The following is a 72,089-nucleotide window of genomic DNA, read 5'->3' as shown; positions in this document are numbered from 1 at the left end:
TAGAGGGCGATGAGGTCTCCCCTCAGCCTCCTCTTCTCCAGACTAAACAACCCCAGTTCCCTCAGCCGCTCCTCGTACGACATGTGCTCCAGACCCTTCACCAGCTTTGCCCTTCTCGGGACACGCTCGAGTCATTCAATGTCCTTTTTGTAGTGAGGGGCCCAAAACTGAACACAGGAATCAAGATGCGGCCTCACCAGTGCCAAGTACAGGGGTAAGATCACTTCCCTGTCCCTGCTGGCCACGCTGTTTCTGATACAAGCCAGGATGCCATTGGCCTTCTTGGCCACCTGGGCACACTGCCGGCTAATGTTCAGCCGGCTGTCAATCAACACCCCCAGGTCCCTCTCTGACTGGCAGCTCTCCAGCCACTCCTCCCCAAGCCTGTAGCGCTGCTGGGGGTTGTTGTGGCCCAAGTGCAGCACCCGGCATTTGGCCTTATTGAAACTCCTACAGTTGGCCTTAGCCCATCGCTCCAGCCTGTCCAGATCTCTCTGCAGAGCCTCCCTACCCTCGAGCAGATCAACGCTCCCACCCAACTTGGTGTCGTCTGCAAACTTACTGAGGGTGCACTCGATCCCCTCGTCTAGATCATCAATAAAGATGTTAAACAGGAGTGGCCCCAAAACCGAGCCCTGGGGGACACCACTTGTGACCGGCTGCCAACCGGATTTAACTCCATTCACCACAACTCTTTGGGCCCGGCCATCCAGCCAGTTTTTTACCCAGCAAAGCGTGTGCCCATCCAAGCCATGAGCAGTCAGTTTCGCCAGGAGAATGTTGTGGGAGCAGATACTTGGGCTGTTTGATTTGCGGGTGCCAGCGAAGGATGCAAGTGCATTGTGGGGATGGGAGTGCAATGTGCAAGGGACTGCTAGGGAGAGAGGGAGCATTACAGCCCCATAATCCTCCTGACTCTGGCCCCTGAGGCTCTTGTGAGTCTGGCCCAAAGAAGAGAAAATGCTCATCTCAACATTTACAAGGAAGCAAACAAAATGTCTTCAGCTTTTTAATGCACTTCAACTTGGCTTCATTAGTTGTGTGGTGCTGGCACAAGGCATATGTTTACAAAGAAACATTATTTTTAAAAGTAGCAATAACCCTATCCTAATTAGTCATCTTACATTTATTGAAGTCACTTTCTGAATAAATTGCATTTTAAGCATGATAGAATGTCAGACTTCAGGAGGAAAAAGTTTAAATGAACTAAATACCTTGCAAAACTCAGTGATGACTTTTATGACTCTCTGGGAATGAAAATGAAAAACCCTTCTTTCCCCCTATTATAAGCCAAAGTTCAAAAATTGCATCAAGGTCACTTTTAAACAGACACATTCCACCCAATCATCATTTAGGTGAAACAAAATGTGAAAGTCATCACAGATTTATGCAGTAGCCACCAATGAAATTCTATTCGATATAAATCAATGAAATTGGATCTATTCAGATTGATGGGGATAGGGGTCAGGGAAGCATGCCCGTTCCTCAGCAGTCAAAGTGACAGATTGTGTAGGTTTTCCACAAATCTGACGTGGTTTCTTAATTAGAAACATAAAGGAAGCGGATATACAAATCCCACTGGTATCCGGTGGAAATGAGAGGAGAATGCCAAATGATAAACCAATATTTATAGGGGATTGTTTCCAAGAATTTATTACATTGTTTTTCCATTTAATTACCTTGAACTGGTCCTATAGAAATACTATAAAGAATATAAATGTACTCTTCTTTTAACAAAATAGCAAATTCCTGCTTAAAATGAGCTAATTAGTCTTACTAAATACATTTGAGATCTGCTGTGAAATCCCAAGGCTTAGTCTGCTTACAGCATAATCACCTTAACTGACATCTCTCAATGGAAAAGTCTAACCTTTATGGGGCACTGGGAAAGACGATCTCATATATTATTCCAACATTTACAAATCTCTAAGGCAGCTGGATCCATTTTTAGAATAAAATCATACATATTTTATGATTTGTGGTTCATTATTTGCATTGAAGAAATTAATTGTGTGTTTGTAAAAGAAGGCAGCAAGCAGCAAGAAAACTGCCACAAAAATCACTTTGGTTTCTTTTTTTTAGGTAACTTTTTCTAAAAGAAATTTTTAGGGAAAGACTGGTTTTAGATTTATTTTTTGTTTCCTAACAGTGTTCAGAATTAAACAGGGAGAAATATCTACCATTTCCTCTCAGTCATACCCTTGAACCAGATTCTGTTTTGATTTTAACTTAAAAAAAGCCATTTTGGGAAATCGCTGGAATCAACACCTACTTTGAAATCAGAAACAGTAATCAGGAGATACTATTCCAGACCAATAAAAGGTAACAGCACATATGAAAACAGACAAACACTGTGAGGCAGCAGAAGATAGGGTATATTTCCTGCAGAAAGAAGTAGGGTCAGGCATTTTTCCAAGTACCATTGCTTTTAAAAAAGAATTTGTACTACAATAACATCTAAGAGTTTTATTCCTAGACCTGTCTCATTTAAAAAAATATATCATCCCTCCTCCAGGAGAATTAAAACCCAAATTCACAAAAAACATTGAGCTTCGTATGTCCTATTAAAATTCATAGGTCTGACAAGCTTAAACATATTTGCAAACCTTGGCTTTTCAATCAAATTTAAAACAAAAGGCAATGGCTAGATATATATCAGCAAGACAGTATAAATGGATATGAGCTATCAATAGTCAGCAACATTTCATATTTGTCTAGTTTTCCGTAGGTAAAATGAAGATGTGCATATGGCTGTAAGGAATGGGAATGTGGACAGAGGTCCTGCCCATGCTACAGGACAGCAAGGGGAAGAACTTGGCAGCATCTACCAAGTGGGTAGTGGAAGCTGGAGTCAATCCTTTATACTGAACAACGGGCAGGATGAAGATAAAGTTTTGAAAAGCTTTAAGAACTAAGAAAAGGAGCTTATTTTTGAAATTATAAAGAGGGAGCCAGGGAAGGATTACAAGAGAAGCATCATGGTCAAAGTAACAAGGCAGAAAGATGACTCATGAAGCAATATGCTCGTTGGAAGTGAAGGGCAAGACTGCATTTATCAAAACTAGGAAAAGTATGTAGAGAAATCAAGATGTGAGCTGATGAAAGCTACAGGGCAAGCTTTAGCTGTGCAGTTAGACAGGAAAGGCCATGTCTTAGAAATGCTAGGCAAACTTCAACCCTTTTTACTCACTCCTCTTTCCAGATGTGAAAACTTTGAAAGATGTGGGAAGATGATTTGTCGGTTAGGTGTATTGACAGACAGATGGTGTTGCTATCTGCAGGAATAATGACAAAGGGAAGCATTAGAGGCTGGGAGGCTGGCATGCTGCTTCCTAGTATAAAGGTGACAAGATATCTCAGCTACATACAGACCCTCAGTGAACAGAACTGGGATACAACCAAAGAACAATTTTTTGTCCCATGTCACCAGATGCACACTTACCTATTGCTATTTTATCACATAAAATGTGCCAGACTGTTTTCTGGCTTTGCGCCAGATGGTAGGGAGTCTCTACAGAGAGATCTGGACAGGCTGGAGCGAAGGGCTAAGGCCAAATGTATGAGCTTCAATAAGGCCAAATGCCGGGTGCTGCACTTGGGCCACAACAACCCCCAGCAGCGCTACAGGCTTGGGGAGGAGTGGCTGGAGAGCTGCCAGTCAGAGAGGGACCTGGGGGTGTTGATTGACAGCCGGCTGAACATGAGCCAGCAGTGTGCCCAGGTGGCCAAGAAGGCCAATGGCATCCTGGCTTGTATCAGAAACAGCGTGGCCAGCAGGGACAGGGAAGTGATCTTACCCCTGTACTTGGCACTGGTGAGGCCGCATCTTGATTCCTGTGTTCAGTTTTGGGCCCCTCACTACAAAAAGGACATTGAATGACTCGAGCGTGTCCCGAGAAGGGCAAAGCTGGTGAAGGGTCTGGAGCACATGTTGTACGAGGAGCGGCTGAGGGAACTGGGGTTGTTTAGTCTGGAGAAGAGGAGGCTGAGGGGAGACCTCATCGCCCTCTACAACTACCTGCAAGGAGGTTGCAGAGAGCTGGGGATGAGTCTCTTTAACCAAGTAACAAGCGATAGGACAAGAGGGAATGGCCTCAAGTTGCACCAGGGAAGGTTTAGACTGGATATTAGGAAGCATTTCTTTACAGAACGGGTTGTTAGGTGTTGGAATGGGCTGCCCAGGGCAGTGGTGGAGTCCCCATCCCTGGAGGTGTTTAAGAGTCGGGTTGACACAGCACTTAGGGACCTGGTGTAGTTGAGAATGGTCAGTGTTAGGTTAATGATTGGACTGGATGATCTTCAAGGTCTTTTCCAACCTAGATGATTCTGTGATTCTGTGCAGCACAGCTCATGTCCATGCAGCTGTACCCTCCCCCTCTCTCCTCCAAGAAGGTGCTCTCATTCATGCTGGCAGTCCCTTGGCTGTCCTCTTCCTCAGATTGTTGGTGGGCATCTTTCCATGGAGAAATGATGGTTGTCACAGCCCAAACCCTGCTAGAAAGTGTACTACCAGGTACACCATACGACTGACTGCACAGCAGTGCCATGTCTTGTTTAGTTTACTAGAGGCTATAAAGACTAATTTAGTTTACCAGACTAGTACTACTTTACTAGAGCCAATCTGAAAGCACCCCTATTGCTGGGGGGAGTGGAGGGGGTAGAAAGAAATGTATAGGGGGGGAGTTTGCAAAAGAAACTTCCTGAACAAATCCCAAGTTTAACTCACATAATCTCAAGAAACATTACCAAAAGCCTCCTCCACGGCATATTTACTACTAGTTGGAAACACTCTGCAAGGGGCAATTTTCTGCATTAAGCTGTAGGCCTGGCTTTCCACCCACTGTAGGCTCTGGGGCTGATTGGATCCATTTTACCTGTTACATAGCACTTGATACATATTAATCCATCACCCTAGTACTAGGGAGATGTGAACAAGCCCATCACCCTTGTTTTACCAGGAAAATTAAGGCCAGATTATTTCACGAAGCTCTATGCTCATTGCAAAAGACACACCTTAAAGCTCTCCTGATTATTAGTATTTATTGTCTGCGCTGCAGTACAGCCTATGCACCCTGAGCCGCAGTGTATGAGGTGCTATATACAAAACCAGAACAAAAGGATGTTCCCATGCTCCAATGAGCTTATTCTGATCTGGCTGCTTAGCAATATTGAAATGTTTTGTTGAATATTAAGATTGACTAAACAGACAAGGTATGTGGCATGTACTCAAATATTTTTTAATGAAAGTTTCTGACCCAAATGACCCTTGAAAGGTAGAAACTGTCATTCTGTCTGAGAAATGTGTAGGGGCAGGCGTCATCTTTTACGATGCAGAATCTGACACAATTTCAAAGCACTGGCACCAAAAGTAAGAGAGACTTGGGGACAATTTTTGGCATAAACGTTAAGGAAAACTGCCTAAATGCTGGAAGAAACTGAAAAGTTTACACCTTTTTGAGAACTGAAACTAATCTATGGTGCTTCAGGGTATTTTCCTTTAGAATAAGTATTTTGTCTTCTATGGTGCTGTACTATGGCGCTATGCCGCATACAGCAGAGGATACCATTTTTGAGAAAGAAAATAAACCTCATGACACAAATCCTGCTCACCGCACTTAAGCAAACATTCTTCATATTGAATCCAACAGGGCAACTTATGAAAAGTAGAGAAGAGAATTTGGTCCATTATGCGGCTATCAGATTTAAATTACACCAATAACTGAGATGCATGGGGTATCAGTGACAGGAATACTGGACCCAGAGTGTATGATTACTCAATTACTCCAATGTCTGTTGGATGCTTAAAGGCTAAAACAATTTTGGGTTCCTTCCAGTCAGTGCATATCACTGTCAGCTCTTCAGCCAGTTTACCTTTCCCAAGAAGCTTTTGCTTACCTTATCACCTTCCCAGATCTGCTGCCTGCATTCTCCAATTACTGCACTTAACTGCAAGCCACATTACATATACTTTACACTTCATCTTTATCTGTTCCATTTCGGTGATGTGATATTAGGCAAACATCTTAAACTTACAGCACTGAGCTTTAAGTCACTGACATCTTAGATTTATTTCCCCCAAAGCTTTCAGTTTTAGCAGGAGCTCAAATGGAGCACTGAGAAAGTGGAGCAGGGAGCTGTAGCCACAAATGGGGAGGCAGTTTGGCAAATGAAATTATTCTTAAAATGCAAGGCAAAATGGGGCAAAAATCTGCAATACTCTGTAGTTCTGACTCATGAAGGAGATCACAAAATTGAAAGTTGAAAAGAAAACTGAAACAGAAGATAATCTAAAAGAAAAAGGAGAAATGTATGAAGCAAGGGGTCTAATTATCCCAAGTTAAAAGAAATCTATGAAAGAGAATACATTAGCTGGAAATATTTCTTATTACTGTTGTTATTCCTATTTAAAAAATCTTAAAGGAAAACAGCTATTCGCAGAGTGAGCCAGAAATATCTATTTCCTCCATTAAACAGTTTTATCTGATTTAGGTTTACCCTGCAGTACCACTATTTGAAATGTAATGCATCATTCAGGGAAATAACAGCCAAACCGTAGATTGCTCATAAAAGGAATGCGGTTAATACTTAATATCCAAAATCAGACTTGTTTGTTCATTCTAATTTGTCACATGGGTCTTAAACTTGCTTCTGTGTGCTGATAAAATGAATCCATAACCAAGTGGCTTCTGCTTCCATCGATTACACATTTTGAGCATCAGTCATCTCTTCTTACAAATATTTTTCTTGGTTTGATGTTTCTCTGAGCACTTTTCTGCTCCAAAAAAAATGCAAATAAAAAATTTCATCAGACAAATGAGACAAATTTATCACAGCCAGTATATGCAGAAAACTTATATACCAATAAAGGGAAATAGTAAGAAAATCAGCAATGACTACAAAATAACATATTGAACTGCTCTTCTAATATTCTTTTATATTAAAATACAGCTGTAATATGAGATAATAATGGACACATTGAAAATGTTGTCTAAAGAAAGTGGGGCTCTCCACATAACTTCAGAGTATTTCTAATTCTTAGGCTTTCAGGCTAAGGGCTCAGGCCCACAAAGCTATTCAAGAAGGGCTAGAAACCCAAATACTTCTTCAGAACCAGGTTACAGTCAGAACCTGGTCTCTGAAAGAGACTTTACAAGCACCAAATGCACTGATTTAAAACCATTTTAGGATTACTGACATCTTCTAAGCAACTAAGCATTCACTTGACCATAAGCAAATACTTAAAGCTGATGACTGAAAAAACATGCTTTCCTGAGAGGGCACTACTGGTTGCTTAGCAGCTCTGTAAATCATATTTTTCCTGGAGGTGACCCTATTTAAAGTTAAAGGCATGAAATTTTAAAATATCAAGTCCAAGTCACTCACACCCCCCACCCATCTGTACATAAAAATAAATAATATAAATTCATGGAGTGCCTTGCCCAATAAGGCCATATAAACACACTCCATTATTCACAATTTAAGAAAAAAAACCCTCTCTAGATAGTTATATTAATCATTGATTGGAACTTTGCAGACTTCAGAGCTTGTAACCCAAAACCTGCCTCAAATTAGAAAAAAATGGATGTGGTAATAGTTAACGTTAAGGTGGAATTCTGATTGAACTATTTATCTGGTAGTGTTTCAGATAATTAAACTGAGCTCTGAGTAATATGAAAGGGTATAGTTATGGTCAGTTTTTATCTTCTAGCACTGCAGGGCTGTTGGGACCTGAAAATTATATGCCGGCAGGTTTGGAATGGGTCCAAGGTAGACCACACTGGACTAAGTAACATCTGGTGTGTAGGGTTTAGGTTTTTTAAAAGTGTGGCTGGACAGCTGTAAAATAGAAATGACATGCATCTCTGACTAAAGGCTATACATAAAGTTGGCAGCAAGTTAGTTGTATGTTATTTGGAAAGGCACTGTTCTCATCTCAAAGCTGGGTACAACCATCCTGGAATATGTGAAAAGACATTCCAGTTATGTAAAGGATTTATTTTACAGCAAGTGAATGAGAAATACTTGTAAAACCTTCATCTTTGACTAGCATTTCTCCTGACTCTCTTTCATGTTTAACAAGCTGAAAAAAACCCAAACAAAACAGTGCTAAGACCTTGGTCCAGCCCCAGGATGTTATCAACACAGATAATATATAGATGACTTCAGAAACTGTTAAAGTGGTATTAAGTGCTGATATATATCAATCCATTCATTGCTGAATTTAAACAGTTATATTTTTTACTCTAAGTTTTCAGATAAGAAACACTCTTCTGTAAATTATAATGTACAAGCAATGTCTGCCATAAATTGCTCCGTACTTTTCTCCATACTAGTGTTTAAACATGACAGTGCTTTCTCCTGTGAATCTATGAAATTGCCTTCCCATAGATTAGAGCAAAAGCCAGGGGAAAAGAGATGCTCTCCTGACCCCTGCCCTGGGCATATAGTGTATGGCAGGGAAGGCTGTCAATGGCGAAGGGACGACAGTGGAGTCTAAAGTTTATCACCATCTGTTTCTGGCCAACTCCAGTGCCAAAATGCATATTTGCGTGTCTTCTAAAAACAAAAGCAAACCAGCTCCCAGGTGATTATAATCACTCTTGGAAACAATAGTCAACACCCACTTGTGTGTTTATCACCATCAACCTGCTCTCCTTTCCTCTCTCCAAATGTTTGTTTCATTTCCCTGCTGCTTGCTGTCTTAAACAGAAATGCCCCTGGGACAGGTCATGTATCATGACATATGTCCACAGAGCACCCTAGCGATCCAGTGCCTCTGAGATTTACTGCAATGATACTGTGTAGGGAGGAAAGAGCATCTGACCTGACATTAGGAAAATTCCCTAAAAAGGCTTCTCCATTTGGAAAGAGGTGGAGGGAAGAAAAGGGGTACATCTAAGAAGTTAAAGAACTAATGTGTTTGACCACAAGTCAGAACTTTTTATTAAAAAAAACAACTAACCGATGTTTTCATTTCAACAAAAAAATCAGAAACAATTTTCTATCATTTGAAATCTAAATTTTTGTTGAGAAAAAAAGATTTGGCCAGAAAAAAGTAATTTACCTTTGCTGAAACAAATAAAAGGCAGAAAAGCAATTATGCCACTAAAATCATAGGCTGTCTTTAAAAGAAGTTATGTATTTGGGTCATTTCACATGTATGTACGGTCAGTTTTACCATTCCTCAAGCGGAGTTGGCTGTTCCTGGGAGTGATTACAAGACTATGCAGTGGTGAGGGATAGCCTAGACCTCAGCTTTCCAAGATAACTTCCACTCACAGCTACATGTACCTCAGAGCATGTGACCAAGTGGTAGATTGGGGTTTTTTTAATAGAAGCAGTTGAAATGTCTATTGATCAAATTTGCCTTGTGTGTACCGGGACAGGGACCTTGGCCATTTCGGAGTGACAGGAAAACTGTCAGTGGTCTCTGACGGATGAGCTCTCACTCCACCGAATTTCAGTGTTTCAGTCATTTCATTGCCATGACTTGAAGCATGAGCACAGTGCGGAGAGTGGGCTTTTGGGGAGGTGGAGGTAGGGCAGCACAGCTCACACTGAGGGCTCTGCCTCTTCATTTTGATGGAGAGGAAAAGAGAAGGAGGAGAGTTTCCTCTTAATTAGAATCACCATGAAAAAGATGCTTCTTTTTAATGAAGCTCATAGCTGACCCAAAAGCACTCCTGAGACGGTAAGAACAATATACCGTCATATATATATATATATAAAATAAAAAATGTCTGAGACAGTAACAACTTTTTTTAAAATAAATCCTGTGATATGTAAAACATTCTGTCTTACACATCACCTCAGAGGCCAGTTCAGCTAAGTTCCAGTTGTGTAATTAAGGCCAGTCAATACTTCAGATAAGATGCATATGTGCAATGTGCTGAGTCATTAGTAGTCCTTGAGACTATCAAGAACTGAATCTTTTTTCTTCTTCGTTGCATGCAAGACAACACATTTTTTTCCCGAAGGAATCACTGCATGCTGTCACCTGCTGCAGCCACCCACTCAGCAAGGCAAAATGCTGGGCTGTGCAGGCCAGTGACACCCCACGAGGGCAGCTGTGCACACACACAGCGGCAACCACGGCTGCTCACTCCTGGCTGGCTGGAAGCCACTTTATGAAGGTTTGTGACCTGTTGCTTTCACAAATAGACATATTGTAAAACTCTGAGAGACACCCCAGGACAAAGCACCTGCAAAATACACTTACACCAGAAATATTTTTTTCATTTAACAGCATCTGAAACCATTAAGTCAGCAAATAATAGTGTTCCTGAAAGTGGAAAAAAATAAGCCAAACTGTTTTCCTTCCAAAGCCTGAAACATAATTCCTAGGCTGCAAACATAGCCAATTTCTATCCCACAATTACATTTTTGCTCGTTTTAAATCTAAATCTATTGCAAACTGCGACTGAGATTTTACAGCATATCAACTCCATATTTAAAACTCAGTCACTAATTCCAATATGACATATTTCTTACAATAGGCCAAATGGACCTTTAACGGCAATGGTTTATATTAAAAAAGGACTTAAAAAGGGTTAAGGAACTCTTTACAGTAGGAATGCTCACTGCAAAGGTAAAGCAGGGAGCAGTTAAAATGCAAGAGCTAGAAATAGTATGATTTTGTCTTCAGAGCAGAAAATTGCCTATGGAAATACACCACTGTCCAGCAAAACTTTTAAAGTGACCAGGGCAAATGATGAGCAAAAGTTTCATTGTCAAGAAATGAGACTTGGTAATGGGTCTGGCAGATGCTGAAATGACAGCCAAGCAGTGCTGCCTTATATCCACTGTCTGTCAAAGAGATGAAGAAATGCAGAGAGGTGAAGGACTTATAAGGTGAAAGACTGGGCACACAAAACCTTCAATGCAAGTGTCACTTCAAGTTTTCTCTTCAAAACTCTGCCTCACTTGCTTGAGGCAATGCTCTCACTTTATGAAATGGTTGCAGCCATTTCAGTGTAGGAGATATTGACACCACGGCCACATAGCAGTGTGTAGTGGTATGCAGAGCTGTAGATTATTTGCTAACATTATGCTCTTGCTTCACCATCTTGCACTGTGCACTTATGCTGGATGATCTAAATTCAGTCTCAGATCAAAATCTTTAAGCAGAAGCAGTTACATCCACTGTGCCTCAGAGCAAGCTGCCCACCTGCCTGTTTCTGCAGTGCCAGTGCTGTAAGCTGCTTCCCTCCAAGCTTCCTCTGCAATGGCATCTTACCTGGGGGGGGGGAAATTCACCCCTCCTTTGAGCTCCCCATATACACCATCTAAAACAAGCTCATGTTTTAAAATACTAACAGTTTATTATCTCACTAGTTTTTCACTTTTGCATGGAAAATACTATTACTTGCAAAGTATTCACAGCTTTTCTTCTCCATCTGAAAATATTCTTCCTGATTTGAAATATAGGGAGCATGGAAGAGGTCCAGCTACAACCTGAAATTCAGACCAGCTTCTAAGTAACACCATGGCCAGGGGTGGCTTCACACTGACCGGTAATTCAAGAAAACCTTGATCAATTTTCATAAGACCCAAATACCTAGAAGGTCAAGAAAAAGGCAAACATATTTTCTATAATAAATTTTGGAAGGATTAAAAATAATGACACCAAATCACATCCTGGGTGACCTTTAAGTGGATTCACTCAGGAGCTGTAAGATGCATCTGTGGGCTACTGGAGGGAAAAACAGCGTATCTCTACAGTGTACGCCCAAGGCACGCCGGAGCCCACTCACAAACTTGAACTTGCCTCACATCCATGCTGGTGGACACAAGCAAGCTCAAGATAGAAGGCAATGTTTCTTTGTGACTGAACGTCAGGAGAAAAACCCTGGGCTCTCAGTAGCATGTGTCAAAACATACACCAGTGTGTACCTGCCACACGTTACACACAGCATTACAGATCAGCAGTTGTCCCATGCTTCCAGGATCTCTTCATTTGCTGTCAATGGTTAGAGATGTTTTAGATCTTATCTCTAACCAGCTGGCATGGAGTAAATGTTTCCATGTCTTGGTGTTTTTCTAGCTACCTTCCTGACAGTGCTTCTCATCCCAATGCTGTCCTTGCTCTGCCTGGCCACACCTTGGCTTCTCTCACTGTGCTACAAAGGAGAAGGCCAAACCCATCCCTCCTGGCTGGTCACCTGGCCAGAGCAATAGAGGGGAGAGTTCCTATTATTACAAATTTGTTCCTTCCCTAAAGACGGGAGTGGCTTTTGCTACTCCCTACAAGAACTCACATGTAACAACGCCAGTCAAAGCTGAACCACAGCTACCGCTCCAGTGCATACCTCCAGCCACACTATGCACTTAACCAAAACCTGTTTCAAGTCAACATAAACTAAACTGAAATCCATGCGGTAGTTTACCCAATGTAATTACAGTGGATTAGGTTTAATTTCCCATTCAGCTTACCGTGGCAAGCACTCAGCACCACCACTACAGCCTCCACCCATGAATGAAGCACCACACTGCTGTTTCTCTTCCCAGAGTAGTTCTCCATGTGCACAGCTGTGGTTGGTGATTTCCTTGGTTGACCTGGCTACTATATGACCAATTTGATCAGATTACCATGGTAAATAATGTCCTAACTTCATCCCTCTCAACATCCATGCTTACAGTGGTTAATAACTACATTTAATAGAAGCCTTGCATGTGAGTTTTCAAAAACCTTTCACTCTCTGCAAACCTGAACACCCTGGTTTCAAACTCGTCGCATGGAAAAACCATGCAGCAGGTGACACAAGAACCCACCAACATCTCTGACTGACTTTTGCAGAAAGACTCTCCTTAGACCTGAAGCCTGCTATTCAATTACTTCTAAAGCAATATTCCCAATAAAAAAGCATAGGATAGGAAGAAGGTAATACAGCACCAGAAATAATGCATTGTAGAACTTTATGGCTGCAGCCATAACTGTACAACCTTCACAAATAGGTGATGAAGCTTAGCCCAAACTTAGCCTAAAAAGCATCAGGTCTTCACTACACTCCTGTTGAACCCCTCCAGTTCCCAGTGAATCCTCTGAGATACCATGAGCAGGCACAGAGAAACATCTCCAGCCCAGTGTGCAGTGTAACGGCCACCACGTGCTCCACGTACTCTACCAGGCACTTTTGGGGCATGTTCTTCATTGGATTTGCTTTTGAATGTAGCAGAAGGCTGGTGTTTGAAAGCATCCTGGGTCTCCAAGCTTCAAAAGCACATGTGGGATTTGTCCCACAGACAAAAATCTTCTGTAGGGCTTGGCTCTGGGGAGGGCTCTCTCACAATGAACAAGCACAGCAAGTTTGGATATACTATACCTCATCAAGTAGATGGTTTATCAGGATTTAAACCTGACTATGCCTCATAAACATGTCCTTTCAAAGAGCCACTCATAAACTGGAAACAACACATCCTGCAAAGGGGAAAGTGTGGCCTACAGTTAACTTATTTATTCCTATCTAACATACTACAGACGTCCTGATTTTTACAGCATTACATGTTTTGAACCTTTTCAGTAAAGTGGAGGTTTCTCATTTCAGCCTAACTGCTGTTAATCTGTTCCAAATGTTAACATTACAAATAAGGTCTGGTTACCATCTCTGCCCCAAGTCGATAATAGGAACAGAGCTGATCAGCATCTGGTTTAGTTCAGAGTACAACTTGCTGCCTAATACTGCAGAATTTGGGTTGGAAGATCGTTGCATTTCATGAACACCACAAAAAAATTAAACTAACAACACTCACATACAGTCATGTGTCATTATTTATTGCTCTATAGGCTTGCTAAAGATGGAATATCGCATTACTAATTTTGGCAAATTCCAGCACACATAAACAGGCCAAAACCTCATAACATAAATTATACCAGAGCTGCCTAACGATAATTAAAAAAATTCAGTCACTTACTTTCCAGACTTGTGATGGAAAAATAGTTTAAAAATAAGAGAAAATTTTAAATCAGTTTCTTATTTTGTCATATATTTTGAACGCTTGAATCGTTATGTGTCTCGTTCATTGCAAGGTACTTGGCAATACAGCACTTTCAATATACGGAAAACTATGGTTATAAATGAAAATGGTCTAAAAATTATTTATAAAATACAAATTAGTATTTTAATGGAATGTAACACTGACCTTAAACTCACAACACCAAGTTCATGTTTAGATCAAAATAAAACCTCCTATTGAGTTAAATCAGAGCTGAATCCAACTCTCAGTATACAGCATAATTCATCTCAGGATCAACTGTGACCTCTCCTGTGACTTCTCCTTTCTCCCTTCAAGCACTTCTTATACTTTATTCCAAATCACTTTACTGTGTGATCTATCATTTTGCAGTTGATCATACAAAAAGTCTGCATACAACATATTTCAATTACATTTCTTTTGTTAATCTAAATGGCAGATTATCCTTTATAAACTCGAAGACTACAGGATCAAAAGCTCTTGACATGTATAGGAAATAAACCACGAATAATTAATGAAAGTTTTAGCTTAGCAAGACATGCTAACTTATATCCATCACCTATTCATATTAAAGGTCAGTTTGAGTAAAAAAAATTAATAGCCACCTCAAATATGAAAAGACCATTTTTTAAATGAATGTGTAGAATGCTTAAAACATCTGGAGCCTGTATAAAATGTACATGAATTCTGCCAAATTTACCCCGCACTTTCCTGTCAGCTGAAGCACTGACTGGGGTGACCCGCATGACATAAATTTCTTGTTACCTGTGAGAAACAACTGGACACAGAAATTACTTCTTTCCCCAGACAGATGTAGCTGGTTGATCAGCCAACTAGTAATATAATATTTATGAAGTTAAGCAGGATAAAACTGATAAGCACATGTATTAATTTCATGGCAACACCTACAAGAAGTGATTTTTTGGGGCACAACAGAATCCATTCATCCTATTTTACATTTGAGAAATCTGAAGCAGAAAAATCCTAAATTACTGAATTGCACCATGTCGCAGAGCCAAGTCAGTAACAAAACTCAGAAAGTGGCAGGCTGCTTCATGCTAGTCACAAAACTATACCATTGCCCACATTTTAGCAAGATTTCTCTCATTGTAACAGATTTGAGTAACTACCCTGCCACTCCACACGTGGAAGAATAATTAAAGATAATTTCCAGCAAACCTACGCATTTTCTGCATACAGATTTCATCAGAGAGATTTTAAACTACTTAAGGGGGAAAAAAGGAATAACCCCACAAACTGAATGACTCAAGAGATGACACATCACTAGTAACACAAAGATCAGCACTTACAGGTGTCTTTTACAGGAAGATCAGCATAAGAAGGAAACCTATCTACTCAACTCAGCTGAAATCATATACAAAAACCCAAACCCCACCAACCTTAAGCAGGTAAGAAAAATAAACTAATGCTTTAGATCTGTCTGCTGAAACAACATGCATCTTCCTTATCAGCACAAGTTACATCATTTGTCCTCTGAGCCAAGCAATGTGCTAAGTTAATTGATTGTAAAGAAGATGCATCTGGATGTCTGAAAGATAATTCACTTTATTCAAGCTCAGTTATCACTTCAGTAGTTTGCTGACACATGAAGTTCTTCATGAAGGAAAGGCAAAGTGTCTAAGCAAGGTTTCTTCCCCTTTTAAACTGTCAAGAGAAGCAACTTAACTAGGTTGGCCCATCTCTAGCTCCTACTGACTCGTAAAGAAGCAAGGACCTCTCCTCATCTTTCTCTTCCTTTACACTGCTTAGAATTAATTCTCCATTTATTATTGTTTAAACAATACAGAACTTAAATTAAGCAACAAAATAATTTTTTTCTCTATGTTCCTTCTTAAAAACAAATCTCTTGCCAGGCCAACTTACTTCCTGGCTTCTTCCTTTTTTCATAGGCCTTACCTGAGCTGAAGCCTGCCCCTGCAAATGTCCACATGTGTAATGACCTTCTTGGGCAACCATCAGTAGATAAAGTTGGGAACTAGGCTCTGCAGAGACTGCAAGGATTTCAGAAGTTCGTTAACCTGGTTTATCTGAACTTGAGGAGCCTGGGCTGAATTTGGTCCCCATAGGTATCTGAGTCTGTACTGCCTTCTCTCAGATTTTCACCTGGGGGTCTCTCCTTCACTCACTCTTTAGGACAGAACCAGCTGTGTATGAGCCTCCTCTCACCAGCCACCACTCCATCCTGTCCCCACCTTGATTCTGCTCTGAAAAAAGAGCTGATGCTTCCCTTCATGCCTCCTCCCAAGAGCAGCCACAACTTAGGAGGTGTCTCTTCCTCTGGAGAGGAGAAGATGATGGCCAGGACGAGCAGCTGGGTGCTGCTTTTACAGTGAGCTAGAAAGGAGAAGGGGGAAGGTGATTAGGGAACAGAACTGCCAAAACCCCCAGGAGAACCCTGACCTTTCCCTTGCTGGATTCTGTTGGAACAGAAAACTGTGCACAGAGAAGGCAGACAGTGCTCTGAGTAAAACAGCCCACCTTTGCCTTTTCAGACACAGCCAAAGCTCCATAAAATTGCCTATTCTGTGCAGCTGCCTGCTGTTCTGAGCTACCTTGAAGCTTAGAGAAACCATCCATACCCATACAATACAAAGTGCATTAGCAAGCAAAGAAAGGGAGCAAGCACTGACAGCAGATTCTTGTTTCCTTTCCCTGTAAAGTTCCAGGTTTGTTAGCTTAAAAAGATGGAACAAACTTGATTATTTTTAATGCCTCTGAGCCACTGTATATTAAATAAATAGTAAAGTCCAAGTCCTGGTTGTGAAAGATTGCGATTAATAGTGTAGTCATTAGGACCCATAAAAGCCAGATGCTTTCCACAGAAAAGCATATGTTTCACTGGAGCTTTCTCAGGCTTGGGTTTAAGGAATTTTAGTGAGAGAGAAACCCAAGCTATCAAAGCTAATTGGCCAATCTCTCCTATTGAGTTCTCCCATTTTTCCAACTGTCTGTGGGCCAGAAACTGACTCAGCAACATGATGGTTAGGTCACTTGCTGGGAATATGAGAAACTCAAGTTCAAAGTCTCTCTCTCAATCAGGTAGACAACATAAACCTCCATCTCTTACAACCCAGGGAAATGACTCAGTCATTAGGTTACCTGTAATCAGTGTGGAGTCAACCTTGTGGGTATGGCTTTTTCAGCAGTGAAAAGGTTTCTGTTTTTTTCTAATATGGAACAAACCCAGAAGTCAAACCTCAGTTTTATTGTAAAACAAAATTCTTGCATTCTGGCCAGTCCTCAGTAATATCACTTCCCATTTAAACAGTCGTCTTCATTCAGGGTGTTTGTGCTCCCCTCCCTCCCACCCCCACAGTGGCACTGAAGAGTTGGTTCCACAGCCTTCTTCAGATCACTGGGGACCTGACAGCAGACAGATATCCTCCTGCCGTCTTCGATTCCTCTGTTTCATTTACCTGAAGTGGTCAGAAATAAGTGAACATAGGCAGTATCTGTCAGCTTTCTGGTATTTTTTACTCAGTGCCAAAGAACACACCCACAGTTCTCACCCACCACTGAAAAGGAAACAGGACAAAACAACAGAAAAACCACCACCCTGGCGTGACCAGACGTCATCCCTCAGTTCTCATGCATGTCATGGTTGGCCACAGCATACGGACAGAAACCCTGCCCCAAAGAACCACCGCAAAAGATGTAACTGGTGGGAGGTAACAGGCGAGAGACTGCAGGAATGGAGGGAGCATGCAGAAAAAAGACCATGTGGCTCCAGAGCCCAGCAGAGCACAGGCTTTCTTATATCTTCTCTATTTCAAGCAGGCCTTTTACCTCACTCACTTGTACCATTTCCAGTCTCTGCAGCCTTTCTTGCATTAATTTTGTTTAAAATGTTGGTCTTACTGCATTAGTCAGCAGTCACTTTTGTTGCTTTCTTCCGATAATTTTACACGTAGATGGCCATCTATGAAAAAGCACTTTTCAATTGCTTATAAATACACAGCCAGCGCAACCTAGACAACTATCTATTCTGCTTCCACTTAGGAGTCTGGCAAATGAAGGACACAAAAGAAGAGAAAAAAAGTTGGTGCCTAAATTTAAGAATTGAATCCACGTCTAAGCACTTAAGCACTTAAATATGTGGTCTGATTTAAAAAAAAAATTGGAATCAAAAAACTGCCAAATGGGAGCCGATGACTTGGAGAATTCCATCCCTTATTTTGTTGCCTAAATAGCAATCCAGGAATAGGGCTCAGGAGCTCATTTTAAACAAAATATTTGTATGTATGCTGGCTAGAGCTGGATGGAATAAATCAGATCACTGGTCCCCTCTGAACTGGCAAATCAGTGGAATTTTTAAAAAAGAACTATTCATATTATACAGGCATTCAGAAGATTGCATACGACAGTCGGGCACTGAAAGGATACGAGAAAGGTTGTCCTAAAGATAGATGTTAGAGCTGGGTAACTGGCACTACTGCCTTGGCACAGAAGGCCCAGGTGCTCTCAACCTGGAACCTGCGTAAGGCGCTGCCCCTTGCACTAACCTCAGCCACCCACCAGTCTATCAGGCTCCTACCCCTAAATATTCACTTTCTGTTATGTAGTTACACAGCTCAAACGCAGGTATCAGCCAGCCTAAATGAACCTTCTTCGCAGAGGACTTTTTCTTCAGCAAACTTTACATAAAGAAAGAGCCTAAGGAAAAACAGATATAATTTCTTGCTAGGCTTCTTTATCTGATTCTCTCCCAAAGTGATGGCATCTTGTATCGATTTGCTCTCAGAGTTGCTCCCAGACGACCACATCCACATCTTTGCTTTATTGAGAAGATGGTTTGTAGGTGGAAAAGCCTTTATGTTCCTTGAAACTACTCTGATAATAGCTGTAGCTACTTCTTTCATATGGCTAATCAGGCTGAAAATTACCTGAATATGGGAGCTTCCCAGGAGTATCAGCAAAGGCTCCTTTCTCGGTCTGGGCGGTGCCTACACTTAACTAAATCAAAGTTTACTTAAAAGCTTATTAGAGCTTTTGGCTCCATACAGACATCACATTTCTGGGAAGTTTTGATCAAAAAGCTTGGCATGGCTACAATTACAATATTGTTACAAGTCAGTAAATGTTATTGATATGTTTAAAACAGAAATTGTGTTCATTTTATATACAATTTGTCTCAACTGCAGTCAGCAAGACCAAGGTATTTATAGGTTTTTTAGAATTTTCATCCTCCCTTTGAATCTTTCAAACATATTTTCAGCTTATAATAAAGCCTGCCACTAATGCCCAACCAGCCCAAACAATAATCATTCAATGAAAAAAAGGAATAACAATGTTGATTACCAAATTAAAAGGATGCAGCAGCTATTGACTTTTAATAGACCTATTAACAATTTTTTATGGTTTTCATTCTTGATTCTAACTTAAACAGAATGAACTGCAGCAGTTGTACAGAGAAACTGCTCTACTGGGTAGTTTTCTTATGCCCACATCATGATCTATCCACATTTACACAATTTCCAAAGTCTAAACTGAACCAAATAATTCTCTGACAGCCAGTGACAGCTTTGAGTGTTGTACCTGTATTTAATGGAATAAAAACCACAAACCAACTTGTCAGACACACCACTGTGTCAAGCTCAATTACCTGAATAAACAGAGGTAATGGTTAATTGTACTTGCTGCTCACTTTTTTGAAAGTGCCTCAGTGTTGATTTTTGCAGTCTCTTCCCAAGAGGATTACATCTGCCTGGTTTAAAATTTCAGTTCCAAGCATCACGTCCAAAACCTAAAAGCTTGCTACAGAAAAACTGTATAAACTTGGAAAAAGATCATTCATTCTTTGGGGAAAATTAGCCTTGATCCTAAGAGGAATCTTACTGAAGCAAGCCCCATCTGTGGGACAAGTAGAGCTTATATTGCCGATGTAAATAGGGCGTGATCTGTCATGATGGAAGCCCATCAGGAACTTTTCCCAAGTGACCAGCCACTCTAAATGTGTCTTTCTCCACTGGCAGCCCCGAGGCAGATGCCTACATGGTAGCTAAACAGCATGAGGAACCCTAACATCAACAAGGTCACATTGAAAACAGTTAAAATACACAGGGATGAGGAGAAAAACATTTTTGAACTATTTCAAATAATTTCAAGTTAATTTCAATTTTTTTTAAACACAACCTTGTACCTCTCAATATTTACGTAATGCAAAAGCACAGCATATTTTGTCATCTTCTACGGCGAAGAGAAATAGTGGACCTATGCAGACTCATGCAAGCTGAAAAGGTGGCTCTTCTCTCCAGCCATCCCTTTGACCTTGGATAAAGGGCCTCCCATCTGGAAGTGTTTTCCCTAAGTTATTCACTCCATGCTCTTACACACACACACACACGCACGCACGCACGCACGCACGCCCAGTGACTGCAAGAACTAAACTGCAGTCACCATGACACCATGAGTAATAGATCTTTCTATACATTTGCACGTCCTTCAGCACGGATAAAATCCACCCTCTTACATTCCTTGTCAAGCACCCACAAAGGAGCAAAGCAGACTGCAGATGTTTAGCAGGACAGGTCTGTTGTCTCATGTCCTTTCAGTCCAAGGCAAAGACTTATATGCTGACCTTTAGGTGTGCACCAATAATTGAGTGCACTGAAGCTAAGAACGTGCAAAACATTCACAGATCCAGGATCAATCCAGCAAACTGATCCAGCTGTACCCTCACCTCTGCACCTAGCCTCACTGAAACTGGTAGGGTACCACATCGCCACGAATCTTCTGCAAGATGCCTGCTGTGCAGAGGCCAAGGGGAGAAAAGTCAAATACAGAGGGCAGTCCCCAGTACCTGCAGGCAGATTCATGCCAATGTGCAGCCCTACCAACGGCTGGGTGAAGACTCACGCACTCTGTTGGGTCTCAAGCATAGATATCTGAGCTCCTACTCCGTAGGCTCTGGGCTGTGCTGGTCCAGTCTTATGCAGTCCTTTTCAGTTGCGATGGCAGGAACGCTCACCTCTGGGAGCCTAAGTGCGGATGAATGGCATTTTCTTTGCAACTTGCCATAGGAAGTGCTACTACGGCATATGGGTTGAAGAGCCCTTTATGCTGCTCTCCAGCCTTTCTTCCTTCTAGACAAGCATTAAAAGGATTGCAGTGCTTTATAGAGGGGATTTCCTCATCACAGAACAAAATAAATTCACCTATGAAGCGCACTGGTAAAGGTGTTCCATTTCACATTCAGCAGCTGAAAAACAATTTTCTCTACCAGAGGTGGTTTTTTTGGGGTTGGGGTTGTTTGGGGTTTTTTTGCTTTAGTTTTGGTTTTTTTTGTGGGGTGGTGCTTGGGGTTTTTTTTGGGGGGGGGGGGGCGGGGGGGGGGGTGTGCTGGGTTTTTTTTGTTTGGTTGGTTTTGTGTGGGGTTTTGTTGTTTGTTGCTTGGATTTTTTAAGAGGCGGGTAGATTTATGACCATTTATTTCTGAAAAGTAGTCTCTGGGTTGGATCCAACTTCCAGCTGGTGCATATCAAGATCTATAAGGGTGCAGAGTCATTCCAGATAAGGTAATGGCTAATTTCAAGTACTTTATTCTCCCTGTAGCTTCAAGTATCTGTAGTTAAGCAATAATTAGTCCTAAAGTTCTAGTCATGCACTGAACAATGCAAGTAATAAGCAGTATTTCAAGACATACTAAACAGTATTCGTTTTCTAGACAAAGCCACATACAAGAACTGTTCTAACACTCCTCCACTCTGACACCAACTTGAGGGAGGGTGGGAGACCTGTCCTTTCCCTGCATACTGGGGTACATGCAGATTGCATGGCACTGTTTCACTGCAATCTGTATGGTTTAGATTTTAATGGAGTGTTGGTTTTAGAGCTGAATATATGGAAGCTCTTGAGTTACAAGAATTATTATTGCAAACCTGACTACAGCTACAGTTGGTGTTCTTGGAAGATGAGGGTGCAAGTAACAAGAAGCTAACAAATTCATGCCAGTAAGTCAAGTTTAATTTGCTTTCCTTTTCCCCTCCCTTCTAAAGCTGGCTGAAATACAAGTTCCACTGTAAATGCAGTGACTAGCAAACATGGATGCCATCACAAATACAGCACTGCCAAGAGGAAGTCCGCCGTTGACCAATAACAGAGTTTCCAATAACAACTGCAAGATATTCTGGGCACTGAACTGAAGAGATTTAGGGATATATTCTAAACAAGATGTGCTTTTTGCAGCTACAGAATATGAATTGTATAACATTTGGACAAAAGCTTTTTAAGAAGTCACCAGTAACTTGTATTATAAAGGCAGAATTGGAGGTTTTGCTGGCTCTTCAATGACCTTTACTTCAACAGATAACACTAAGCTCTCCCTATCAAGCCTAGTATCAAAATATGGCTGCAAAAAATAAAGACACAAGTTATCGCTGCACAGTTTGGCATTGCAAAGGTCTCAAGTTTTTGCTGTTGACTGAAACAATATGAAAACATAGCTGGTAATTTTGGAGAAAGACTTCAAGCTTTATAATATTTTTGTATAGCATTTGTCACTGTCAGAGCACAATACAGAAAATCGAGTTCATTTGTTAAGGAAGTAACCCGTTCTTTGAAAAGCTACTCTTTAATGCAAGACAGCATCAGTGACATATTACAAAATCATTTACTAGAACTGGAAAATTACTTTTATAAAGATTATGTCACATTATGTCACAGCTTCTCTTCTGTGACCTTTGCTTGCTGAGAGTTCAGGGCATTAATACAGTTACTTCCCCTGCAGACGCACGATTTCTTAACCTTTTTTTTTTTTTCATTTGAATATGGAAAAAACCCCAAATTTCCATTGCTGCAATTCAATAGTTCTATCAAAGACTGCCCATGCATTTTCACAGGAGTAATTTATTTTATCTTTGACGTAAATACAAATTTGTCATAATTATTTGCTAGGTAAATTTGTAAGCTCTACTATGTGGGAATTATGCCAAAATACAAGCACAAATCAGAGTGCTAAATATTAATTTTGAAAAGATGCTAAGCAGTAGTGAAAACCAGAAGGTTCTAAGCAGCCAAATTAGATGAAACTTGTCATCAAATCATGAAAACAAGATACAGAACAAAATTCCTTACAGAGAAACTGATATACTATATGCCTGAGTCTGATGTTGTTATGTTAAAAGTTGCCTCTGAATAAAACATTAGATACGACAATTTCCAGCAGCATAGATGCCTGTTGCACAAGAATACTGCACTGATGTTTTTTAATACCTTGGAGGTAAAATGTTATGGACTGCTAAGTAATTTTAGTCAACCATACAGCTTCCCACCATTTTTAATTTTAGAATTAACAACGAAGCAACCAATTAGCAACCAAGTTATTTGAGATGCAGGTAAAATAAAAAAAAGACTAATGAGGGTTTAAAACTCTAGATGGCACACTCATACAGTAAAAGACTATAAATCTGAACAGAAATACATAGGTTCACCTATGGTATTTTCTAGGTTTTCCACCTGAAACATAAATAATTTATCTGAAAATACTGTTCCGAGGCCAGTTTGTGCATTACTACTATAAAAGGATCTTCAGTATTTCCCAAGTTAGAATTGGGTGATTTAATATAATACTATGCAGTATTTGCAGTTTTATATTTCAACAGTACTGAATTAAGTTAATTTAACATTCCACATACAATTAATTCTCATGGCATAGCAGCCATCTTGTCACACTATCATACTCCAACCTACTTCATGGATAATGGGAATGAGATTTTACATGTTTCTTAAAGGCACAGTTTCATGCAACAACCAGTTCAGTCGTACACATTTTCAAGCTTTGAACTCACAAGGAAAGTTTTTGTTGCTGCCTTGTTTTTAAGTAGGAGCTCAGCTTTGGTTTATTACATCAAATCCAGGGTCATAAAAAGGGCATTTTAATACACAGCCTTTAACCTACCCATCCATATAGAGTAGGTAGTATAAAATATGAAACTCAAACCAGGTTGGATGGTGGTAACAGTCACAAAAATGACATTGCAATATTTTTATTAGAATTTGTCAAGGGTATGTTGCTGCTGTTATGCAATCTTACTGAAGCCAGAACAAATGAAATGACAGCTGTGCGACCGAATTGCCACAGTACACACCTGGACAACATCCAGAATGATCAGAACTGCAAAATGCATGAATTAGGATGCTTGACTAATTATCTGAGTAAATAAACAAGTATCTAAAGACAAATAAATTATTGATTTACAGTGTGCTATATGCTTCATGCTAATGATGTAAAACCACTTTTATCCTCCAGTAAGTACAAGGCAGTTGAACAAGCTATCTGGTCCTTACAATGCAGTAACACTTGGTTACTGTGGAGAAGCTAATATACCATAGTTTACATCACAGTGAAGGGGTACCCATACCATAGGTACCAAATTAGTACAGACTACCATGCATTCAGATGGTTCTGAAATTCATGATGTGGAACTTATGTACAACAAAGGATACACAGAAGGAACAAAAAAAGTGCACATGCACATACTGACTGGAGAACTGGGGACATGGAAGCCACACAGAAGAACGTCTTTGGCCTTGAGCCAGTATAAGAGCACCTCTGAAGCAAAGTACACAAAAAAGTTTTCTCCATTTCTACAGTACTGGATATCACCCATTAATAAAAATAACATCAGCTTTTTTCTCTAACAAAGTGTATTCATAATCACTCTTTGCTGTATGGTAAACATCTACCAGAAAGTGTACCTCTGTAGCATGCTTTTACTCTTAAATATGCAAATAAGATAAAAATTTCTAACATACATTATTCATCTACATATATAAATCCATCATTTCCATTTTCAAGTCCAATAAATCACTGTATTTTTTTTAATCATTTAACAAGTTTATTTCTACAAATTATGGCTTAAAAGCAGGTACTACAGGTACAAAAATTTGAAGAGACTGATGTGCAGCACATGTCACTGTCTATGTGGATAAGTTATTAATTTCAGTGAGTATTCATCACACTTCTCATAGCAGCAATAAATAGGCATTTTACTTTTCATAAAACATTATTTAGGTAGCACATTAATCAATACAAAATTAACTTTTAACAGCACTAGAGTAACATAACCCAGAGGTCATTACAAGTTGCATGGAATTGAAAAATTTAGTATTGGATCGCTGTGCCAACCTAAGACTGAGTGATTTGCAGGGTCTCCAACATGTCTTCCACTGCCTTCAAAGAGTATTTAGTTTCTTTCTTACTGCGACCTGCAAACTAAACACAACAAAAAAATATTTTTGTCATATATCAGAAATTCTGTGCATAGATCCTGTGCAAATAACAGTTCTAAACATTAAGTACCAAAAATTAACTCTATTTGCTGCTAACTTAAAAGCACAGCCTCTTTATTGTTCCACTAAAACTCAGCATTTTTACTAGAATACAAGCTAATTCACCTCTCGTTTAATAAGTAATGAAAAAATACAACAGAACTTAATTTCACTCATTTGCTCTGAATCTGAATATTCAGCACTAATAAATATTCCACTTTGAAATTTAACCTTCCTGCTGTTCTGTTTGATCTGTAAACTTTAACATCATTTTTATTTCAGACTGGATTTTTTTTATGTGATCCAAGTTAGATTATAATCATAATTTAAATAGTATCAAGACTTGGACCTGTTACCAAAGCTAATCTATTTTTTCTTTTTGTTATAGCAAGACAGAGAAAGTTCTATGTATCAAAATCTGCTATAAGATAATCCAATCATATAATTATATTTTACGGTTCAAAGTAACTGTGAGTAATGACCTTATATTCAATCATAACCTACTATTACAACTTCAATTTCAGAGAGCATTTGAAATAAAGTCTGTCTTGATAACACAGAAAGATACAGCTTAATAAATACTACTTATGGCTTTAGATTCCCTAAAACACATGCAGACAAGTTTGGGAAAGGAAGGGGTAGAAGAGTAGGAGATGCTGATCATCCCACGCTGACCTCAAAAGGGTTTTTCTAACTGTACTGACTCATCAGCCATATCTAACACAGTGGATTTATTGACTAGGTTGATCTTCAGTCAAATGAAACTCTCAACCATTTTTAATACACCTGCATTAAAAAGTTTTGCATTTGGGGCTGGGAGGGGTGGTAAAGAAATTACAGAAGCAGTAACTATAACTTGCTGCTAGTAAAATAGCCTATTCTCTACCAAAACGTTAACATCTAAACACTCAATAAATTTTCAATTTGATGTTTTTTATTTCAAATACCACTGGTGTCTCGCATAGTTAGTTCTTGATTTATAATGTGTCCCCTCTCTCTTGTAATTATCTTAATTTAGCAAACTCTTCATGACCTGTTAAGAAAGATTAAGTCATCAAACCCAGGTAATATCACACCAGCAACAAGCTGCAGGACCTGTTAACCTGCTTTTGACCCCCAGGCTACAATCTAACATTGGGATTCCCAATAAGTACTGAGTTCTTAAAAAAATAGTTTTGGCACAGTAAATGAAAAGCTATTTCAAATTAAATAGTTAAGAGAATGAAATGTTGTTACTGTGACAACACTTCATAGTTAAGAGACATACCGAAAGCACCGTATTTTCATATTTCATACTTATAGATGATGAAGTGATGTGCCATGTTTTGACTCCAGAAGTATGTATAAACCCATTCGTTAAGTTGTGCAGTTTCCATAGTGACATGCCATAGTCAACTTCAGAGGAAAATCAAAAGATTTCTTAACACTCTCCCAGGTGACAGAATTAAATTTTGCTTAGATCTGACTTAATACAATGTCCTCTCTTTGTTCACACTAAACAAGAATAGTCCCAAGCAGATACTTGGGGAGTCCAAATACTTTCTTAAAAACAAGCAAAATAAAAAACAGAACTCAAAATCCTTGACTGAAAAATTGTTTCAAATTCAAAGCATTCAGAGATTTCAATAAAAAGCACAGAAGCTTGAATATACTGTGGTCAAAAAGCACACTTGGCAAGACACAGAAAGCACGCAGAGGCAAGCTTCAAAATAAGAATTTTACTTATTTTACTTCTCTTCAGGGACACTGAAAGCAAAACTGACATAAGACATTAGTTTAAAAAATGTTACTTGCTAATTTCAAGAGTGGTTGCCTTCATGATACTGACATGTACTTTAAGCTGAACAAATAAAACCAAACTCTGCGTCATAACAAACAGAAGTATACTTGGAAATGTAATCACTTCAAATTTGCCCTGACGAACAATTATTTTGTCTATTCTGCCATTACACAGCAATTTGACTGATTGAGCCGGAATCCATTTCTTAAAATCATGATTTAATTTTCTGTTTCCCAAATGGTTTGTAACAAAATCACCTCTCTCCAACCATAAATAATATGTGGATTGCTAACACAGAAGAATTTAGCAGTGTACCCAAGAAGCATGTATCTGGAAAATTACTATGAGTACGATCACATTAAAGATTTTTGTGAGCATTAATCAAACTTGCCTGCCTCTGCTGAAACACTTCTACCAGAGGACATGCTAAACCAATTACCTAATTGAAGAGCACTAGGTAGCCATATTTTGTTTCAATGTTAAAGTAACTGTGACTCACGTCCTCAGTCAGAACAAATACACGTTCTTCACAGGGTCTGCACAGAGAGGATAATCCAGTTTCCCAGTGAAAAGGTAAAACTAAGCTTATACTAATAGTAATAAATTTAAAATAATTGTTTGAATAATGAGTACTTCTCTAACATCTGAAATAAAAGATTAAAATTAAATTTTATTTGGTTTTGTTTTTTTTTTTTTTCACTTGGTCAATTAAATTTAAGTGGTCTAGAGAATAATGACCTTTTTTTTTTCAGAGCATGTGTTAGCAGCCAGGAATTCCAGCTCCATACAGCAGCCTACAAAACCTTTCTGTCTTCCTGCAAAAGTTTACATTTCTCCTGGATTAGGCACAGATGAGAAGTACTGATCAGCACAGAGGGTTACATATTTAACATAAATAAAATTATATTAACCAGATGGAGCATCAAATATCTATGCTTTTCAGAAAATTATTTAATTCAACTATTCTTTATCACCATGATTTCCTATAAAGAAACTAACTGTTGCGCAGTCTAACCAACAGTGGTGAAAGTAAGGTTTTCTTTTTACACCCAAAGACTGTTTTCTTTAAACGACAATAAACTAAAAAGTTCCTCTGATTTTGTACAGGAATGCACAGGAAAAGCAAAAATCAAGTGCCAAAGGAAACTGCCTGAATGAGAGAATAAATTGAAAGAAGGGGACCAGTAAAAACATTTCAAGTAAACTGCATATAAAATTAAAAAATGGAACTATAGCCAGTGTGGAATTTGAAAAAACAAAGGCCATTTTCCAAAACTATTGAGCAAACTGCTGGTAATTCAAGTTCAAATCCAGACTGAAAATGGGGAAAGATCTTACTGCAAGACAATTGCTCAAAAGTAACTTTTTGAATCAGTAACTTCATATTTTAAAGATGCAAATTCATATAATTTGTCTAGGCATTCAAGTCAGGATTCTAAATGCATCTTATTCTCTAGAACACGCCTACTGGAAAAATTGCATTTAACAGTATAAGAAGGTCCAACTAATAAAACAAGTCAATGCCAAACTCGGCAAGCTCATGGCTCTTACTACACTTTACAAAGTGCTCTGAATAATGCAAGGAAAGTGAGGAAGATTTACAGAGATAATATAAGCATCTACCTTAAAACCTGGCTAGACAACCCTCCACTAATGGAGGCATGCTGTAAGGTCTTCCACTGGCACAAGCGACCAAGGTTTCATTCTTAGGTCCAAAATATGACAATTTCCAACTGCTCAACATGCTAAGGGAGCAACAAATCAATACTGACTCACAGGGGAAACTGCCACTTACTACATCACCAAACACATCTGCTGTAGCAGTTCGATGTTGTAAGACTCTGACATACACACTGGAGTGGCCAAACCCTTCTGCAGTCATATAATAAGCTCGGTAGGGTTGGGCTGGGGCAGTCCTGTCCAGCTGTAGTCACTACAACTTCTTGTGGTCCTCCTGTGAAGAGGATGGGAGTGTTCATGCCATTTGCTCGCCAAATCCTAGACTGAGCCCTTACATTTTCTGTATAGCTAATTTCCCCCTATGATTCTAGTCAGATATGGTGTTTGTCACTTTCTGTCCCAAACAGTCAAAAAGAGCAGCTGAAGTATGCAACATATCACAAAAGTATGAAGTCACAAAGAAGTTATGACATGTGTTTTAAATATATGTTAGTTGTGTTAACATGATCTGTTCTGGTAAGCATCAACCAAAAATGCTTAATGTAGGCTCCGAAAGAGCTTCACAAAAACAGTGGAACTGCACTTTCCAGTAAAAAAAAACCCCACCAACCAAAACAAAAGAAAAAGCTCCATACACCCAGAAACCCCCACAACACCACTGCCACTCCCAACACAATAGTTTGTTACAGCTATTGTGATGTTAACAGAAAGCTATGTGGAAGGGAAGAAAAAAAAAAAAAGGAAACAAAAGGCATGATTATCTGGCTGTGAGTCAAGAAACTACCAACTGTCATAATTAAACTTTCATTAGATTTAAAACCAGGAGGTGCCTATTTTTAGGTCTTAATCTTGGTATGCCACCATTCCACAGCCAACACTGGTTTTATATTTCCATCCTGATGCACCCTGAAAGGGGCTGTTTCCCAGAAGTGCTAACAGGTCTCTACTGGTGCTTTGAACTGGAAACTTCAGTCGAAATATTCACTTAAAACATGTGTTCAAAACCCCATTAATCTAAGCAGTTCATTTTATTAAGATGTAAAACATGGAATAACAGTTTTCACTCAAAATTCACACATCTTTTAAAACCTGTTTTATTCTATCAATAGTGAATCCACTGTGTCTTTGTTCTTCAAGGGGGGGAGGTTTAGTTTTGGGGGTTTTTTGAGGTTTTTTGTTTTGTTTTTTGTTTTTTTTTTTTTAAATCCTGCAATATTTGGGTTTTCCATCAATACTGTGCTTATAAGAATGTCAGACATACTGAAGTCAAAAGAAGTCCTGCTTATTTATGGGAAATTAGACAAAGTTGGTAATTCATACTCACCTTACTGTAATGAACAGGTAAATGGCTTATTAATGAAAAGCAGGGAGTCATTTAAACAGCAAAACAGAAACATAAACTTTAGGCACAGAAGTATAAAATGCTTAATTATGTCCTCAGGGATACAATATTCTTCACTGCAAAGTACAGTCAGAAGCTACAGGGCCAATCGGGGCAAATGGAAAATACTTCAAAGTTGTAATACATCAAAAACACATCAGCCACAAGAAGCTGCACTCTTGGCAGTGAATTGACATACAGTGTATTAAGAAAACTGAACTGGCCATAAAAGAAAATCCTAATTTAATTCCATAATAGATGGAGCTGCCCAAAAGGCCATTTGGTAGTATTAACTGTGAAACAGTAGCAGCAAGGATAAATTAAATATTGGGTTCTGATACTGAAATATTACAGAGAGAAAGGAGCATTACGTATATATAAAGTCTTTGCATTTAATACCAACATTTTTGCTCAGAAAAAGTTCTGGGGACAACTGGACAGCATGACATTGATGTTCAGGACTACTTAAACTTTGATTGGTAGATCATTAAAAATAGCTGCAAGGGAGTCAAATAGACATACTATTTTTGGGATGCACAGACAGCAGAACCTATGATCTAAAACCCGCTTTCATTCACAGTTACAGAAAAAAATAGAGGCTTATAATACAAAAGCAAACATAGTTCTTTATGTATAACTTTTCAAATAGCTGAAAAGACTCCTAAGACTTCAGCAAGCTTTGATTGTGGCCTACAAAGTCTACATTTTATCAATTCAATAGGCATTTTTCTATCAAACTATGCAAAACCGACTTCAGTCACAATTACTAAGGTAATTATCAGGAACATCATCAAATATGGTTTTGAAATGTCAGAATAAACTGAACAAAATTTTCTAGTAAAATAGAAGTAGATGACCAAGTCACTCCAAGAATTAAAACATACCAACTTTTATTAAAATACTTTGCTGTAGAAGTGAGTCTTGGAGGTCAACATTACACTCATGTACATTCAGTTAATGTTAGTAGGAAAAATCAGTTTAAAGCTATTAAGTAAATAATACTAAATAATAACTCTAAAATATCAACCTTATATTAATTAAGGTTTCCAGGAAATCAAACAGAAGTAGAATGCAAAAAATCCAAGCAAATTATGCTGATTTACACATCATATCTAACCTCTTGAACAGCAGTTAATAAAAGTGCAGAAAAGAACTACACAGCATGTTAAGAGTATCACAAAGCAATAATGTACTAACCTGGTATGCTCTATTTATTTGGTTAGCTGCCCAGCTGGCATACTTCATATTATCTTTTTTCATTTTTGCACTTGCTTTTGGATTGGAAGCAATATGGCTGGCAGACTAGGAATAAAAAAAATAAAAACAGTGCAACTAAAAAAATATATGTGCATGAAATAAACTGAAAGCATTCAGTACCTTTGCATTCAGAGCCCCATGCACAATGATAGCGGAAAAAAAGAAAAAATAAGAACAGTTACTAGTAAACAGCACCCAATTAAGAATTAGTTAAACTTTTTAAACCATTGTTCGTTCTAACTGAAGCTAAACTAGATTTCAGTTCAGTTGTGTATCAAGTTAGGGACCAAACCTGGACATGATCAGCTAATCCAGTTTGCTTTTCCTGAAGTAAGAGTTATGAATCAGTTTTCCCCATTAAAGTTGTTACCAGAGACAATATAAAATATATCACTTTTGTGTCCAAACTGCCATTAAAAACATGACATTTTTCCCTGTGGCATCAGAAAACACATTTTAAAAGCAGGTAAGACTCTATACATAAACTATGCCCACCTTCACCTGAAAAAATAAAAAAAGATTACTTAAAAACTGAACAAATCTCAGACTTTTCCCCTTATATAAATAAATCCACTTTGCAAGGAATCATTGCCATTCCTTCCCAGAACATCTTTCTGAGTGCAAAAGTACTTGAATGCAAAGAACCACAGAACCCTACTCTTACCAATCAATGAGGAACCTCCAGAGGAGATTTTAAAAAGAAGCATGGAAGCAAATGTCTGCAAGAATACTACATTTCAAACTCAAAGAACGTTCCCTTACAGCTACTTCCCTGAAACTACCTCCAGAAATGGGAGAGGAGTGGGATTGTCAAAGAAGCAGCCTCCACAAACTTGGGAACGCATTCTCTGAAGCCGTGCCTGCATTAATTGAATTTGTGATCTAGTACAGGGTCAGGGTCCTAAGACAAGGCATCATTCTCTCTAGTTTCCTGAACTCGATGAAGTACTGTCCAGTTTCCTGGGCAGATATGGCTGAAAGCCTTTGTGGAGAATTTACCAGGGTTATGGACATTCTTCAGAGGACTACAAACACTGGACATGTCTGTCAAGCATAATAGTAGCAGTCACAGCAAAACCAGATCCTAAAGCCTGGAAACAGCATTACGAAGAAATTAGGAGCCCAAGGGTAGATACAGAAGCAGTGATGGCAAGCTGTGCTTGCAAAAACCAACCAGTGAAATGTGACAACAGCCAGCTGAGCAAAACTAAAGAAATGAAACAGAGTGTACACGCGTGTTTTGCAGTAATGAACGTGCATTATGCAAATCAGGGTTTATGAGTATGACTTTCAGGCACTGCCAAAACAAAAAGTTCTCAAATGCTTGGGTCATATTAGCTCAAGTTTGCCATCATAGATAACAGGCTCTAAGTCTACTTTACAGACTGAAAATAACAGGCAGGCCTTAAGATCTGATGGAGGACAAGCCAAGATTGGCCATAATAAACTCCCAGGACTATTCTAGAATCAAAGCAGAAGACTATATATGCACACACCTTAAAAATCAGTTTAGGCCAATAAACAGATTTGCTACAAAACTTACTCCTAAAAAGCTCAATGACATAAGGAACAGCAAGGAGACAGTCTTTTCTCCTTCCTGAATGTACAATCCTCAACCCAAGAATCTGTGCAGATGGGCTAAGAAGATTAGGTCCAAGTCTCTTTGAGTCTTAAAGGTGATGCCTAACAAGTCCTTTAAAGAAAGCTCCTGTTGCTTGGTATTTATAGGAAGCCTCAAAGTTATCTGCCTGATGTGTCTCTGTAAACTGCTCCCCTCCCAAGAGACAAAAGGGTGGCCTAGAATTTTTTTAAAAAATAATATATGGAACCTTTCTGGTTTTGTCCCTAAAAAAGGTCTTTTAAAAGATCTGAGATCTAAAGGAAGACCTTCAATAGAGGCCTCAGTATCTCTGGAGAAACTGAAGAACTGGTGACAGTACATGCTACCTGTAGTTACTGTAGTAATGGCCACACTCAAGCCAACAATGCTGTGCAAGCTAAAGACTCATTTTGAAACTGAAAGTGGAAAGCTGTATTTAGAAATTGAAAAAATTTTAGAAATTTGTACTTAGAAATTGAAAAAACTGAAAAGAAGAAAAACCAGGCTGATTAAAAAAAGGAAAGCAAAGCAGCCATCATACTGTGCTGGTACTCTTCAGCAGTTCACCATCCTGTAGAGAGGAGTTAGACTTTAAATCCTTTTTCAAGAAGTTACCTTCATGTGCAAATAGTTATAGTTCTTTGGAAAACATGGGCAAGACTTAAAGGTTAAAAGCACTTCAAGTAAGGAGTACTTGCATAAAATTGTCCATACTCAGTATTTCAAAGTGTTAATACTCTGAGCTGTTAAGTTAAACCAAAAGGAAGAAAAAAAAAACCCAGCAAATGGTAAATGCATCAAAACATATCAATGCATCATTACATGCATAAAAATCATATTTGAAATGATAACATGGAAAATATATGATCATGCTTACCATGTAAAGTCCAAACAAAGCTCTCATATTTCTGTTGTTAAGCTTCAGTGCTTGTGCAAAATACTTTCTTGATAGCTCAAGGTTTTCAAGCCCCCCTTGAGTGTATTTAACCTGTAAAAATTATAAGCTCCTGAAACTTGTGCGTGTCATCCATACCTCAGGCATTCACTCTTGAAGCAAAGATATTATGAAACTCCACTTCAGGTTTGTTTCACATGATATTTCAAATCAGGTGAGCCCTACCAAAGGCCAAATACTGGCTTGGGAGAAATCTGAGCTCTTTTCAATACACAAATTTTAAAATATTTAATTATAGGAGAAAAAAGCACCAGCATTAATTTAATTAATTTATTGCTACAAGAATAAAAAGTGATTATTTTGCACCTATACATGCTTACAACCTTGGAATAGTCTCTTATGAAAAGTAACATAAACTAAATCTAAAGGTAAATTCTGACTGCTATAAATCCATACTATACATTCCTTCAGCACAGCATTAAACCAGTACAAAAACCACAATGCCTTTCATTATCTATTCAACTGCAAAACAGCACTCAAAGTTTAGAAGATTAGTCCATTGTTCTTCTATTCATTTTGCCTGTTGACAGATCAACAAAATGAGGGATAAATACTAGAAGACATGCTTCACAGTCTTTCTATCAGAAAGTTATTTAGAATTTCAGGTTTTACTGTTAACCCAATTTTATCCACATTAACAAAACAAATTAAAACCACTCTAAGCAGTTAACAGTAAAATTTAGGAGAAAAAAAAAATCTGAAAAAAGAGCGCAAATGGCTAAAAACCTTGAGCTAAAACTTCTAAGGGCCCTCTCTCCGCCCAGTGCTCTTTCAGGCAAAACTTCCTATGTGGATTCCAAGATCTGGCTCCACAATAACAGGCAGTATATCATAACCTCCTAGGCAGCATTGTTGTGGAAAAGCTTAACTTCTCATGCATTTAATTTGAAAAGTGCATAAACACTTCAACAAGAATACCTCATTTAAAACGAATTTTTATATTCAATAACTCCTGCCCTTATTCTTATATTTAGCTCAGTCACACTCAGTAAGAAAACACAGTTTTCTTAACATGTTAAGTTCTACGAGATGTTAACATTCTCTGTGTACTCTGTTAAATCTCCTAGGGAAAAATTAAAGAAAACATTTTTATTCCATTTTCACCACTTCAGTAACATAAAAACAGAGTATGTATTCAAACATAATTGATTATTCTGAAAATACTTACTTCAGCATATTGCTGACAATATAAGTGGTTGTGTGGATTAGTCATCATAAGCTCCTCTAAGCAGAAGGCTGCCTTTGCATAGCTGAGGAATATGAAAAACACTGACAAAATGAAACGGAGTATACAGTTCTTTGCTTCAGCTTCTTTACAGCACAATAAAAAAAGTCTTACTTTCCCCCCATAACTTCATGATACACAATTAATAAAAATGTTTTATTTTTAAATGATGACTGAAACCTCAAGATACTAATTTCACATTATAGATAGCGAAAAACATACAAAATTTAACAGTCTAGGTATATATGGAACAGCTCAGAGGAAGCATTTAATACACAAATTTCTTATTAGTAAGTACCATTTCTTATTAACAAGAGTGATGAGTAGAAATAGGCATTAGGTACTGTAAGACATTTAACTCTGACTATAGTTTATTTTTTTCTACAAGAAAATTCAGCTACCTGCAGATTCACAAACCAAGCTATGTACCAGAGCGCTTAACACTGCCTGTTAACTTTACCTGCTCACAGTCAACCACAGAAGTGAGATCAAAAAACCATACTAAGAACAGTTCTAAAAATCAAACAGTTCAAATCTATATATGAAAACAGCATCATACCAGTCCAAATGAACAACAACTTATCATTGCGAAAGAAAAGGCTAGTACTTGTTCTTTAAATGAAAGCTTTCAGAATTACGGTCAAGCTCAAAATGGAGGTTTATTTAATTATAAAAATCTAAGCTTCATAATCTTTCAACTAATAGGGTTTCCTGCAGAATTTGCATCTTCTACAGATATGTGATAGCACTGTTGCACAGTGTATACATGATAGGATTCCAAAATTCAGAGATGCAATGCTTATAATGACAGTGTGGGTAGGTATTTAGTATCAGAGTAAAAGGTCTTTAGCAATTATGAGACAATATTAAACCATATAATCTGTAAAACCTTATTTCTTAAAATGAACATTTTGTGGTTTTCTCCTGTGCACATAGTGATAGTCAACTATGTTTTTCAAATATTAATTTGGAGATAAAAGGACAGCCACCTCATTCTCCAAAAGCAGAAGCCAGAGTCCTCATAATGGAACACAGCATAGAACTGAGGACTGTAAACCTTGTACATCTAAGTGTGTTTATGAACAATGGTAACAGCATGGTGATTTCACAAGTGAGACTAAATTTGTGACACTGATAAAACAAATGAGCTGAAGAATTGTTTCCCTTTTTAAAAAGTAACTTTTAGTTGCTTTTTAGCCAAGATTCCAGTATTTCCCCATTTAATCATCAAAATAATCATAATAATGATGCTCATAAAAGTACAGTGAGCACATTCAATTTTTTCAGTGAACTGGAGAAAGTTCTACATATTATTTTTTATTGAAATTACAGACCAGGACAAACACAAGCAAAAGCCATTTCTTTCTCAGGTTTTATTACACAATTTTGTAATAAAGATTATAGAAAAAAAAAACAAAAATAGTAATGGAATACGTATGTTTGCACCACTCTATCATTCACTTCTGTACCGACAGATTTGACAAGCTTAAATACCTTTCTAACAACTTTTTTTAAAAAAATAGCTGTTTTCTCGGAAAAGTGGCTGGTGAATTTCCCAAAACAAACGGAAATCTGGACATCAAAATTCTAGGTTATTCCTTCAGTCAGCATTTGAAAGAGTTTAATAATTACTTTCTTTGAGAATGGGGTGGAAGGAGAAGTGATAGGGGAACAATTTTTTCATCACAGTGAGAACGGCTATTTCTTCCTTGAGAATTTGATTCTTTTACTACTCTCTAGAAAGGAAGGAAAGAAACAATGTGATATAATTCAGGCTGGGCTGAAGAACTAAAGAAGGGGGAAAAAAAGATACGCCTTTGGGTGGAGGTTAGAATTAATGCTGTGATATTAGAAAACTTGCACTAAGGCTTTGAGCTAATCCTCTCACACTGGGATTTCCTCCTGTCACTACAGCAATAAAAAAAAGCTAACAAAAACATTAAATATCCAATAAGCAAGTTACTACAACATTGAGCATTCTTGATTGCACTGGGTTTTGTACCCAGGCGACCAGATGCCTCTAACTCTGGATCCCTGTTTTGTTTCTTTTTTTTTAAAAGGTTACTAGAAGTTCTTGTAGAGGTAGGCTAAAAGAAAATGTGAATATCAGTTGCTGTGATCAACTGATTTTAGAAGTAAAGAATTTAAAATCTATAACTAGTAAAAACATCACTTGAATGAAAAATTATGGGAAATAAGTGCTGTTCCCTGCTATACTCAAACCACTTCTTTTAAAGTATCAAATTTTAAAAAATGACTGAAACATCGAGGTAATTAAGTAAGCAGTTTCTGTTTTAAAATCAAATGCCTTCTTAAAGTATTTGGTAGTCAAATGAATGGGTTGGTAATTATTTCCTGTTGATGCTTGTTATGTTGGAAATGAGACAGCATACTTTCTAATGCTAGTCCTTCAAAAAAAAAATCACTGAGGTCTTTGACTTTCACAGAGTAGGTTTCAATTTAACAGTTTTTATGTGGACTTAGCAAACAACTTACTCATGTTCATTGATGTAAAGTTCTGCAAGTTCATGCCAAGCTTCTTGGTCTCCAACAAATCTGTATAGAGAAGACAAGAGAGGAAAAAAAGAAAAAAAAGAAAGAATGTGCAAGGGATTCTGTAAATGACCAGCATGGAAGCAAAAGCGTAAATCAAATGCAAATTCCATTTTAATTAAAAAGATTTATCAGAATAGCAAAACACAATTCGTATTCTTGTAAGACACTCACTGTTCCAGATATTCATTCAGCTCTCGGATGGCCTCGAGATTTTTCCCCTGGGCTTTTCGAATGGCAATCTTACGCTTTCTTGCTGCCTATGGTTTGACATTAATAAAGGATTAGGGTCTCATAATTCCCTGGGTTTTTGTAAAGAAAGCAATTTGACTGTGCAAATTATTGTCTCAATACCAGTGGAATTCCACTGCAGAGCAACTGCTAGGTTGAAGTTTATAAACATACCCTATGACATCCCACTGAGAGATTGAAAACCTCTTCTTACAATCACATTATGTATGCTTTTCTTTGGAGGCACAAACTGTATGCATTATTTCATTCAAATAAATGACTGTCCAGATTCTGATAATTACAAAACAGCAGGGGATGCTAATCTGCAGCCATTCCAAAGACTCCTACCTTGTCATTCACAAGATCCATGACTATAGAGGAGAAGCAGTGACTGAGTCTTAGAGAATCCCACAGATGTATCTGGGTTGCCACTGTATAAATATGGCTTTCAGCCATTTTTAAAGATTCTTGTTGGAGTGCTGACCACCATCTTTAACTCATGTTGAATACACACCAATTTCATAAACAAGTTTCTCATCATTCTTGGAGCACAAATTAGGCTCTTCAATGTAAAGGGAATACAAAATAGCCATTTCAAAGGCAAAACTGAGCAGTACTTCAATATGTGGGTGGAAAATGTATTTCTACATAAACAATATAAAAACAAGTTAGAAGAATTACACTGTATTAAAATTTTGAACGCCACAGAAGTTGTTACAGACCACCAGGAGGAAAAGATACACATAATTTTAATAGTTGATTATTCTGTACTTCAATCCAATATTCCAGTTTCTGAAGTATATTGGTTATAGTTCTCTAAAACCAGTTTTCAGACCTCTAGGAGCTGTGAATCAAGATGCACTTGAGATGTAATTCAAAACAATGGACAGCAGTCTGACAGTTTGAAGAAAACAGCACTACACCTCAGCCAGCCTGAAAGTCATCAGATCGGGAATCTGACAGAATGAAAGTAAAACCAAATTCCAGCGTAACATGCCTCAAAGAACAAACGCCACCAGCCTCCTGCCTTGCCTATAACCCCTGTTCTCCTGGGTGATCACAACCGCTGTAGTCAGACAGAAGAAGACAGATGGTCTGGTGTGCGTGATGTGTCTGCACGTGCACACACAATTATATGCCATTTCTCCATGAGAAAATATTGATGAAAAAAACCCCAACACAACACACTTTTCCGGTAACGAAGTCCCACTGCTAACTGCCTTCATAGCTCTCAACCCATTTTATATCTTATAAAGAGGTTATACAGTTGGGTATCACCTTATGGAAGCCTTGACAACATGGGAAAGGACAATTCTTTAACAAAACCTTAAACCATTTTAATCTTTAAGATGGCTCTGAAATTAGTTTCTTCATGATGTACCTTCCTAAGATCAGTCACATGTACCTGAAAGAGTTCTTCTATTTTTACACTATTCTGAACATCACTATTCTCTTTATTTCTTATCCTTTGATCATCATTTGCATAAATTAATTGCTTCCAGAAGAAGAGGCAAGTATAGCATTTAAGTAAATTAGTTCAAGTTACCAAAACAGCACAGCCAGAAATTATTTTAACACTAACTGTAGGTTTATTGTTTCATTTGAGTTTATCCCCTTCACCTCCCCTACAAACATATATATGATGAAAATTCAGTGAAAATGATTCAAGTGAAGAAAAAACATTTCACTCTTCTGCTTAAACGCAAGGCACAGGCAGCAAGAAAATTCATCAGACCGATCAGGAGACAAATTAGGACACAGGTAGCATGGTGGGTTTACACACAGTCATTTTGTTTTCCACTGCTTCTTTCTCAAACTGCAACCTGTGAAATTACATTCATCATTCCACTTTTACTGGGACACATTTGGCTAAAAGCCATAACTGACTGAAAATTTTAACTGATGACCACATTTACAACTATAATACACTGCTTATTTTATTTTTTTAAATATAGTTTTTTATAGAGTTTTTAAAATAAAGATAACAGTGTACTTAAACATTCTAATATGTAAAAAGAATAATCCCACATGCTTATCATATTGGTACTATCACTAAACAAAAAACCAACTAAAATAAAAAAACCCAAGAACAACAAAACCATTGTTCTCTATCATGTTTTATGAAGTAGTCTCAAAGCATTTTGTAAAGCAGGTCAGCTTCCTTGCTATGGGAACACCAGGGCAGTGTTAAACACACTACCCAAGGCTGATATTATACACAGCTCAGTGATCTGCCCACCGAGCACGAAACATGAAAGAAAGGGAAGTGGGGATAACAGTGTGCACAGCCAAAGGAGCGTATCATGCAATTACAGCTTACGAAGACAGAAGATTTTTGCAAGTAACAGACTATCTTCTTTAAAATGTAGCTTCTGGATTAAGAACTGTTATTTTCAAAATCTAAAGAAAAACAATCAAGAGACTAATCAAAACTAAACTGCTTGAGAGCTGAAATAATCTGTTTAATGTATAAAATCAGTCAATGCATCTGACAATTTAATTTGCAAGGGCAAACAGGAACAGTGTACATAAGCCACCCTCCTTTTTTGTATCTAAAGCAACTCCTTCAATCACATGCAAGTCAGTCCTCCAAAAGTCTGGAAACAGATTTTCACCACGGCTGCTTTATTTCTTAACCACAGCACTCCCAAGTAACGTGAACTACTGGAATCTCAAGACATTAATTTATGAAAAGTTACAACTACTTCTAGTCACAAATATAAATTGATGTTCACCTATAACAAGGACGTCATGTAACGCAATCAAATAATAAGGATAAAAGTATTAGACATAATTAACGTTCTGATGGTAGCACTTAGGAGTAAAATGAATTACATATACATTTTATGGAATTTATCTGTTTCTAAATTGCACCAAATCCCACAACATTTCTCCTAAATTACACTGTTTCTTATTTGAGGGAAGAAAGTATTTAAAACTTCCTTTTTTATCCACCTTCCTTATCACAAAAAATAAAGCAGCATCTGGGCCTGAAATCTGCACTCTCTTCACCCTCAAATAAGTCTTCAAAAATGCTGGGATAAGTTTATTTACAGCGAACTCTCAGTTTACAAAACAGAGGCTTAGCCACTCAAAACAACACTGACATTCAGAGGACGAACAAAATGTTGTACAGTAGCAGAGAATTTTTGAAAGTCTCTTTAAAACCACTGGAAAGAAGTCAGTGAGGATGTAGTGGGTTTTTAAAGCAATTACTAGCATTTTTCCATCACATAAATAAAATAACACAAATATTCTGAATACATTGCCAAGAGACATACATGTGGGTGTTCGGTAGATCTGAAGTATACAGATCTGCGATTCCTGGGAGTAATAAGAGTGGCTAAAAAATAAAGACATGTAAATGCACTACTATTGCTGTTATCTGTATTCACAGACTACTCTCCCATCTGACTTTCTAGTTCTGTGAATCATAGTCTATAAGGTGTTTTATTTAAATAAAAACTGAAATTCAATGTCTCCAGTAGTCAATGCTTTAAGAAAAACATGTATGAAAAGGCCTGCACTAAAACCAAGACATGGGCCATTTTGTGTGCTGTAAACTTCTTATTCTGATTTGTACTGCCCATGAGCCCCTATCTAGCTCCCCTGTATCAGCTTCCTCCTCAGTGAGCTGGGGCTTGCACTCAGTATGCTTACTGAGCATCTTGAGAAAAGTGGCATAACTAAGAACATTTTACACACATAGCATCAATTTTTTTTCCCATCAAATTAAACAAAATATTTCACTGCACAGAACCACTGCCAACACTAATAACCACTTTACCAGACAAAAAAAATAGTTATTTGATAAGGAAAGCCAGACTCCCACCAACTCTACAGAAGCTTTAGCTAGCAGTTATTTCATATATTCAATTTATTACCTGCCTTAGTATCAGCTGATATTAGAAAATCAGGCAATTTCATATGTTTTATTATGTTTCAGGCCTTTTTTTAAGTAAAAATCTCACATTTCAAAAAATAAACTCATTTTTAGGAGACCTATCGCAAGATACCAAAAAACCTGCAAAATGCAGAGTACAAATATTTCAGTCATTAATTTCAAGTCCACTAAGAATATTCAAGATAAACTTATTTTTAACTACAAGATTTGAGATTATTTTGAAATCTACGAAGCATACTAATATTTTAAAGATAAAGATAAAAAATAACATTCAAGAGTTACATTTCAGTTCTTCACATCACAACAGTAAGATTTTTAAGAACAAGCCTGATACGAAAATGAACTCAATCTCCTTCTTCCTTTCACCTTAAATGAAAAGGAACAGATAAAACTTTCAGTGCTGCAACAAGATCTGCAGTGTTTGACCACGCAGAACCTATGACACAGAATTCCCCCTATCAATTTTCCAGAGTTTAAGACAAAACACTAGAATGGTTATTGGCTGATTCTGTAAACCCAGCATTCTTAATCAGAAGATAGATGCCATCTTAAAGAAACATTTATACTGTAATCAGTATCATATGGACTAAGGTACTTCAGTATGTCACGTATTTATTAAATAGTGAACCTTTCTAAGCTATTTCTTTTAAAGACTAAACTAATAATCCCCAATCTGGCACAAGAATTAATCCTCCATTTGCCATGATTCTTTTTAATTAGCATTAAGTAGACTCAAAGTGAAGTGAGGAGTTAAACCTTTATCAGCTTCTGCATTTGATTAGTAAAACGTACCAAGAGAGAGTCTAAGATTGCTCTAAATTTCATGGTTGAAAAGAAAGTATTAGTAGGAGAATTCTCTGGGACTGACACCTCTAAGAAAGGAACAATTTCATACCTGTATAACTGCTGCAGCGTTAAACAAATTATACTTTACATCTTAAAAAGAAATTCTTCAATTTTAAAGTTTTTTTTTTTTAATCAAGGACTTAACATGTCAGAAAATGTGCATTTGGTCTAAGAGTTTGATACATTAAAATAATTTCCTTCAAACTGCAATATGCAAATCAAAGCAAAAGTGTAAACAACTACAACAAAGATAAAGGGAAGGAATTACACAGACATCAAAAAATGCCACATAATCTGAATACAACCACAATAACAAATGTACTTTTACCAGACTTAGAGATTTTTCAAAGTTAACCATGGAAGACAGTTAAATCAGGCCAAATCTTCCAAATGAATCTCTGCAGGCACAGAGCTGCTGAGTTGAAGCTGCTCCTTTAGGGATAATGTCAAAGCATAAGTAGCAATGGTGAACATAACTTTTTACAGGATTCTAGGGGGAATCCAATAAACAACAGCCCATAAAGTCTAACACCAGCACACAGCAAATTAGTAGAAGCTATGAAGGCTAAAGAGCTAAAGCCTGGAATTGGAAAACATGAAAAATGTTATATACCAAAGAAGAGTAAAAATAGTTTACACAGAGGAATGTGTGTGAAGAACTGGAGTTCTTCAAAGGAGTCATAAGAGTGTGGATGAATAAAGATCCATTTAAAAGTTAACTTCAACTTCAAAAATAAATTCAACAAGACCTCTCACTCTGAAGCCAAAAGCTCTGAAAGAACCTAAGCTGTCACAGTGGAAGGTCTTCACATGGATAAACAAATTAGTCAAAAGATATAAAGTAGAGAAGAGTTCTTGTCTACCAATGAATTTTCTGCACTGCGAATCCCAGAGTCGCCTGTACTAAAAACTACTGCTCATCATCTTCGTAAGTGATCTAACAAGGAAATTAACAGTGATGTCCTGAAGTTAATTGATGATCACGCGTTATGTAAGTATAAAGAACAAAAGTCAACTGCAAAGAACAGCATTCACAACAGTGAATGTCAGCATGATAAAACAGCCCCTGAAATTTAATCTAGATTAAGGATTGCATATAGGGTAAAACAATGCTAATTTAACATACACAGAAAAGCTCTCTGAATTTGCCCAATTAGGAAGGAGATGCTGGAGTTGCAATAAACAGTTCTACAAAATATCAGTTCAATATACAGAAGAGGTCTTAAAAAACAAACAAAAAACCCACCTCAAAAACCAAAACCCACAATACTGTGATACTGGAATCATCAGAAAAGAATACAGAACAGAACACATCAGTGGCATCATTTTACCTTTGCGTAATTCCAAAATGCTCTTGCATTTTTAATACTGACTGCAATTCTGTCCTCTCTTTCCTCATCCAAATATAGAAAAAAACCAAAAAGGACACTCAGAACTGCAGCAGGGTTTCAGGGCACAGAATGGCAACAAGAACTGCTGGACAGATTAGGACTTCTCAGTTTAGAGGGAAGAAAAATTCAAAAGATCCCTAAAATCATGAGCATGAATAAAGTGAACAGAGAACAACTGTTGACCATAACAGACAAATTAAGGGTATCAAATAAAATTGTTAAGAGTAAAGGATTAGGAAAAAAAAAGAAGAGGGGAGATTTGCCTGATCCATGAGTAAATTATGAAATTTCATTTCTGAATGATGTTCAGAATGACACATACACACTAAACTTAAACAAGGTCAAAAAGCAGTTAAAAAAAAAAAAATCAATGCAGAAATTTCATGAAGAGCTATTAAAAACAGAGTTACCACTTCTGGCACAGGAAAACTGTAACATGAAGATGAACAGAAACTGGCAGAAGAGATCAGAGCATACTGTGATTGCCCCGTTCTTATACACTTCACTCCGTATCTGCTATTGGTCACTGTCAGAAACAGGACAAGTAAAATGGACTTTTGGCACGACTCCAGTATAGCTGTTCTTATGTTCTCAAATACTTAATTTCAAGGGACAAAATTTCCACCAATATTTAAAAGTGCTATGCTTACAAAAGTAAAACATGGGGAAAATGGTGGAATGCACTCTGCTCTCTCACTTCACTGATCATGACTGGACATGAAGCAAAAAAAGCCTCGCAAAGGTAAATGATGCTCTAACTGTCAAAAGAAGAAAACATTTCTTTAGGATCCACGTAATGCATACCCAGCTTAATCATCACTCCTCTTTGGGGAGTATTCGAAGTAGCGGCTGTAGCTCTTCACACCTCTTATCAACTCCACCCTGCATCAGACACAATGCCAAACTAACTTTTTCCATTCCCTTTAAAACTACCACTACACATATTTAAATTTAGGACTAGTTGTGCTAGAAATGTATTTAATGAAACATACAAACACATCACCTCAGAAAATTCCCCCTATTAGTAGATACTTAATTTGGTGAACAATTTTCTTTTTTGCAACTTAAAGCATCCTGTAGATAAATGTACAAAGCTGTAAGAACTTCACAGGAGGTCTCTGTTCAAAATGAATGCACAACTACTGAAGGAGTTTTAAAGAATTATTACTGTTAAGATGACAAATAGATATCCAATGCTCATATTCTCACAGTTATTCTCATCTTATTTAGCAGAGACAAGGAACCAGGTTAAAAAAAGTTACCTATACAGTCAAGACAGTAGCAATGCACAATGATAGAAAGGGATGTTAGGAAGAATGAACTCAGATATTCATGCTATATAATTGCTGCCTATTCACATGATACTAAGTACTAAGATTTTGCTCTGAATCTTTCTAGTATCTGGATTCCATGTCTTCAACCACCTCCTGTGCCTCTTCTGAAACATGTCCAGCTTGGCTAGAAAAAGAATCTCGAAATAGTATAGGAAAGTATAACTTCATGTGACCATATGCATACACTTCTTCCTGTCCACTCCTGTGAACAACAGAGCTGTTAGTGAAGTATTTTACGAACCCTAAAAGACAACAGCTTCACCCAGAACACTATCTTGTTCTGAAAATTCTAATTTTTAATTCTTCATTCACACAATTATATTACTAGACCCATGAAGTTAATGAGATTATCCACATGCCCTAAGCTAAGCAAGAACAGTGTCTTGCTGGATTAAAAGCTTAGTTGAAAAAGTGGCAAGAAAAACAGCACAAGAATTATCCCAATAAAGACCTCAGATTTTCTGTGGATTAGAATTAAGGCAGAACTTTGTGCCTTATCTCACTTTCCCCTAGTGTTGACCAAGTGCTCTGCAATCTTCTTGATGGTTGAGTTGAAGAATCAGGAGAAACTGCAGATGCACTAGAATGACAGTGGAGTTAGACACCAACCTAAGTGTTGAACACATGAACAAAATTTCTTTTCTCATCATGAATCTTCTCTGCACTCCTGGACAGGCCACCTTGAGAAGGGCCCAACTGACAAAAATCTTTACCAATATAATTAAAATAGATGGGCCTACATTCCAATTGCTCCCCAAAAGCTGAATCTTTGCCAGGGTAAAATAATGCAAAGAGGCATTCAATTTAATCTGATACAGACACATACACATAATTTAAAAATTCATCATTTAATATTCATTACAGAATTGAAATCAATAGCAAAATCAGAAAGCTAACTGCCTGCTTAGGAACCCACTCCTAGATAATTTTGCAGAGCTGGGCTTTCATCTGCTCTCCATATGTAAAATGTCAGCACTATTTCATCTCACATAGTTGCCATGGGACAAATGAGAGAAAAAAACATTCAAGATACTACTTCCACTTGAGCAGTTCTTATGTACAAGTCCCATTCCCAGATATGAGGATTTACGTATCAAATAGAAAATAAAGACGTATCAATTCCATGCAAATTTCCTACAGAATTTTACACAGGCAATCCATCCAAAACATAAAGTTTAACATAATATCCAGACCACTAATAAAAATACTGAGAACACTGTATCAACTTATGATTTAAAAATGCCTAGAGTTTGAATGTGGCATTACAGAATCACAGAATCATCTAGGTTAGAAAAGACCTTGAAGATCATCCAGTCCAACCATTAACCTAACAATGACCATTCTCAACTACACCATATCCCTCAGCGCTATGTCAACCCAACTCTTAAACACCTCCAGGGATGGGGACTCCACCACCTCCCTGGGCAGCCCATTCCAACACCTAACAACCCATTCTGAAAGAAATGCTTCCTAATATCCAGTCTAAACCTTCCCTGGTGCAACTTGAGGCCATTACCTCTTGTCTTATCGCTTGTTACTTGGTTAAAGAGGATCATCCCCAGCTCTCTGCAACCTCCTTTCAGGTAGTTGTAGAGGGCGATGAGGTCTTCCCTCAGCCTCCTCTTCTCCACACTAAACAACCCCAGTTCCCTCAGCCGCTCCTCGGACGACATGTGCTCCAGACCCTTCACCAGCTTCGTTGCCCTTCTCGGGACACGCTCGAGTAATTCAATGTCCTTTTTGTAGTGAGGGGCCCAAAACTGAACACAGGAATCGAGGTGTGGCTTCACCAGTGCCGAGTACAGGGGTAAGATCCCTTCCCTGTCCCTGCTGGCCACACTATTTCTGATACAAGCCAGGATACCATTGGCCTTCTTGGCCACCTGGGCACACCGCTGGCTCATGTTCAGCCGTCTGTCAATCAACACCCCCAGGTCCCTCTCTGACTGGCAGCTTTCCAGATTACATTTCACATTGCAGCATTATATCAAAGCTTAGCCATTGAGTTATCTGAAATTACAAAGATACAGCTAAACATAAGGGCAGGGAGATTCTGGCATTTTTTAAGTAGCATGCTTGAGCATTTAGCCTTATCTCCAGAAGGTATGAAGTGTACCTGAGTTTTCTTTAGTGAAAGAGCAGATATTCTACCTTGCAGAACCAAAAGTTCAGTTACTTGCAGCATTCAAGTGGTATATGACTTCACTATTAAAAGCGAAAACTGACAGAACTAATATACACCAGGTACTACAGGGAGAAAGAGACATTTCACCAGTAGGTCTCAAAGCTATTTACTGACAGCAGAAAATACAGTGCCTCAAGGCAAAATGTGATTGTTTTTTTTAGGGAAGAGAAAAAAAAAAGCGCCCAAGACTCAAATGTTAATACAAATCCCTCTGTTCTGACCTCCTACCCAGCCTTCAAGCCATCTGTTTCACTACCTCTGACCTGACCTCTCCTGTTAACTAACCACCTAACCTTCCATTACCTGTCCCTCTCTCTTTTGGTCCTCACAGTTCTGCTTCCTTCTCTTTTGACTCAGTTCCTTCTGGATGTATTTTCCCTTCTCCCGCTCATCACTTGGGTGCAACTCAGAAAAGAAGTGAGTCTCCCTACTTTCTGCCCCTTTCCCACAGCCCTACAGCCATGAGGAGAAACTGCAAGGAAGTCCTGCTTAGTCTCTGTAGCCTGGGATAGATCACACTCAATACAAATGGGATTTTAAGAAGATGTATTTAATAAAAATTCCAGCAGTCTCTACTGAGAACATGAAGCAAAGATTTTCAAATGTCTAACTTAGCCAGTTTGGTTGTTTTTCTCATAGTATAATAAATGCTGCATTCTACCAAAAGCTCTTTTCCTGTTAGTATCCAAGGCTTCCCTCCAAAACAGAGCAGGATGAGGATTTCTCAATGAAATACATTAACAGCAAAAATAACAAAAAAAGTCCTTTCTACCAATCCTGCTAAAAAAACAATGTTCCCTTATTTTGTTCTAAGAAACAGACAAAAAATTTTATCTGAAGATCTACAAACAACTCAGCCACTGTTCGGCACCAGTATAAAGATTTTCAATTAGATACCACATTAAATTTAAATTAATAAAAAAGTCCCTACAATGGAAAATGTTATGCAGCCTTAATAACAGAGTAATCTGACAGGTACAACTCTAATAAGCCTTCATTTCAACCAAAATGGAGAAGACTGGAAGAGCTTCCCATTCTTATCCTAGTAAAATGCACACAAGTTGTGCTTTTCACAGGAGTCACATTTCCTTCATTAAACTCTTTACAGAAGGGACACTCCTACTCAATGCCTACACACTTTGAAAGAATGAAACACAATCTCCGAAGTGACATTAACATTGCTCCACTGTCAAACGAGTCATCTTTTTCAGCAAGTAAGTTCATAGTGAGATTAAACATTGAGAGATGATCACCTTTTAAAAACAGAGTACTTTGAATTCTATCCTAAGAAATTAAATAATTACTGTTATCTGGATTTCTGAGGTTTGTATGTAACAAGACCCCATCCCAAAGTGTAAATGTCCATTACATAATTTGAGTTCAAAGTTCACTTTTCATAATGAAAAAGTCTACTAGGTGTCTAAAATAAGTAATTCTTCGAAAAAGATTTTTCTATGTTTCTATTTGAAACTGTCAGTTGATGCAAAGTATGATTTTTACATGATTCGTGTGAACAAATGTCTATGTTTCACTTACAGCACTTGCCAAAACGTTTAATGTATATAAGCAACTCCATGTGTCAGCAAACCAGAAGAAATTGCTATAAGGTGCCAAGACAAACTCAGCAACAGTTTCTTTTTTAAAATCTCAAAATATTTATTTTCCTACAGCACCCACATGTGTGCATGGAAATAATTAACAGGTAAAAGACACAAAGAAATCTGCACATGACAATTTATGAAAACTATCTATTTAACCATCAGTCTTCACATGCAAGGCTTAGCCAACCTATTCTATAGTTATATAGCAAAGAACCTTTGCTTTGCATTTAACACTTCACTTCTGTTCTCAGATTTTAAGAAACCCAACAGATCATGCAGCTGTTCTAATATTTACATCTTATGCTTCTAAATATTACCAATTTATGGATCTTTATGATTTTGTTAAGGTGGAATCCAAATTAGGTAACAGTTATGCATATTACTTATTTAAATATATCATTTTGTTCTATAAAACTACCCAGCAAACCGCTCAGATGACGTTAGCCATGTTGAGACAGCTGAAGAGTAAAACTGACAAAAATGCACACTTCAAAGATCTGTGCTCAACAGAAGTCACTGTAATACAGTGCTCCCTTTTCCACTGGCTTCAGCAAAAGGTCATAAAATGTGCACTGAGGTGACCTATTCTTGTGGCTTCACTGTAGATAGGTTCCATCTTGTTTTAACATCACTCTGAACACTTATTGTCTCTGAAACTCTTTAGGCCATACACTGATAAAATCCATCAACATTTACTGCAGACAGCTATGCACCTTGTGCTCTAACTTCTACTCGGAAAGCACTATAGACTTTCAAAGGACAACTGCAGATGAGCTACATCTGTCTCATAGAACACAGCTCAAGTAGTACTGCTCTAGGGAGAGCAAAAAATAAAGAGTGAAGAACTGAAACAGTTCTTTCTACTGTTGCACACAAAATATGAGTTCTATCACTGCTGAAAGACACAGACTTTAACCTACCACTGTCGTCCAAGTGCTTGACTTGCTATTAATGTTTTCAGATGTGCTGCCTTGAAAGTAACTTTCTGGTTCAGTGGTTTTAGGTGGGTTTTTGGTTATTGAGTTGATGGATTTCTTTTAAATTTGTTTTGTGGGGTTTTTTTTTTTAGTGGTTTACTTGGTTGAAATTACAGCACTTTATCTATATCCAGCTCTGGTATACCCTAGATACCCCCAGTTATCTGTGTTTCTGTGGGTTTTCCCCTCCTGAATGGCAGACCACATCAAATAAGCTGACTGAAGAAAGGCAGAGGTTCAAAACGCACCAAGGAATGTTTATACAAAACTGCCAAAACATCTGCAATAGCCCAAGTATTACATTTACATAGAAGTTTACCCAATAAAGAGAACCAGTTCCTTGGAACCAAGTAACACAGACAAATATATGCCCTCAAACAGGCAATGATTAATACTTAACTGACTTTGTAACGTGATGTAAAAATTTGGAACTCCATAGTTTCTTCATGTTTCTAGTTTTATCCTTGTGGAAAAAAATGCATGAAAATGTATTGCTACAAGTTTCCCTAGACTTTCATTTTGGCACCTAATAGCTCAAGGTGGTTTACACAACAAGTATTCAAAAAAATGCTTGAAAGTACAGTCTGTCTCAGATTTTGCTTTTTATGATTGGCAAGCTTTATAGTATTTTGATTCAAAAGCTAGTAAAATGTTCCAGACAATAAATCACAATAACTGCTATTCAAGCATTACCTGAGCATATTCGTACTTAATCTTTAAGTAAGATTAAGCATTAGGAAGACAGAAGACACATGGCAGACTATATTGGTCCTTTAAATACTGAACATTCAGGGCAAATGGAAAAACGGAAAAGCCCAATCTAAACCCTATTAAGACTGCTAGAAAGGTTGCTATTTATAATGCTGTCTTCTACATACAATGTTTAAGCAGGTATTACATCACACCTTATCATGAAATGAATGTCATTTGTTCTAATGAAGGTAACATAGGTTATTATACTAGGTAACTAAAGGAAACAATTACAGTGATACAGACACACATTTTTCCACAGTGAAACCCATAAAATGTTATCACAATTTCAAACAACAAACCACTGCAGTTCAGAAAAATCTTTTAAACTTACTGTGTTAGTTGAATCTTCTTGTAAAATTCTATCGTATAACTGGATAGCATCATCATACCTGTTCAAAGAAATAATTTGCATTAATTTTGCTAAGACAGAAACTCCTGACTTTCTGACTGTCCTTGCAACAGTTAATAACCTTCCTGCACTTTTTATATCGAATATATTTAAGCAAACTATATTCATACAAAATTCTCTTTGAGTGAGTGCTAAATATGAACAGCAGTATTTTATGTCACCAAGTTAAAAAATTACACAGTAATTGCTTCACGGAATAATGTTTCAGCAGCAACTTATATATTTTACACCCAATTTTTTATTCTCCTATCTGTTCTCTCTTTTTCTGTACCCAGTAGGTCCAATCATCACATCCCAACTCTCCCAAGAAACAGAAACCCCAAAATTTGAAAGACCATTCAAAATAATGATTTTTCAGTTCACTATTGTAATTTAAAACTTCATGTAAGTTTCTTCTGTTTTTATAAAAGTATAAGCAGCTGCATACAGTAAACTGGGGGGATTCACATAAGAGTCCACCCCTAGACTACACCATAAATGAAAGAAGATGTTTTCTACCATCACGACATAGGTTTTATTAATTAATTCTGCTATTTGAAGTATGCTCAAAAAAGGTTACTCCAGCTGCTATAAATGCTTTAAACCTTCTGGGAAACAGATCTGTATGTTCAGCCAGCTGTGTACATGACCCAAACTGGACAAATGAAATACTTCAATTCAAAACACATTTCACTACACAGCTGTTATGCTATCACCACATAACTAGAGCATACTTTGTGTCTTCATGTGTAGTCTGACAAGTAGTTTTTCAGAGGTATTGCTGACTGATTTTGATGCTACACATCCCCTTCTCATCTTGGACACCCATTTACATACTCTCAATGTTCCCTAAGCACTGCTGACATTAACATAGCTCAGCTATCCAGTCCAGTTACCATAAGGTATGAGAACAAATGTGAAAGAAAGTACAAAAGCAGAAACAAGTAGAAGGTGACAGCTACAGGCTTGAGTAGACATGATGTAAAATGCTGTATTCGTGTTCCCTGTTAGTTGGTACTTTATCCAATGTGTTTTGTAAGACTGAACATGATGGCCATAATCCCATTTTAGAGGGTGAAGTTCCAGAATATTTTTCTTTTGATTAGCAAGTATCTACAGGGATGTCTCAGTCTACAGGAATGTTCTTCACTGTTTCCTCTTCCTGATGGGGAAGGGAGGATCTTATCAACTCCCAGAAGTCACTCAGAATTTAACAAGAAGCTCACTTCTTCAATTGAAAATGTGATCCCTCCAGCCTAAGTCTCCCTAGGCTTCATTTATAGTCAGTGGAGAGAGACAGACTTCTCCAGGGCACGGCTCAGAGCACCAGCAGATGGGTTCCTGTTCAAGGCAACCCAGAGCTGAAGCCTCTTTCTCCTCTGACTTCTGGATAAAATCTATGAAGACAAAACCTCATCTTTTGTTAACACCTCTGTTCCCCTGATATTCCAATCTCAATGATCTAACCTGACAGTTTGTCAAGAATTTTTATGAGCAGTTTTGGAAAACTGTGGCTCAATCTCACTTCACTGCTGAAACAACACATAATTTTTGTGCTCCAGTCATCTCCCACAAAGATCTGTTCCCATGCAATAACATATTCGATGCAATCACATTAGCCTGAACAGAATTATGATCTTTTACACTTCTGAATAGGTTTTGGAAAGGGGAGATATCTGCTGTCATTCTCTCACTGTCTTCCTACGCTACATCAAATGAAGACAGAAAGAGAGCTAAGTTTAATGGAGATTGTTCATAAATGTGTATTTGATATATAGTGAGTGTGAAACATGGAACATCTAGTTGCCCCAACTGCTCCTGTAGTTGTGGAATCTAGTTATTCACTTTTTGATCCAAGCAACAAGCATTCATTGGTGGCTCATACTGAGTAACATTTTAAAAGTTAATTTTACAAGGATGCAATGGATGAAGAACATCTGCTTAATAAATAAATTTTTAAAAAAGGCATTTAGGGGCTTACTTCTAAGTTCCAATTCCTTCATATAAAGATGACCCAAAAGCTCCAAATCTCACCAACTCCGTATGCAAAATGTGGCATGGAATAGATTTGCTACCATTCAAAGGCACTGGAAGCTGGAAGTCCTTCTCAACACTCAAGACAAGTGCATTAGAACAGACTGTTGTTATCAAAGATGTATCCAAAGGAGAAAGGGAGGCAATAAATGTCAACCTCAAGCCCTGAGGTCATTTCCTCATGGAAAACTGTAAGGTTTTAAGCTGTTCATTATTTTAATAATTCCTGTTAAACTTAGTATGTTATAACACTTCTGTAGATCATTTTAAAAGGTTCTGCCATTCTATTCCACATGCTTTTTTGAGTTGTTTCTATAGCTAACTCTATAGATTTAATCCTTATTAAGCTCTACTCAATTTATCCACACTCAGAAAACAAGGGAAAAGAGCTACATCCTGCAGTAATTAGGAGCATAGAAGAACAACAAAGGCAAAAAAATGCTGGCACTGATTTTCACATGCTACTCTAGCTCTGTGAGATGAAACATATACCTCTCAGACTTTGTTAAAAAAGTGCCTAGTGTTTTACTGTATAATAACTTATGTTGTGGAGTAAGAGATCTTTTTAATCTATGAAGTCTGATGGGAAACTGCAAAAATGTAACACATGTAATACACACAAAAATGCAATAAAAATGTCTGAACATTATAATATGATCATGCACATCATTATTTTCTATAAAGAAACTACCCAGCATTGCTTCACTGTGTTTTTATGGTGCCTGAATTCCTTTTTAAGAAATAGCAAGCACCTTTCCTGACAGAAACTACATGGTTTTTAAACTCAGGTTTTACCTTTCCATAGCTTCAAATCTCATTCCAGTTAATCGTTTAACTCTGTGGCTCCCAGGAAACTGTCGCCTTAGCTCCTGAAGACAAAACTATACAAATAAAACCAAAAATACTATTGTGAATATAATTATCTACATGGAAGCTGGAAGAAAAAAAAAAACAAAACAAAAAGTAGCCTTTGGATGATGATGAGTTCAACAATCTGAAATGGCACTTTTAAGTAAAAGCAAATACCAATTTTTGAAATAACCAATAACATGTATCGATAAAGAAAACTTAGAAACTGCAGCTTTGTCTGTTAGAAGACAAATTCTAAGAAAAATTTTCCATACAGGTCATTAGATAGTCAGGCCTTCTTGGAAATAGTTATTTGTCCAGAAAATTAAACTCACCTACTAAAATAGTTCTGATACTATTAAAACTTGAGGGCTACTTAGTTGCCTCATAATAACACAAGACAGTAAAAAATCAAAATAAAGATGGTAAGAGCTTATGTGATGGTTCTTTAATAAATGGATATCTTACAATGGAATAAACTATGCTAATACTATGCTCTGTATTTATTTTTAAAATAAAAATTGAAATCCAAAGAAAATGTTTGCCACTGGCCTGGGTTGAGCCTGCTGACAAAACAGGCATAGCTTCTAACTCTGAAATCAATGAGACACCTGGCCTGGATAAAAGAAATTCATCACAGGCAGATTTCTCTGGATTAGCAAAAAAAATATGTTTGGTAGAGAGACTGAGTTACAACTTCCCCAGAGCAAACTAACCATATCATGAATGTGGCTAGATAGCACTGCAAAGTTTGTAACTAACTGACTCATTACGGTGGCGGGCAGGACAGTTCCCAGGCTCTCAAAAAGACCAGTGGTTTGAATCACATTAAAAGCTTCATACAGAATCCTCCTTTTTCACGCATTTATTTATACAACTCAGTTTATAAACTTGTTCTTCATACCTAGCAAAGGCCTACCTACATAATCTGTTCCATCTCATCACACCCACTAGTCAAAGGAAAAATACAGAAACAAATCAGTAAAAATTAGTAGGTTTCCTCTCTGTCTCTGTAGATAAACAGGTTGCTAGAGCACAGCAAAGAGAAATATTCACATCTCTCCATATGCAAAAAAACAGAGAAGGAAGAGAGAAAGGAAAGAGTAATCAAAGAAGTAATGCTTAGCCTCAAGTAAGCACAGAAAATTTTCATCATTATCATTTTAGTTTCCAATGAACCAAGATCTCAACAATGCAATTTCACATAACAAGACTCTGGGTTAGTACAGAAAGTTTACTGGCACTGAGTGATGTATAGGTGAACTGCTGCTGCTCTGGACAACAAATTGTAATGAAACACTACACGTACTTAGCAGCACGTTACATGACTGAACTAATCCATGTTCTTAAGAGACAGGAAAATTTACATAAAACTACAGAAAAGCAGTTTCATTCCAGCTTTTACAATCCAAACAACCTTCTACATTTTAAAAATAACTTTTGCAGACATTAAATCCATTCCGTGGTTCAGTGATCTGGGAATCCCAAAGGGCAGTGATTTTCAGTATAAAAACATACACAGTTTTTCTCCAATAAAATTTTTAAATGGCAAAAATCGTAACATTTGCAGTAATACTAAACTCCACAATCTACAGATGGACTTTTATATCTAGAAGAACCCCACCAACAATATAAAAAAAGCTGATGAAGTCGCACTGAAGTGCAGGAGTACTACAAGAACAGAATTGTTCACATTAGATCTGACTACACAAGCATTCAACCAAATACAGCACCCACAAGGCTCAAATAAACTCCTGTAGATTCAGACATCACACACAATAAAGTGACATGAAAAGCTGTGAGACAGTCATGAACAACTCACTGCAACTCTTTCGAAAAAAGTGCATGAATAAACTACACTAGCCATATCTTCAAAATGTTCTGGACTCAGCAGCACTGAATATTCTCTTTTTAAATTTAACCTGTAATCCCCATAATCATTTGTGCTATTGAGGATTGGTTCTGCCCTACGTCAATAATCTACTTTCTAGATTCTCTGAGAAACTCAGCAGTTACAATGGCAAATCTCATCTGTATGTGAAACTTTAATTTGCAGTTAATTTGCTTGCTGACTTTTTAATCACACAGGTTTTAATTTTAAAGGTCTAACAAAGGCAAAGAAATATAAACCTGGACTTCAGCATGTAAAACACTGGTAGTGTAACTGCCTGCCAACAGTAGGTGACTTCACTAAAACATGGACATGAAAGAACTGGCTGATTGCAGCAAGGTCATGCATTACCCATAGTCATTTTGTGCAGGACAGAGAGGACAACCATAATAGAAAGAGGAAAGAAAAAGAAAAAACAAAAGTCAGATAAATGGCTCTGAAAACCACCTCAGACTCCTTATTTGGAGCAGATGAGTCCTATCCCCCTAAGCAATATGCATCACAGCTATCAAAAGCTCACTGCTAAAAACCAGAAGTTCCAAAGCTGTTTGTCTACCTTGGGGCTACAACTGTAGCAAAAAGCCACATATGATGTTGAGTTGTTTGAACTAACTACTTCTTTATTATAAATCAATCAGATTTAAAAAAAAAAAAAAAAAAAACACAAAAAACCAATTAAGTTTCTCTCTAAGCTTTTAACCTCCTTTCTGAGCTGCATATAAAATGTTGCACTCCCTCATCTCACGCAATATTCCTTAGAGGGCACAGAAACTGAAATTTAAAATCCCTGCCAGGGTTAGTAAAAATAAATAGTGTTTCACAACTGATCTTTCAACACTGGCTCCCTCAACAATTTTGTGAAAGTCTTCCTAAAAAGACCCTGAAAATAAAGACCAAAACTGTTTTAGATATAAATCAGAACACAGAAATATATTTATTTAAACAGTAAATCTATTTGTTTTTGTTTAAACAGACAGCTATACTACAACAGCATTTTCTTCTGAGAAACAAAAGAAAGGGAAGTTCAGTGGGTTCATGACAAGTTCAGCATGTTGTGCTGTATTTTCCAGTGTACTCCATTTTACCATATACATATGGGATGCAAGATAAACTTGTCTAGTTCTGCCTACTTTCAAATTGCCCTTCTCCCAACTACATCCTCTAGTCTGACCCCTTGTATATCACAGACCATTAAGTTTCACCCAGCTGACATCATATGAAGCTCAAAGACTTTATGGGGTATTTTGCCATCTGACAGAGAACAAGGCACTGAAAGAGTAATCCCCATGAAAGACCTGAACTCCTGAAAATATCTTTTTTCTCAGAATAAACTCAAGCTTGCTGGCTTTCAGGGCATAAAACAAGCTCATGTTTTTTTTCCCAGGGTTTTGTGAAGGAGGGATGAAAAGATTATAAAAATTTGCCTGCAAAACACAGTTTTGCCTTCTTCAGTTGCCGCCTTTAGAGGATTAGCTAAATTTTGCTGAGTTTTTTGTTTGTTCTGGTGTTTTTTCATTTTTAATCTACTGAACACGTGTTACAGTTCTAAATAAACTCATTTTATCTAAATTGTTATTTGTATAATTCAAATAAATTTGCATACAAATTGACTAAACCCAACTATCCATTAAAAATATTTTTATCAAGAATCACTGAATAATTTGTATTGCAAGGGGCCTTTGGAGGTTACCTACTCCAAATCCCCACTCAAAACAGAGCCAGCTACCAAGTCAGTGTAGGGCCATGTCCCAATCCATTTCTGAGCATCTCCAAAGCAGATTCCACAGCTTCTCTGTGCCACTTGTTCCAAATGTTCACTAATCTCATTGTTAAAAATTTTTTCCTAATACCTAATTAGAATTTCCTTTGTTGCAGCTTAGGTCTCTCACACTTGCCTTTTGTTGCACATCTACAAAAATCTGTCTTCACCTTCTTTATACCTTCCCATTAGTACAAAAATAGCAATAAAATCCCTTCTTAGCTTTCTCAAGACTTAATAAACCCAGACCCAGACCCACCTCCCAGCCTTTCCTTATACATTATGCAGTCCAGCTCCTTATTCATCTTGAAGACTTGCTCCAACATGTCAATGACTTTCTTTGATGATAGCCAACATGACACATAATATGATATTCATGACAGGACATTTTACCTCAAAACATTCAAAAAAACAATATAATTTGAGAGGTTTTCAATAAACACACAGTCTCTGTAAAATATGGCAACTTCAATATTATTCTTGACATTTAGCCCACGCCAGAGTAGCTGTAAATATTTTCACGGCTATTGGAAGAGACATGATCTGTCTAAACAAAAGTTACACATTAGAGAAGGTGGGTGGAGGCAGTTTCTTCCCAGCAGTGTATTTCTCGATAGATATTCTACAAGTCCAAGCTGTGGAGTTCAGAATATCCTATAACTGTCCAAAGAACTATCTGGAAGAGATACCCAGGAAGAAAATTTAAGGTTTAAGGGAAAAGTCAGCTTGAAAACTTACCAATGCCAAATCATCTCGACTGCAGTCCAGGGCAGCAATCATCACCTGTTCATATATTATCCAAACTGGACACAAAAGAGACATTAAATGCAGATAATTTATTTTTTTTTTTAAGATAATGGGAAACACCTACAATGTAAATAAGATTAATGAATCGTCCGTATATTTTTTTCCCTTCTACTCCCGTGGATCAGTACTGAAACAGGGCCATTGTAAAAAACTGCTGGAATTAATTAAAAATGCATTTAAGCAATTTTATTGCTTTTAGTAACAAAGTAGCTTTTGACATCTTGAAAGGCTAAAAAGCTCTAATTCTCTCCTCTTCCTAACATAATAGTTGCAGTCTTCTAAGCAGATCCCCATTAGGACTGGCTCTCTGATCAGACCTGGGGAACAGCCACTTGGACTAGAAAGGAAACAAATTTCCCTTAACTGTTTCACTGCTGAAAGTCCTAGAAATGTTGCCTTCTTCCTGGAGTTGAACAATTTCTCTAAATCACTGACAGACCACATTATTTCTGTTCTAGGCCTACCGAGTTCTTGAACATACAGAACTTAACAATGTAGCTACACAAGCTGCACAAAAGGGAAGTTATGGTAGAGCGAAACATGTAATGCGAGTATTAGAAGTACTAAGTGTTTTGAACTAATGTAAATACAATCAGGTGCAACTCAGTTATTTCACAGAACTGAAACAGAAGCAGATGTATTCAAAAATAAAATTATAAAAAAACCCCAAACAATTAAAATAACAAAGGCCCTATAAAAAAGTTTCTATGATATGATTTCCACTAGTTATTAAAGAAAATACTATTTCTTTCTAAGTATACAAAAGAAGAGAAACAGGCATTAACTTGCCTGTAACACCTCTTGCCCACTGGAACTATCTGTAAGACATATATTCTATTTTATTATATAACGTGTACATTTTTTCTATGAATGTAAAAATACATAGATATAGACAAAATACAGATAACATATAGCCATGATATAAATTATATATTATGTTTTTCAAAAAAGTTCTAAACACAAGAATAAGGTACTTTTGTAGTTTATGAAATGGCTCTCCCCATTCGATCAAACCCCTAGTTTGATACTCTAACCCTAGCACAGGTTAGTGTCAGGTATTAGGCAAAAGAACATTTGTAAGAGAATCAAGTAACCAGTCCAGAGGGATCTGGTTTTTTTAATCTGTATTAGGACTTTCTTGTTCAAGCTTAAAAAAAAAACCCAAAAAACCCCAACAAGGGAAGCCAAAGGTCTTATTCCTCTACTTTAAAGTCCAACTCTACAGCTTTGAACTACTGATTGTCCATAAGAAAATCTCAAATTTTCATTAAAATTATGATGTGGATAATAGTAACCTAACCCCCTAGACTGAATACTCAGTAAGTTATTTTTTAAAACTCTTAATAATGGTAATTTTTTTTCCCCAATTACATTGGGTGTCTTCTGCCTGAGGAGGCAGGTTACAGAGATACCCAGATAATCTACCCCATTGCATTCATTATTTTCCCTTCTATATGCATTCTGAAATCAGCCATTGTAATATCCAGGTATTTTCTGAAAACACATGAAGCAACAAGACTAACATCCATCACATACAACTCATTCACCTTCCATGGCTACCCAAGAAAGAATTCTAGGTCGGTGTTTGGGTTTTTGTTGGTGGTTTTTGTTTGTTTGCTTTTAAAATTGTATACAGTTGCCATTCTGATACTTTTTTAAAAAAAATAAACAGAATGAGAATATGCAAATAGATTTCAGATACTTTTATGGATTGGCTAAGAACCTCAGGAACATTGCAGCTAATTTATTTAATGAAGCCTGAATGTCATGTTTATGAAAGAATAAAATACCTGTATCTTGAAAAGAAGGACAAACTCAACACTGACAAGAAAGGAATCTCTGAGCCTGTATTACCGAGAACAGTGTTTCAGAAAAGCATCAGTAAGATCTGAGAGGAATATCAAGCTCCTCAGCAACTTCTTACTTAAACACAATTCTCATAAATTACTAGCAACATGGTAAGAAGAAAGTAAAATCAGGGTTAATTCTCAAGGTTCTACTACAGCAGAGGGAACCTCCCACAACTCTCTTGCAGGTGGGTGTATTAAGCCTACCCATGCAGTCTGAAAACAAGCCTATTTCTCACAGTTAGAGCGCAAGACCCCCTCACAGTGCAGTATCTTCTTCAGGCACTGACCCTCCAAAGACACTTCACAACTTACTGCTATGCGCCGAGGTGTCTTCAATACATGGTACTTCGGGTACACTATCCATGTATTTATACCCACAAAAGTACAACATTTGCAGTGGCCAAGTTCCTTACAACAGAAAGAACTCCAGAGCAGAATTACAGCTTGGAGGGTGCAAGTCAGAACCAGAGCAAAGCATCAGTATAAAACAAATCCCACCTGCCAAACCCCAAACCCAGTATCAAAAGATTCCTACCTGACAAGAAAAAGAGGCAAAGTGTCTTTCTGAAATGACTACATGGATTTTAATACCTGGAATACTGTATGAAGTTAGGTATTTGAAATTAAAGTTAACTTACTAAAGCTGAACAAAGTTAATCATATGGAATACTGTAACTTTTATTAGTAAATATAATGCACTACTGTGGTTGCTAAAATCCACTTCTGACTATATAACAGCAGTTAATAAAATGGAATAACTACAAGAGAAATGCATTAAAGAATGTCTGTGCTAAATCACCTGAATTATAAAAAAGGGAAAAAGAAGAAAGAAGAATGAGCATTAAAATAAAAACCTGTGTGAGATTAATATGCAAACCTATACAATCTTGATAGCACTTTGTTATAGTTTGTTTTATTTTATGCTTATAGTAAAGAGTGCTACTGTACTGTGCATGTTTCTAAACAATTCTCTTTTAATGAGAAAGTTATATCCAAGCTTCTGTCTACTGAAATTAGTGTAGTTAAAATCCCCTGAAAATAGTAATTTCATGGATAGTAGAAACCTAGATTTACCATCAACTATAATATCACAAATGAAATGTTATAATAAAAACAGCCTTAACATTAATTCCTGTAGTATGTATGACTCGACTAAGGAATAGCTTTCTCTGTTGTAAAAATATACTTTTCTATTTTTGCTGCAATGTTGAAGAACAGAGAATCACTCAAATGACAGCTAGATAATAGTTTCACACTGAGTTTTCACGTAATGGTCTAACTACTAATATAGCAAACTAACAGTTCTATTAGGTAATTTTTCCATCTGTTTTCACTGCAGCCCATATTTGGGAAAGAAATGAATCTGGAAATTTGGGAAGGAAATTAATCTAGGAATTCTGGAAGCCTATTACACTAAGAAAGTAATATATATTTCATCAACATCAGCAGATACAGAAAGGCAACACAGACATATAAAACAGGTTGGAAAGAAAAAAACAAAAACAGACAATGGAAGTTTTAAAAATAATTATTGTTTACTTACTGTCATCTCCAAGTTTAGACGCATATTCATTAATTAACTCTTCTCCAACATCCACTATCTGTTCACTGTTCCGGTAGTTTTCTTCCCTCCATTTCCTCATTTTATCACGCATATCTGGGGGCAAAGAGGAGTTAAAAAAGAAAAAGAAAATATTGAGGTTTCCAGATAGTAATGGAAATTTTATTTCTGGAAAATATGAAGAATGGGTTTAGAGAGCAACAGATCTAAACCAGCGACTTCTACTAATAGAAGAGAACTCCTAGAGAACAGATAGGTGTACCAGACCTCTGCAACTGTATCACACAAACCATGCTCATGCTCTAATTCAGTCGACTCAGCTTCTAAGTTTACCCTCTCTCAGGTTAGTAACATATGCAGTAAAAAACCCCTTATACCTAGTTATGCAATAAATAATAAAATTTAATGAACATTACCCATGGTTAGGAAAAATAGGCTATGAGAGATTTCTCCCCAGTATTTTCACACTTGTATTTCCAAACAGTACTAAAATTGCATTGCTGCTCCAGGTGAATAAATTTTCACTTGAAATATTAGAAAAACTGTGAGAACTCAATCACTACTCACGTTTGTCATTGCAAGCAAAATGTTGCAAACTTTCATTCTGAAAAGAATCTACACGATCCTACGGAAAGGAGCTGCTAAAAAGGCAGACATGGAAGCGAAGGCTTTCTATACCAGGGAAGTGTCCAAAGGTATAAAAATTATCACTATCTAGGTAAGATAGAAAAGACGGTTTATTTTAGCGTTAGGATTTTTGTTTCAAGACTACATTTACCATGGATCAGATCTCCAAGAGAGCAGGCATACTCATGAAGTCAGCTAGAGAGCACTACCTAGCCTAGGTTTTATTTATCCTCTGGATCAGGAAACTGGTAAGAATGTGATTTTATATACACATACACATTTATATACATGTAGATACTCCATATACAAGAACAAATTTCGAGGAAAGTTAAGGAAAATAGTTTTCCTTACTAGATAGTGGCTTTATTAATACGAAGGTACCACAACCACTGTTGCCAATTTTTTTTTAAACTTTACAACAGCTGGAAAAACAAACACAATAGATCTAAACACTGTCAGTTTTTCTTGCACTTCAAAATGCATAGTTAACATAACTGACAGTTAAAAACTAAGCACTGAACTTTCTTCCATCTACCTGAAGTGATCTCAGATCATTCATAAGACTGTTACTGTGCTACATTTTGTATTTTGAAATTCAACCAAAACCACCACAGGGTTACATTTCATATGCATGGGTAAAGTTAAATGGTTCTAGACACATCATGGTCCCTGGAAATTCAAAGTTAGACAGCAAGAATGTGAGAGAACACAAACATTCACAAAAGCTGACAAGTTAAACACATAAAAATAAATAAGCTGTCTGATTTCTACCCACTCATTTACTTGGAAATTATCAATGCCTCCACTCCAGTGTGATTCCAAATGGAACAGTGTCTGAATTATGTATTAACAGAACTTATATCTACCATTGATCACCCAAGTACAGCATTTACACCAATGGAAAAAAACTGCAGGACAGAGAATAGTATATCAGCTGATGACTGAAAGCAAAGAAAAAAAAATGGTCTCGTTAATGTGAATCTATTGAGAGGCTTGTTAGTTTTAGAAATACTGAATTTTAAGTAAAAGGTAGAAGAAAGAAAATGCTAAAAACTGCAGTAAAACTTAGGCAAGGCTTTTTACAATGTTGTCAAACAATTAATTTTTTTTTCTAAGAAAGCTGTCGAAAGAGTCAGCCAATACTTTAAGTCTTGGAGGCAAACCTACACACAGCATGTAATACAAGGTTGGGCAGTAGCAATTGGGGATTTTACAAAAAAAAAAAAATGTTACAGAAATGTCTAGTTTTAATTACAATTACTCCTGTGACATGTATAGGCTGGTCCCCAGTAATTGTTACACTTGTTTTAGTCTTAGGTTCTTTTAAATTACCAAGTTTTGCACATATAAATCAAAACATTACCAGATTAAAGGAGAAGACACACTTGCCACAATGTTGCTGTTACTGAAAACATGCAAGCAGTCTACATCAAGCCAAAAGAAATAACGTGCTTTATTGTTGTGTCTGTTAAGGCATCAGTTAATTTGGCTTGAGCAACCAGATATGAAGTAACTCTCTTAAAATTACTTATACTTGTTTAGTTGGATCACAGTTTTAAAGTCCTGGATATCTAAAAGCACCTGATAAAATGAAGGTAGTTACCCCTATTAGCGGAGACATACATTGCATACTCCAAAATGTTACCTTGACATATAACTGCTACCACGGGCAGTCACTCCGGGACCCCATAACCATTACATTTCTAGAGCTCATTTGTATATTGTTCTTCTGTTACAGACAACAAATCTTCCACCACACCTCAGCTCCACCCACTCTCACCTTACAAAATATGAATCAAACTAAAAAACTCAAAAATCCACCGATTCAATAAGTTTACCTAAACGCACAGGGTGTGCAATGGCCTGGCGACTGCTCTCTGTGGGTCTGCAGACCCCCGGCCTCACCCGGATGCCTGACCGGTGCTTTGCAGGTACAGGCAGAGGCAAAGGCAGCTCAGCTGGGCACTGCAGATGCTGCCTCTTACCACGACAACTCAGCTTTCAAAGTGGCCTCAACTAAAATCTCAGCACCTCACCTTTGCCTTCTGTAATCCCATAAATTCATATATAAAGTCCAGAGTAAGTGATCTGTCCCTTTGATTACAACTGAGAATCAGGAATACCTAAAAGCAAGCAAATGCAGCACAGAACACAACAAAAACACCTCACCAACACTTAACTGCACACAGATTATGTATGATAGAGATGAAATGTCACTGTTTCCTATTCCTTAGAGTCTTTCCATACAAAGTCATAGGAAGGAACCAATTTTGTCATCTAGAGTGGAGTCTAATGACTAGAGACATTAAAGATAGAAGTGTTCAATTCTTAAATTTGTTTGGGATTTTCTTTGTTATGTTCCTCGATACAGACATTTGCAAGAAAATGGTCTCACATAAACAGACTGTTAAAATTAATCTTATAAAGCGTTTCATATTTTCAAAAATTACAAAGAATTCCTTGAAAACAGTCTCTCATAAACATATAACAAAAACTTAATGTGCCACTACTTAAGCAGTGCAATTTTTAATACAGAAAATAGTAATACTAATTTAAAGATCCAGAAAACTTAAGTAACTTAAGCAACAATCATGAGCTATTAAAAATCTTACATATAAAATTCTTTTCACTTGTTTTCAATTTATATTAAAAGAAATCTAGTTCACAGAATATGCCATCCCTTTCTCTTTCTGGTTTTGATATCCAGCGAAGAATTACGGACTGAAACAAAAGTTGCTGCTCCAGCATTCAAAGTCCAGAAAGCTCGCCTACCACTAGCCAAGAGTCACTGCTTCATCTTAGCTGGGTTTGAGATCTTAATGCTATTATGCTTCTGTGCAAGGTAAAGAAAGAAGAGAAAACCTGGTTTATTTTGTCCAATTCTGACAACATGTCAGATGAGTTTTCTGTGAAAGCCAATTGTTATTTTATTAGTTCTTGACTACCATGACTGCTTCTTGTTTGCATATCACACAAATTCTGCACAGGCAATCTAAACTGTGTGCTCCAAAACCTGCTCCTAACATGAAGTTATACAGGTGTATTTTTTTTAAATTCTTCAGGTTTTTTAATATTTCCACTCACAGGTCAAATTCATCTTTAATGCATCACTGAAACCATATTAAATATTTATGAATGGTCTCTATGAAGTTCTACATAGCTTAAGAGACTCCTATAAGAAGCTGCACAGTTACAACGGATGTGCTGACCTACCACATCATGCTTCTTTGCCAGACCTGCAATTCTTGGCTCCCTGTCACTCCACATAGTTTCTAGTTCTTGTAAATATGAAGGAAGCAGGAAATATAATGCCACTTTCTACGGGATAATTAGCAACAATGACCAAAAGAAAAGGAGCAACATATCACCTTCATCTCAAATAAACTGTAAAATATGTAATGCATATCCATATATAAGCATTTCTTTTAATACTATAGCACCCTGAAACCACGTTTGGATCATCTAAGTCCACTGAAGTTAAATGAGAGGTTTTTGTACTTGACAGATTTCAAAATACACTTTAAAGCTCAAGATGCAGCAGTAAAGTAAAAAAAAGAAACATAAAGACAACAGCTTCAACAGTGGAAAATAAGTCATTTTCAGTTATCTTTCCTAACCACCTGTACAATGCATTTACCTAACATAAAATTTAATCATGGTTAAACTCCCACCTTTGTGACAAAGAACCTGAGTGAAAAGTGAAGCAAGGTACAAACTGTATCGAATTTGTCTCATATTATTCTTCTTTCCTGACCTCCAATCAGTTTCATCTTTGAGCAATATGTAAGCAAAAACCATCTTGTTTAGAAAGGACTGAGTATATGAAGGACATCTTTCAAATGAATACCAACCATACACCTGGTTTCACAGACATGAAGCATTTTGGACAAATTCAACATGATCTACATTAAATTCCTAGAACTGTGTTCAAGTTCTTTGCTAGGGACTAGGTCACGACACCGCTGGTATCACCTCACCCATGAAAAGCCTCATTGCACCAGGGATCTCTTAAAGTATACATGAAGAACAGAGAAAAGCCTTCTTCTCCAAGAAGAGTCTTTGCATGGTCTGTTGCAGAACTCCATTCATTTCCATTTTATTTTGCACCCCTTAAAACAGAGGGAAAAAATACAGAATTTTTCAAATGTGTGCCTCCAAAGTGGAAACAGCCCCTTGTACCAACACAGACGTTCCCCTACGCTCCAACACTTTCATCTGGACATAAACTGGAAGATATCAACTGAGAAGCTGATATGATAAAACTGCCTAGCTGCTCCCCAAAAATTTCTTGTTCAACATACCATATGCAAAACTATGCACCTTGCCCAATGCCAGAAATGTCAATCAAAACTCTTGGAAACAGAATATGGAGGTTATTTCTAAAGTGTTGGATGCTCACCTCAGTACGAATTAGCCAAGTCAGCAAGCAGTAAGCTTGAGCATCCTATGCCTGGCCTTTAGAGGATAAAAACACCAACTCTGCAATACTCTAAACCAAACCAATCTAGAGCTAAATGTACAGAAACGTATCCACAGTCCACACACCCTGTGAAAAATCTCATTTCCCTTTCCTATCACTGACTGACACCTGAGAACAACAGGAGGAAAGAAACCCTAAATCTCTGGGTTTTGTAACAATGTACGTTAAGCTGGAAAAGTTCTTTACACAGGCTGTTTTACACAAGCTGTTTTAGAGCAACTTCTGGGAAAGCCTATAAGTAACACCAGTAACGCTCCATACAACTTCTCTTCCGGTACAGTGGCCTGCCTGCTCTCTATCCAAGCTGAGCTTCACAACCACTATACCTTCACACAAGAGATACAAAAGAATGAACCAAGCTTCTCCTCAAGTGCTAGATTTGTCTAATGACATCACAGTGATGCAACCAAATATCAGAGCAAAACCACCTATAAACCAACCACCAGACACACTGCAAGAAAGCCCTCTTCCTCATCCTTAATCATTCAGTTACAGCACTATTTTCTTCAATCCCAGCTAAAATATTTTCTAAGATAGATGCAATTTGAGCCGAAAATGGAATATTTCAAATTCCACTTTGTTTTGCTTCAGAGTCCTACAGAAAAAGGCGCAAGAAAGACAGTACGGGGACTATTTCTGATGGGCAAGTTACCGGCATCTGCTAAAATACATCCCATGCAATGTTCATCCTATCTCCATACCACAAAACCAAACTAACCAATAATTTATGCTCAGGGAATGATTCTATTTCTCAATTATTTCTTCACAGCTTAGTAGTAAATAAATAAAAAACAAAGATCACACAGCTTCGGTCTCCGTTATCTTCTCTAGTGTACAATGTCTGTAATGTATGGGACCACCTAGCTAAAGGTTCCCCCTTTATAGCCAAAATTATGGAGAAGCATTAATTTATTCCTGACAGGAGACTGTAATGGGCTCGAGTGCTGTATGAACTCACATTCGAACAGGTACTGCTTACGGGAGAAGAGCTATTGAGAGTGTCAGGCAAACGCCAAAAAGCACTGCTATATGAAATAATCATTATGATCAAACAGATATGAAAGCTATAAAGACCTGGGGAGCAGGATTTTCAAAACCTTTTATGTCACTTCAGAGCTTCTGAGAGTTGCTCCACAAACGCTTATCATCAGGTTTTAGGGAAGCATCAGGTATTTTTCAGGCGCTCCAAAAGGGGAACTGTGACACGAGCTGCTGACCCGACCACGGGGCCGCTTTTTCTCGTGAGCGCTGTACCAGTCCCGGGGGTTCGGGAAGCAAGACCGGGAGGAACGTCCCGCCGCCGCCCCCCGGGCAAACGGCGCTCCGTCCCCGCAAAGCGCAGGCAGCGGCTGGAGGGCCCCGCCCGCCCCGGCGCTCGGGGAGAGCGCTCCAGCAGAGCAGCTCCGCCGCGCACCGGACACAGGCACGGGCCCTCCCTCTCCGCTCCCGGGGCGACGAGCGCGTTACGGGCCGGCGGACCCGCGGACACCGGCCGCAGCCCGAGGCGCCCGGCAGCTGCCGGAACCGCCGGCCCCGCCTGGGGACCGCCACCGCCTGGCACCGGCAGCCGCGGCCCGGGCGCCGGCCTGGCCCGGACCCGCCGCGCCGCGGGGCTCAGGGGGCGCCGCGCAAGTGGGGGCACCGCCGCCCCCACGCTGCTGCCGGGGGTCCGTCGGTCGGTCGGCGCGGGCCCGCCCGGGAGGCCGCCGGCTGGGCGCGACGTTACCTTCCCAAGTCACGTCGTACATCTCCGACACCTTCGCCATCTTGGCGGCCGCCCGCGTGACGCGCCGCGTGACGGCCCCGGCCGTCATTGGCGGGAGGGCGGGCGGCGCCCCGCGGCGGGGACGGCCCGGCCCGCTCTGGCCCGACGCGGCGCAGCGGCCCGGCGGGGCGGGGGAGCCCGGGGCCTGCCTGACGCCCGCCCGGCCGGGCCGCTGCGGGTTCCCACCGCCCCCGTCCGCAGGGGCGCGCGTCCCCGAAGAACCGCAGCTGGCAGGGACAGGGAGGTCAAAGGCTGGCGCTTGTGCCGCGTGGCCTTTGGGGGTCTGTGTCTGCTTCGAGAGTGCAGTGATCGCGGGAGACGCGGGATCCCCTTGCTCGTGGCACCCTGTGCTTGTCCTGCCCGCGGCCGGAGGGGCCTGGTTTAGCGGAATTAAAACACGCAAAGCCTAAACCGGAGGTGGCACTAAAGGCTGCAGATTAATTTCTCCTGTTTTATAATCCACATAAACTTTCCAAGTCCAGTTCGCGTGGCTCCAAGTTTTACACCTTGCCTACTCGCCGCATGGGGAGCCGCCTGCTTGTTTCCAGCTTGCGACCCGCGGGTGCGTGTCACGCCCCTGGGCTCCTGGAGCCGGGGATGACGAACCACCCGTTTGTGCGCCTTTGCTCCAGGCGCCCCAAGCGCAGCGAACCCCCACGGAGACACATTTCTGGCGATGAGTCAGAGAAGCCCCTACAGCGGGGAGCTGGGCCGCCGCCGGCTGTGCCCACCTCTGTCTCCTCACCACTGTTTCTTTTCCAACACTGTGGCTTCTGCTGACCACCAGTCACGAAGATGAAGGGTTTCTTAGTAAAGAAAGCTCACGATTTCAATACTGTATAGTTGTTAAGAAATAAATGTATCCCTGCTGAAGATGTTCAAAAAATGACAATGGATTTTTAACTTCATGTATGCTAAAGAACCTAGTTTTTAAAAAGTTGATTTTTATCACCAGAAACTTACTTGTGTCTGACCCTCAACTCTGACAAAATCCTTCTGGGAAATGCCTCAGACTCCATATTCAAAATTAATCCCCTAGCTCCATCAGCATATATACCCTAGTATCAAGAAAACTGATGCTGTATTATTGTGTTGCTTTCTCTGAATTAGAATAAACTACTAATTCTTAATACAATCTACAGTGTAATTACATGTAATGACTAACAGCTAAAAGGCCTCAACTGGAATTCAAATGGTAGTCTAGAAATGTGTATGCCTGATTTTTCTTCCCTCGAAAGTGGTTTTTGGTCTTCTAAGCCATTGAATTGTTTAGACCTTGCATAGCGCTGTTGTACTTCCAGCTAATTTTACAATGCCAGTGTCTGCATTATCTGAACACTTCCAAAAACATTTATGTATTTATTCTCATAGTATTCCTATGAGTAGGGAACTATTACTCCTGCTTTACAAGTAAAGGAATGAATGCAGGTGGTTACATGCCAGATCCATAAAGGATTTAGCACACACCTGCTCTGCACATTACAGGGTAACGCTGAAATAGCTGAGGTAAAATGAGAAATTAGCTTGCAGAGTTCAGTGCTGCCGGATTGCTGAGCTAGCTAGAATGCCTAATGTGGGACACAGGCAAAACTTTTAAGCATATAAATCCAAAATTTTGATCCTTTTAAAAGCCCTGTCAGCTGCCACCTAATGCTGAAGGAACTGAAATTCGAGATATGTGTCTTTAAAGCGTTTGGGAGGGGTTCGGACTTTCAGTTCCCCAGACATCTAGCTCTGTGCTTCTGCACCTGCCCACAGCTTTCTGTCTCGGCAGGAGGCAGGAGATGGTACCTCACAGGCGCTCGGGCCAGTTACTGTTCTCAGCAGTAACTCTGATCTCTCTCCTGGCTAGATTTAGGCAGCTCCCCGGTTATGCTGGATTGCTTCCTAAAACATGCAGCCCTCCACCTGCACTGTAAGAGGAGACTGGGTCCTGAAGTTATGCACTGGAAGTGTTGCCTGCTGCCTTTTTTGGACATGGTCTTGAACGGCTTGCCTAAAATCACATACGCCGTGTTCTGCCAAGCTCAAAACTGACCCTTCCACTGCATTCCTCTGCTCGTACTGTGGAGGAGAAAACCATCCACGCTCACCGAGAGACGGGAATTATTGTTACAATATCCCGTTATGCCAGATACTGTTATAGTTGGAAACAGAAATGTTTTTAGTATTAAGCTTTTTCTTCTTGGAAACTAAAACAGTGGTTTTGAAAGCTGTTTGCTAATGCCAAGGAGCTCCATCACTTAATTCAAAGTTTGAAGTGTTTTGCTAATAAAGCTTAAAACGCTCTAAAAAGGGAATAGTCATGTGAAAACTCTTTTCTGGATCTTCACATTCTGCTCTTGTGCCACTTCTGCAGGAACCAACTGGAAAGGTAGTGATCCAAATCTCACATAATAATGGTAAAAGCAAGGTGTTTTGAGGGGACTATTTAGAAGTGCAGAAAACTCATCATAAGCTTTTTGTAGGTAGCACAGCTATTTCTACATATTACCAAATGAAAATGAAAAAAAATCAACAAATATCCCTTTTTGCTCAGTTTCCCCTTAAAAAAACCTTTCCCTTTTATTATGAAACCCATCAGTCAGTTCAATAATAATTCAGTCACAATTACAGTTCAGAGAAGTGATACCTGCCAAGGAAGAAGAACATAGTAATTTCATTTACAGTTTACCAATATAGCAAAATGTGGAAGCCTGTGTCATGTGCATGAGATACAGAGGATATAGAGATATTGGGGCTCATTACCTAATAGGATCTAGAACCTATTTTAGTTCAGTAATGTTGGGGGGTTAGCTGAGTAGTGTAACAATGGTGGCATCCTTGAAGTAGGTAGGAGATAGGAGAAAACAACTTCCGGACAGTTGTGGTGCAAGGAGAAATGTACACATGAAGGATCCGTGTATGCCATGAATGAATAAAGTAATAATATCTCTTCAGTGTGAACCACGTTATTCATTTGCTTGTTAAGATGCACTTTCCCACTGTGCAAGATTATGGACAAACTTCAACTTATGTATGGAGTGTTTACAGATACTAATTACTTGTGTAGTGATGGTAAACATGAGTCCCAGAAGATAAATTAGTGGATGAAAAATACAGGAAATTCAAGAAATTTGAATTGTGTGACTTAAGGACTCTGTGCTTTAATGTAGCTGCCTTTGA

At 38.2% G+C, this 72,089-nt stretch overlaps 1 protein-coding gene across 2 annotated transcripts; it reads right to left on the bottom strand.

The window, feature by feature from the left end:
- Positions 1–22,817: 22,817 nt before the first annotated feature.
- Positions 22,818–69,005, bottom strand: EMC2 (ER membrane protein complex subunit 2). 2 transcript variants are annotated; one of them, XM_074886569.1, is made up of 11 exons: positions 68,886–69,005; positions 62,035–62,148; positions 58,573–58,637; positions 54,131–54,216; positions 51,245–51,302; positions 37,866–37,951; positions 37,635–37,694; positions 35,082–35,163; positions 33,836–33,946; positions 31,299–31,403; positions 22,818–25,204 (listed from the first exon to the last, which is right to left on the bottom strand). In XM_074886569.1, exons 1-11 carry the CDS (start codon positions 68,971–68,973, stop codon positions 25,118–25,120), a joined length of 942 nt encoding a protein of 313 aa, XP_074742670.1. In that variant the 5' UTR covers positions 68,974–69,005; the 3' UTR covers positions 22,818–25,117. The 2 variants fall into 2 exon arrangements, with proteins under 2 accessions (XP_074742670.1, XP_074742679.1); XM_074886578.1 differs by lacking the exon at positions 31,299–31,403.
- Between the last annotated feature and the right edge of the window lie 3,084 nt (positions 69,006–72,089).

The sequence above is a fragment of the Strix uralensis genome, chromosome 1 (genome assembly GCF_047716275.1).
Source record: "Strix uralensis isolate ZFMK-TIS-50842 chromosome 1, bStrUra1, whole genome shotgun sequence".
Taxonomy (NCBI): domain Eukaryota; kingdom Metazoa; phylum Chordata; class Aves; order Strigiformes; family Strigidae; genus Strix; species Strix uralensis.
This window is presented reverse-complemented; position numbering and strand designations above follow the sequence as displayed.

Coding starts and splice junctions, on each gene's coding strand:
- EMC2 (XM_074886569.1), bottom strand. CDS start 68,973: ATGACGGCCGGGGCCGTCACGCGGCGCGTCACGCGGGCGGCCGCCAAG. Junction 62,149..68,885: donor GTACGACGTGACTTGGGAAG/GTAACGTCGCGC, acceptor CTTTGCCCCCAG/ATATGCGTGATAAAATGAGG. Junction 54,217..58,572: donor GTCGAGATGATTTGGCATTG/GTAAGTTTTCAA, acceptor TTATTTGTATAG/TTTTGTCTTCAGGAGCTAAG.